This window comes from Erpetoichthys calabaricus, chromosome 2 (assembly GCF_900747795.2).
Source record: "Erpetoichthys calabaricus chromosome 2, fErpCal1.3, whole genome shotgun sequence".
NCBI classification, from domain to species: Eukaryota; Metazoa; Chordata; class Cladistia; order Polypteriformes; family Polypteridae; genus Erpetoichthys; species Erpetoichthys calabaricus.
In genome coordinates, this window is record NC_041395.2 from 311,203,564 (window position 1) to 311,275,652 (window position 72,089).

Here is a 72,089-nt window from a genome sequence, read left to right on the forward strand (position 1 = left end):
CGTCCTCAGTGTTAGTGTGTCAGAGAGAGGATGTGTAGCATTGTTCATAATGGCGCTCAGTTTTGTTTAAATTCTCTCCTTTTATACTAACTCCAGGGACCCAAAGTGTGTCCCATAACTGAGCGTGGCCTTTCAATTAGCTTACTAATTCAGTGGGCCTCTCTTGGTGTGATGTAACCAGCCCAGCACACCACTGTGTAAAAAAATCACACTGGCCATCACAGACTTGTAAGGATATGAAGGATGTCACTACCCACAGACTCCTAAGAAAAAAGATCCTGCTATGCCTTTTCTTATAAATACTGCTCAAAAAAATTAAAGGAACACTCTTTAATCAGAGTATAGCATCAAGTCAGTAAAACATCTGGGCTATTGATCTGGTCAGTTAAATAGCAGAGGGGCTTGTTAATCAGTGTCAACTACTTTGGTGTTAATAAAATTAACAACAGGTGCACTAGAGGGGCAACAATGAGACGACCCCCAAACAGGAATAATATAACAGGTGGAGGCCACTGACATTTTTCCCTCCTCATCTGTTTTTTCACTAGTTTTGCATTTGGCTACGGTTAGTGTCACTACTGGTAACATCAGGAGATACCTGGACCCTACAGAGCTGGGACAGGTAGTCCAACTTCTCCAGGATGGCACATCAATACAGTATGTGCCATTGTCAGATGGTTTGCTGTGTCTCCCAGCACAGTCTCAAAGGCATGGAGGAGATTCCAGGAGACAGGCAGTTACTGTAGGAGAGCTGGACAGGGCCGTAGAATGTCCTTAACCCATCAACAGGACCAGTATCTGCTCCTTTGGGCAATAAGGAACAGGATGAGCACTGCCAGAGCCCTATAAAATGACTTCCAGCAGGCCACTGGTGTGAATGTCTCTAATCAAACAATCAGAAACAGACTTCATGAGGGTGGCCTGAGGGCCCAACATCCTCTAGTGGGCCCTGTGCTCACTGCACAGCACCGTGGAGCTCGATTGGCATTTGCCATTGAATACCAGAATTGGCAGATCCACCATTGGCACTCTATGCTTTTCACAGATGAGAGCAGGTTCACCCTGAGCACATGTGACAGACGTGAAAGGGTCTGGAGAACATTATGCTGCCTGTAACATCGTTCAGCATGACCGGTTTGATGGTGGGTCAGTGATGGTCTGGGGAGGCATATCCATGTAGGGATGCACAGACCTCTACAGGCTAGACAACAGCACCTTGACTGCCATTAGGTATTGGAATGAAATCCTTGGACCCATTGTCAGACCCTATGCTGGTGCAGTGGGTCCTGGGTTCCTCCTGGTGCACGATAATGCCTGGCCTCATGTTGCGAGAGTGTGTAGGCAGTTCCTGGAGGATGAAGGAATTTATACCACTGACTGGCCCCCATGCTCGTCTGACATCAGTCCAATAGAACACCTCTGGGATATTATGTTTCGGTCCATCTGACACCGCCAGGTTGCACCTCAGACTGTCCAGAAGCTCAGTCATCTCCCCCAGGACAATATCCGTCGTCTCATTACAAGCATACCCCCCCTACCCATTCCGATGTTGTCAGGCATGCATACAAGCACGTGGAGGCCATACAAACTACTGAGTACGATTCTGAGTTGCTGCAATGAAATTTTGGCAAAATGAACTAGCCTGCCATATCATTTTTACACTTTGATTTTCGGGGTGTCTTTGAATTCAGCACTCTGTAGGTTGATAGTTTTCATTTCCATCAAATGATGTGGCATCCTTTCATTCCTAACACATTACCCAATCCATAGCAGTATAGATATCCAGCAGGATTTTTTTTCCCATTGAGATCTGATGTGTTTTCAAAGTGTTCCTTTCATTTTTTTGAGCGGTTTAGTTTCTCTGTGTTCTGAGACCAGTCCAGCCTGTCATTAATGAAGACCCCCAAGTACTTGTAGGAGTGGACCACCTGTACATTCTGAATAGTAAGTAGACATAGAGGCTCTTCTGTGCTACGAAAGTCAATAACCAGTTCCTTGATTTTGCTGATGCTTACTTGCAAAAAATTATTTTTGCACCAAGAAAAAATTATTCCACTTCACTCTTCTCCTCTGTCTCATCTCCCTTATTAATACACCCCATAATTGCAGAATTAAGTCCAAATTTCTGCAACTGATATGACCTGCTGTTATATTTGTAGTCTGAGGTGTACAGAATAAAAAGAAAAGGAGACAGGACTATTCCTTGTGATTCTCACATCCATATCAGAAACAATGTCCTAGAGTCTCACAAACTATGGTCAGCCTGACAGATAGTCCATTATCCAGGACACCATGGGCTCATCCACCTACATATCTTTGAGTTTGCCCCTTAACAGAGATGACTGGATGGTACAGAGGGCAGCGAAGAAAAAAAAAACCAGACAAGCCAGGTTTGTCCAGGTGAGAATAAACCTTGTGGAGCAAATAGATAATTCCATCCTCCACTCTAATCTTTATCTAATAGGCAAACTGCAGTGAGTTCATGTGGTCTACCACAAGAGGGCTCATAAATCTATTTAAATAAAATGTATTTAATTTAATTTTATTTTATTTTATTTATTTATAAAGCACTTTAAAAACAACCTCAAGGCTGACCAAAGTGCTGTACAAAGAAAAACAACACATAAACACATAAGAACTGAAGAGATTCTTAATAGAAAGTATAAAAAGTATACAAATAGCCAACATATTATACAGGGTTAAAAGCCAGAGAGTAAAAATGTGTTTTTAAATAGGATTTAAAGGCAGCTAGCGAAGGAGCCTGCCTAACGTGCAACGGCAAATCATTCCAGAGTTTTGGGGTTGCAACTGAAAAAGCTCGATCACCTCAGAGTTTGCATTGTGTCTTGGGAACTCGTGAAAGCATCTGGTCTGCTGACCTGAGAGAGTGAGACGGTACATAAGGGTGCAGCAGTTCCGACAAATAAAGAGGGGCAAACCCATTAAAAAATTTAAAAACAAATACAAGGATCTTAAAATGGATTCGAAAATGAATTGGAAGCCAGTGGAGGGAAGCCAAAATCGGGGTAACATGCTCATGCTTTCTTGTGCCAGTTAAAAATCAAGCAGCAGCATTTTGCACCAGCTGTAGGCGAGCCATGGAGGCCTGGCTAATTCCAAAAAGAAGCGCATTACAGTAATCTAGACGAGATGTTATAAAAGCATGTATCACTGTTTCAAGGTTGGCTTAGACAACACAGACTTGATTTTTGACAGCCGCCTCAACTGGAAAAAGCAAGATTTTACCACTGCATTCACATGGCTATCAAGTTTTAAAGTGGAATCCATTTTTACACCTAAATTTGTGATCATGGATTTCTCAAATTGAGCCACAGTGGAAAGGTCGATGCAGGGGGTCCCACTGGTGCTATTGGGCCTAAATAGAATGACTTCTGTTTTGTTCTCATTAAAATTTAGAAAATTTAATGCCATCCAACTCCTTATGTCAATAAGGCAATCAAGCAGGGGCTGGACAGAACATGAACCTTGGCGCTTCAGAGGGAAATACACCTGACAGTCATCTGCATAAAGATGAAAGGAAATACTGTGTTTCTGAAAAATAGCGCTGAGTGGCAGCAGGTACAAGGAGAACAGAAGAGGTCCCAGGATGGAGCCCTGTGGTACCCCCCAGGGGAGGACAACAGAGGTGGAAGTAAAATCATCAATACTGACACAAAAACTTCTATCTGAAAGATAGGACCTAAACCATTGGAGAGCTAAACCTGTGATACCCACCCACTGCTCCAGCCTAGAGAAGAGGATCTCATGGTCTATCGTGTCAAATACAGCTGTTCAATCCAAAAGCATAAGTAGTACACAGTCACCAGAGTCCACTGTCAAAAGAATATCATTAAAAACCCTTAACAGAGAGGACTCAGTGCTGTGGTGAGTTTGAAACCCAGACTGGAACACTTCCCAAATTGCATGTTCGTCCAGAAAGGACTTCAGTTGGGTATAGATGACTTTTTCCAAGAGTTTGGACAAAAAAGGTAGCTTGGAAATAGGCCTAAAGTTAGACATAACAGAGTGGTCCAGACACGTTTTTTTCAGCAGTGGTTGCACGACAGCATGTTTAAAATTTTTAGGCACCACACTAGAGGTTAAACTACTATTAATAATAGTAAGAATAGAAGGACCCAAGGTAGAAAAGACCTCCTTAAGAAGTCGAGGAGGAACAACATCAAGGGGGGAGCCAGATGGCTTCATACTGAAAACCAGCTGCTTTAAAAACGACAAAATGACAGGCTCAAAGTGGTCAAACACAGCCAAACAGGGTATTAAAATGGATGGATCATGAGAAGGTGGTGAAATGAGGGCCCTAGTGCTTACAACCTTCTTCAAGAAAAAGTAAAGAAATTTATCGCAAGTTTCCCTAGAGGCTTCCAGAAAGACAGGTTCATGAACATTAAGTACAGAACTCAATTTGTTAAAAAGTACATGGGGTTGTGAGAGTTAGACCCAATAACTTCAGAAAAAAATTTTGATCTTGCAGCTTTTAAAACTTTCTGATAACACAACCAACTTTCTCTCAATATTTCAAAAGAAACCTGCAACCTCCGCTCAGCTCTCCTGCACTCCCATCTATATGCACAGGTATTAGCATTTAACCACGGCTCGGAGCAGGGCTTTAGTTTCCTGTTTTTTAATGGAGCCACAAAGTCCAAAGCAGTTTGGCAAGCAGAATTAAATTGAAGTGTTAGCTCCTCAGTATTGGAAGACACCGAGAGCAAAGACACACTCCACACTCCATATTGGAAGACACACTCCATGACGAGCCTCACAAAGGTCTTCATGATGTGAGACGTAAGTGCCACTGGTCTGTAGAATGGGGAAAAATCGCAGAGTCCAGGTGTACAAGGCTGGTAAAAAGTATTCACCCTGTCAGAGGTTTCCTCATTTTGAAACATGTTATACCACCATGACTCACAGTGGATTTAATTTGTGTTTTTTGATACTGATCAACAGATTTAATGTCAAAGTGAAAACAGATCTCTACAGAGTGGTCTAAATTCATTAAAAATAAAAAAAAAGTAATTGATTCTGTAAGTATCCACTCCCATTAATATGACACTCCTACATAATCACTGGTTCAACCAATTAGTTTTAGAAATCACATTATTAGTTCAGTGGAGATCTGCTTTTTGTAGTCAAGGGGTTTCACGTAATTGTAGTATAAAGACAGTTGTTACAGACAGTCTGTCATAACGATTATGGAACTGGACTGTGTGAACAATAGAGACCTTCTTGAACCATCTCTGAACCCAGCATGAATGTCAGGGAGGCCAGAGTATAGCGTGTTTTATTATAAACAAACAACACAGTGGTGGGATTATTGAAACTAAAAATAGAGAGCCTATAAAAATTATTCACCCCTAAGAGGTTTTCTCATTTTGCAACATGCTACACCCCCATGACTCACAGTGGATTTAATTTGTGTTTTTTGACACTGATCAACAGATTTATTGTTAAAGTGAAAATAGATCTCTACAGAGTGGTCTAAATTCATTACAAACATAAAACACAAAACAATCAATTACATAAGTGTTCACCCCTTTTAATATGACATTCCTAAATAATCACTGGTGCAACCAGTTAATTTTAGAAATCATATTATTAGCTCAATGGAGATCTGCTTTTTGTAGTCAAGGGGTTTCAGGTGATTGTAGTATAAATGCACCCGTTTCCTGACAGTCCAACTTGTGGTGCGTCAATATTGTGATTTAACATACACAAATGATGACAAGAAACACTCAAGCAACTCCGTGAAAAGGTAAAGAGATGGAGACAATTAAATATGCACATCACTGAATAACCCTTAGAGTCCTAAATCAGTCATTAAGAAATGGAAAGAGTATGGCACAGGGGTAAATCTACCTATAGTTGGCTGTCCACAAACGGTGATCATGCAAGAAGTAAGAAAGGCCACCAAGAGACATATGAGAACTCTGAAAGAGTTATAAGCTACAGTCTCTAAGACTGGAAAAACCGTGCAGACAAAAACTGTTGCCTGCACGCTTCACCAGTCAGTAATTTTAATGACAGTTTCAAAGAGAAAGTCATTGTTAGGAAAACTCCCATGACATCTGAGGGTTTGCCAGAAGGCACAAGGGGAGACTCTGATATCAGCTGTAAGAAGCTGTATGGTCAGATGAGGCCATATTTGAGCTTTTTGGCCATCAGACTAAACACCATGCTTGGCGTAAGCACTGCTCATTACTAAAAAGACACCATCCCCATTGTGAAGCACGGTGGTGGCAGCCTCTCTGCAGCAGGCACTGGAACAAATGTGGAGGTAAAATGAATGCAGAAAAACACAGGGAAATCCTGGAGGGAAACGTGAAGCAGACTGCAAGAAACCTGCACATTGGGAGATGATTAGTTTTCCAGCAAGAAAATTACTCCAAGCATAAGGCCAAAGGTACAAAGGAATGGCTTACAAACTATAATGTTAATGTTCTGGAGTGGCAGAGTCAGAGTCCAAATCTCTATCCAGTTGTGAATTTGTGCCTGGAATTGAGAAGGGCAGTTTAATCACAATCCCCATGTAGCCTGACAGAGCTGGAGCAGTTAGATAGATAGATAGATAGATAGATAGATAGATAGATAGATAGATAGATAGATAGATAGATAGATAGATAGATAGATAGATAGATAGATAGATAGATAGATAGGAAAGGCACTATATGATAGATAGATAGATAGATAGATAGATAGATAGATAGATAGATAGATAGATAGATAGATAGATAGATAGATAGTAAAGGCACTATATGATAGATAGATAGATAGATAGATAGATAGATAGATAGATAGATAGATAGATAGATAGTAAAGGCACTATATGATAGATAGATAGATAGATAGATAGATAGATAGATAGATAGATAGATAGATAGATAGATAGATAGATAGATAGATAGATAGATAGATAGATAGATAGATAGATAGATAGATAGAAATTTATTTGCCCAGGGAAAATTTTTATAAAAATACATATGGAAGCGAAAGGTCTGTGATACGGTTTGCATATTTGTAGCTAGAGATCCACAAAGGAAGAAAATGACAAACGTATCTTAAAATAGTTTTTTATTCCTAAGCTTTTGACAACCTGCCAAAAGCAATACACAGTATAGCAAGTGAGGGGTGGGGGTGTGGGGGTGTGGGGGAGGACGACATAAGGGGGGTGGATTAATAAGCTGGGCCTCGGAAGGTGTTGCTCATAAAGTGTTTTTATTATTTAGATGATCTTCTTTTTTAAGCCTGCATATACTGGGTTCAAGTCCAAGTGTCAGTTAATGGCATTTTCATTAGAGACCCACGATTCAGCCAGCTCTCTGGCATATATATATATACACACTATGGTCTGAACACACACCAGAACAACTAACTGAGCCTGCCCTTTTAAGTAGCTTGTAGATTCGGGGGCCTCTCTTGAAGTGATGCTACTGGCACAGTACACCACAGCAAAGAACATCGCACTGGCCATCATAGCATTGTAGAAAATGTGAAGGATGTCACTTCCAACATTAAAGAAAAACAGTCTCCTAAGGAAAAAGAGCCTGCTGTGCTCTTTATTATATAGTGCCTCTGTGTTCCAAGACCAGTCCAGACTATCATTGATGTTGACCCTCAAGTTCTCTGCAGGCACGCAGCACCTCAACATCCACTCCTTCAATTTTGACCACTCTTTGTTGCTGTGAAAGTCAATAAGCAGTTTCTTGGTTTTGCTGATATTAAGATGCAGATAATTCTCTTTGCAATAAGAAACAATGTTCTCCATGAGAATCCTATCTTGTGTCTCAGATGGCTGGATGGTATTGAAAACACTGGAGAAATCAAAAATCCGAATCCTCACAGTGCTGCCAGGTTTGTCCAGGTGAGAATAGGCCTTGTGGAGCAGACAGACAATTGCATCCTCCACTCGAATCTTTATCTGATAGGCAAACTGCAGTGGGTCCGGGTGGTCTATGAGAAGAAGACTCATGTAGTTCAGGACGAGCCTCTTAAAGGTCTTCATGATGTGGTTTGTAGTCATAGGTGAAACATTTTTCAAAGAAGAATGGAGAAAACATTGCAGAGTTCAAATGTATAAAAATGGCAGACAAAGACCTGTGCACACAGACTCAAGGCTGTCATGGTTGTTAAAGTTGCATCTACAGATACTGACTTGAAGGGGGATTAAAACTTGTGACTGATTATTGTGTGTTTTACATTTGTAATGTAGCTCACTTTCCAGAGATCTGTTTTCACTTTGATATTAAAGAGTATTTTTCTGTTGATCAATATCACAAAAAATAAACAAAACCCTGCAGTGGTCTGGCGCCCTGCCCGGGGTTTGTTTCCTGCCTTGCGCCCTGTGTTGGCAGGGATTGGCTCCAGCAGTCCCCCGTGACCCTGTAGTTAGGATATAGCGGGTTGGATAATGGATGGATGGATAAACTAAACCCATAGTAATCCAGTTTTGTATAAGAATTTAAAGTGAAAACATACAAGGAGTGAATACTTTTCATAAGCGCTTTAAATGTTATGTTTTAATCAGTCTTTGTAAACTATGATAGTCGCCCTGTTAATTAGGTGAATGGCTGCTCCACTTACTGCCAATAAATGTTACTCCAGTCAGGGTGTTAATGGAGGATGCTCCTCTTCTGTATCCCCCCCCCATTGCCTCCCATTCTAGTCCTGACTTGGCAGCCCGCTAAAAATGTAAACCACATAGCTATGATCCTGAGCGAATGACTTCTACCATCTCTCCATTATAAGAAAGATAGATATAAATGATGTACAAGCATATAGTGCCTTGGTCTGGTGTTCAGCATAGAAAGGCACTATATAAAAACAGACTGACTCCTGGCAGTGAGGAGTTGCTGAGATATGAATGGACTGCTTTGGTTGAAATGTAGCTCAAATGGAGGTCATATGCTCTCTATGACTTCTTGATACTGTAAGGCACAGAAATCTGGAGTTCACATTAAGAGCAGCATTAAAGCAGCCATTCTCCCTTCTGTGACTCCTCTTTACTTATTCTAGTAATTACCCAGATCTGCTTAATCCAGTTTAGGCTGTGGGTGGCTAGAACCTATCCCAGCTTCATCAGACACATGGCAGGGATCAGTCCGCACAGGCCATCAGTCCTTCAGGGGGGCCTTCTCATACACACACCCATATGGGGCCAATTTAAAATGGCAGGTAACACTTTAGTTTAGGTGCTGCAAACACGTATCTATTACTCATATACTTCTATGCAACAAGAGCTTAACAAAGGCTTTGTTTGGTCTTAGTAACATTTACAAAGCATCAGTGAAGGTTACGGCCTTCTTTGGAACAGAAACAGTGCAAGAGGTTCTCCACAGCAGCAGCACTTTCTGGAGCTTTGGGGACAGTGGATACCACAAAGTCGGGAAGCACAGGCCTTAATCATTGATTCCATTCGGTACCACAGCCTTTCCTGTGTGTAGCTTCCTAAATTGTCTCGTTACTTGATCTTACGTTATGGATAACACATACTGATGGTCAGAGCTGGACTCATTAATGGCCATTGCAGTTGAAGATGTGGTGATGGTGTGGGGAAACTGGTCAGTGGAAGAAGGTGGCAGTGGGATGGTGTTGGGAGCTAATGAAGAAGGCTACAGTAAATAGGAATTATGGGTAAATGTTTAAAGCTAATAATTATACTTCAATTTCATTGAATTCTTGTAAATATAGGAAGCTTGTCCATTTATTTCAGTGACCTAAATGAAAATGATATGTTTATGGAGCTGTCTTGGTAAGATTATAACTGTATTGTCACCATCATCATAAGCAACCTGTTAGGCTGGCAGTTTAAATAGCGACTATATAATTATTCTGTAGTTGTAATGGTATTTTGATTATGTGATACAAATATGTTTTTTTTCTTTAGGGAAACGTTAAATGCAAATAAATAAATAAACAAACAAACCCTTCTAATACAGAAGAATTCTTATATGTAAACAGATGCTGCGATAAGAAAGCTAACATACTGTACATTCTCATATAGCAAATTCATTGTTTTGCTTCTAACAACCGCCATATTATGCTCTCCCATGTCCTGGCTTCTATTTCATGTCTTCAGGTTTCCCTGTACAGGTCTGGCAGTGAGGATTCTACTAAAAGCAAAGGGGTTGGCAGGGTGCTATTTACAGCTTCGCCTAGAGCAGCAAAAATGCTAAAGCCAGCCCTGATGGCAACAGACATTGTAGGTTGAAGATATCCTTGGGCTTTCTACCAGTATAAACCAATTCAGATATAGAAATCGGGGTAAAAGTCGAATCATCAGACCATATTACTTTTTTCCATCGCTCGGTCCACGTTGTGTGCTCTTTATACCAGGCTGCGTGTCTTTGTGTATTGGCTTTTAGAGTATTGATGTTTTCTAAACTCCAGCCCTGTCATAAACTCTAGCTTTGTGAATCTCACAATGTACCGTCTACCAGCTTTTGTTGACAATGGGTCACAGAGGCACTGACTGAATTTTCTGGTAATTTCTGACGCTGTGCTTTTGCGGCTTTTACCAACTATCCTGTGAAGTGTCTGTCTGTCCCTGTCTGTGCTTTGACTTGTGACTGGTTTCTCTTTAACAATGTAGTTTTTTCCATGTTTGGCATACACTGTCATTATTTTAAGACTGATTCCCTTTACATATTAAATAATTTTGCAGCTTTTGTTACATACACCTGCAAACAGGTTGGTGCAACCATTAAGGCGAATTAGGCATTCATATATGGTGGTGATAATAAGTGGGGGGGAAACCTAACAGCATGGCTTAGCTACCGAACAGTTGGTTGGCACACTAATAAGCTTGGCCTAAGGCACAAAATAACCTAGCAGCAGCACTGCCAACTGTGCACCTACTATTTGGCCTTTTGAAACTCAGTTAGTTGGCTTTGAAACTCACATACGTATAAATAGTGCTAATTGGGAAACGTTTGTAGCTTACACATCCAGTACTGTTATTTGTCAATTAACCTTATGACACACCAAAGTCAAACTCCTTTCTCGGGGGTGTTTCCGTTATTTTGTCCACCACCCTATCTACACGACAACTTCGGGAAAGACTTATTTTGAAAAGTTTGACTGCAATTCGAAATAGAAGAACTTAATGCTGCAGAAGAGTCCGCTTCAGCCCATGTATATGTTTATTAACATACGTCTGTCTCCTCAGCACTGTAGCAAATCTAATCTTGAACCACAGAATTTTGGGAATATCAGATGCACCAATCTGAGCAGCGAAGTGGTCTTTTACATGGTTAAATGACGGCAGGGCTCTTTCTATTCACGTGATTTCTACAAGTAAGCACCGAAATGTTAAAATAAAAGGTGAGCTCGAGTCAGTGCACAGAAGACGAATTAACAGCGAATACGTGCAGCACAGTTGGGAGGACGAACCTTGGGACGTCTGAGCTCGGGGTTTCAGCACGGATTGTGTGATCTCAATTTACAGCAGGCGAGTTTGTCAAACACAGCCGACGTACAGCCGCTCCTGAGACTCGGGCGCGAAACATGTGACGTCACTGAGCAAAAAAAAAAAAAAAAAAACAACACAGCATTTCCCGTAAATCGCCAAGCGACGGAGAAAGAAAGACTGGCAGCAGAGGGCATGGGCGATCTGTTGTACTGTTTTCGCAGTTCGTCAAGAAGGGCGAACAATCTTTCTGAGGACAAAGAATGCTACGTTGGCTTCATGTAGGCGCAACAGGACAGTCGGGGTAAGTTCAACCTGTCCGAACCCTGCGGAGCTCCTCAAGGGGATTTCCACTCACGCAAGTAAACGTGCGATCAGTAAGTGCAATCGCTTTCTAACTTTCTGCATCTTTCACTAAATACAAAATAAACGTTTCTTTTTTTTTTAATGCTGGGACCACCTCGGTGTGTTTCTCATTACCAAGGTGAATACAAATCAAGATAACGACTGTGACATGCTTTCGCATCTTGACATATCGAGTGCACAGCCACAAAGAAGAAGCGAGCAAACTTCTGAAAAGAAAAATAAAGTTGAATCCGTCGACCCCGCGGACGACTGCACCTCTAGAAGCCCGGCAGAATTTGGGAAGCTGGCGTTTGTTTCTCCATACGCATGCACATATAACTTCACGCTTTATTATAACATACTGCTACAGTTTTATTGTTAGACTTCATTATAATGCAAATGAAGAATTGACAGGGGAACAATCTAAAGTATAGGAAGATAATTCCACCGACTGAGGTCACAGCGATTGCAGCTATTTCTTAAAATCAAGAATCGTATCTGGGGTTACTTTTTACCTGCGAAATTATCATCAAATACACACAACCTCCAGTCCATCCGTTTTATGAACCCATCGTTTCAAGTTTAGGATTGCAGGGAAGTCATCCTTGTATCGGAAAAGTGTATGCCAGCCTTGCGTGGGACACCAGACTCACTATGGAAGCAGAAGCCGTTTCAACAGGAGTGTTTATTCAATGACTCCATTAGGAGAAAAGAAAAGAAAAAACCTTAAAGGTGTCATGGCAGTGCAGCTGGTATCAAAGTTGCCTCACAGCACTGTGGTTTCCAGTCCAGTAAGTACATGTTTATGTTTGTATTTCCTGCTCATTTCTGTTTATGTTTTCTTGGACAATATGATAGTATTTAGTCCAACATTTACAATAGATAGTAGTTTGGAAATAAAATCACACCAGTCCTACAATTACAATTTATAGTTCCTATTGTATTCTGACACTTGTTTACTTTTAAGGTGTTTTTTTTCACTCTACTCCACTACTAAAAGTTAGTATCCAAGGTTATTGTCCAGTATGGAAATTATTGTAAAGTGAATGATGATCTTGCACTGAGGGGGCAAGTTGCTGCCTTATGGGTTGTGAGTCCCCTGTTCCTGCTTGTGTAGAGTTTGCATATTCTTTCCAAGGATGTGTGGGTTTTTGCCCCGCAATGATATGAGGGTTAGAATGATTGGTGATTGCAAATTAGTGTGGGAGATGTGTGTGTGAGGAGGCCGTATGATGGGTTGATTTCTGCCATGCACCTGGAGTTATCAGGCACACCTCCACCCAACTCAAAATTTGTTTAAGGCATTTTGAGAATCTAATATGTAAAGCTGAATATGTGTTTAGTGTGTGTGTGTGTATGCCTGACTAATATACAAATCCACACTGTTGCACGGAATTCCCATTTGTACAGGGGAAGACCATAGTTAACAATTTCGTTCCAAAATGTAGTTGTTGTCCCCACCCCAGGTAATGCTGGGTACACCTCCTTATGTTTGTCTGGTGTGCAAATCCACTTCTCTTATCCTATCTCCTCCACATTCTGCACAAATCCCCCTGTGTACAATGGTACACCATAGGCTTAATGTCTTTCCAAAATTTGATATGCCTGCTAGTTTCTATACTGTATATGCCAGGTATTTTACCTGTGGGGTAGTACACCTTTCAGATTATAGTGTTAATAAAACATTTAGAAGAGTTACTAACACATGTCTTATACTATCTTGTGCATACAATGCTTTCAGTGTACTGTATATTCTGTATATGCCCTGAGGTCCACAATTTTCCTCGGATAACAACACATATGACAGCATGGCTGAATTAATTGACATTTACCACCTAATCACCCATTTTCTGTTTTGATATACGGTATATACAAGTAAACACCCATTCATTGTAAATAGTGTTGTTTTTTGTTGTATGAGAATGGTCTAGAATGACTAAGGAGTGTAAAAGTCTTACTTTTTAAAATGACATTAAGAACTGTCCATTTTTATGCAAATGTATATAATAAATCAGATTGTGGTTACACAATGTGAAACTGCTGTTTTTATTTAATTTCTTGTCATTTTCTAAAGCATGTTTATCAAAAAATGGCTTATAGTTTGGTAGATATATGGCTTTTCCTGTTATCTAATATTGGACATTTTCAATAATTATATTTTGAACAATTGCTTCTTATTCTTAAAACAGAGATTTTGTTTTCCTTTCTTTGTTATACAGTAGTATTCTCTTGTCTTTAAACAATTTTTCACTTAGACAGACCGTGTTGTAAGGTGGCAATGTTAAGCGCTACAGCACTGTGAAACTGAGCATATTGCATTCTTTACAAATACTGTATATCCATCCATTTTCCAACCCGCTGAATCCGAACACAGGGTCACGGGGGTCTGCTGGAGCCAATCCCAGCCAACACAGGGCACAAGGCAGGAACCAATCCTGGGCAGGGTGCCAACCCACCGCAGGACACACACAAACACACCCACACACCAAGCACACACTAGGGCCAATTTAGAATCGCCAATCCACCTAACCTGTATGACTTTGGACAGCACCAAACAAATGTAGCACCAAAATAAAAATTTGGTATGGAATGGTGCATACAGTACTTCCATGTAAACTTTGCTTTAACGATACCACAGGAAATGAGTCAAGGCAAGATATTACAGTACAATTCAACCAATTGTACCAATCATCTGATCAGCATAGGGAGGAAGAGTGAAAGGTATTAGGACAGACACAGCGCCGGCCCCTGGAGCGGCGGTAGAATTACAGTCACTAGAGCCCTTCAGCTGTGCACTATGCATATGAGCATGACAATAGTGAAGATAGAATTATACATTGTAAACTATTGTAGATAAAAGAGTAAAAAAGTAAAGAATAGCAGAGGAAGCATGCACTGGCCATTACCTACTGATGCAAGAAAAAAACTGACCTAGCCACACTTACCATGAACTCTTTACCTAAATTGCACTTCTACTCACTGGACAGGTGCAAAGGTTCAAACTGTGGAAAGAACAAACAAATAAATAAATAAAGAGGACACTACAACCAAATGATAATTTCCAAAGATTCCTTTTTCAGGATACAGTATATGCACATTACGGAAACGTACTTCAGTAGGCAAAACTACTAAATATAGTCCAATAAGAAGCTGTAATTATTAAACTGCAATTATATGTGGCAAATGAAGCCATATAATAATAAAAAAGCAGCCATCCAATCCATATGAAAAAACTAAGTTCAAAGTGAATATTTATTTACCTCAGCATCTTGTATATTCAAGACTCACTGCCAAAGCCCAGAAGTGAAAGGCTAAAAATGTGTTTTTAACATTTACAGCACTTTATTTCTACCCTAACACATAATTCAAATGAGTGTTTTCTGTAGATTGTTTCTTACGATAATATCAATTGTTGGTGACATGTACTTTTCAGTAAAGTTCCCTCTGGAGTCCCAAACACAGGCTGCTGGGGACATTGACCAACAGTGACTTAGTGAGAGTATGGATCTGTCTAGTGATCAGTTGGCATCCTGTCACCTCCAGCCAGCTGGTACCATAATGGGCTCTGGCTATGTTTAACCTGACGGGGGAAAGTTGGTTTAGAGTTTAGGTGTATATATATATATATATATATATATATATATATATATATATATATATATATATATATATATATACCCTAAGTTCTTGTCAATAAGCCGCGGCTTATCTAAGGAAAAAAGTTGTGAAAATGAAAAAATAGAATATCGGCTTATACATAAGTCCGGCTTATACATCCATCGCGGGGGTTGCGTTCCAGAGCCACCCGTGAAATAAGAATATCCGCGAAGTAGAAACCATATGTTTATATGGTTATTTTTATATTGTCATGCTTGGGTCACAGATTTGCGCAGAAACACAGGAGGTTGTAGAGAGACAGGAACGTTATTCAAACACTGCAAACAAACATTTGTCTCTTTTTCAAAAGTTTAAACTGTGCTCCATGACAAGACAGAGATGACAGTTCCGTCTCACGATTAAAAGAATGCAAACATATCTTCCTCTTCAAAGGAGTGAAGCAAACAAATCAATATGTCTGTTTGGCTTTTAAGTATGCGAAGCACCGCGGCACAAAGCTGTTGAAGGCGGCAGCTCACACCCCCTCCGTCAGGAGCAGACAAAGAGAGAGAGAGGGAGAGTTTGTTTTTCAGTCAAAAATCAATACGTGCCCTTCGAGCTTTTAAGTATGCGAAGCACTGTGCAGCATGTCTTTTCAGGAATCAGCTTTACAAAAGATAGCAATGTGAAGATAATCTTTCAGCATTTTTAGACGAGCGTCCGTATCGTCTAGGTGTGCAAACAGCCCCCCTGCTCAATCCCCATACGTCAGGATCACAGATAGTCAGCGCAAGAGAGAGAGAACAGTAAGCCGGGTAGCTTCTCAGCCATCTTCCAATAGCGTCCCTTGTATGAAATCAACTGGGCAAACCAACTGAGGAAGCATGTACCAGAAATTAAAAGACCCATTGTCCGCAGAAATCCGCGATATATATTTAAATATGCTTACATATAAAATCACAATTTAAATGACCGCTGCGCGCTCGTGTTGACTCGGCGACGCCCAGAGCAGAAAGAACGCGCTCCGGCCGCTCCAACCGCGCCATGCGGGGAGTGAGAGAGACGCCAATATCTCACACTCTCTCCCCCCTTAAAGAAATTAAATGGGCGCGAGTGAGACCACTGACCTCCCTCCCTTCTATTAGTTATAGGTTATAGTACGTTCGGCTTATCCATGAGTCCGGCTTATCTATGATACGATTTTATTTTAAAAATTCGTATGATTTTTGGTCTCCGGCTAATACATGAGTCCGGCTTATAGACAAGAACTTAGGGTATATATATATATATATATATATATATATATATAAATATTACTGTTAATGATATGATCTTGATGTTCTGTTAATATGCCTTTATTGTATGTTAGTTTTGATTTTATGTATAAGTTGTCTGTCTTTTGATAATGAAAGAATATTGTTTTATACAATGTATTTTGTGTACCATATGGAGGCCATAAAACTCATGTTGCTGTGTGCCTTTTCAAATAAAATGAGCTTTATGGCCTCCAACATGCTCTTTATTATTTCTTTCTCTCTCTCTCTCTCTCTCTCTCTCTCTCTCTCTCTCTCTCTCTCTCTCTGTCTGTCTTTCTCCCACTGTCATTTGAGGGTAAGGTACCCTTAGCATGCCCTATGGGTGTATTTCATACCTTTTCCCACAGTGCTACAACCTCTCCAGTTCTCAAGTGTTTATTCAGAGTTCTTTAGGGAACATCCTATAATGAAATGAACTGAACTTATGTTTCTTGGTGGGCCTTATCTTTAAACATTGGGGCACAGAGTAAATCTCTGTCTGCTAGCGTGAGTTTCTTTCTTTTCTCTGTGACTATCCTATGTTCTATGCTATCTTCTTGATATCTTTGTAACTGGTAATATTTTGCCAGCTGGACCTTTTAGACACTTCTCACTATGTGAAATGTGTTTCCATTAGTAAAATTTGGTCACCAAACTTAAATCTTGTTAATTTTTTTCAATTGCAGTACATAGTCATCTAAGAAGCAAGAACATGGAAGACTCCAAAAGTGATTTTAGTTGCCACTCCTCAAAGACCATCCCAGCTGAGGATAAAGACCCACCAGGTGGGTGCAGAAGAGTTGTACAGTAGAAAATGGTGGGAGATTTAGAAGATTTTAAAAGAAATCACCACAATAGTTGAGGATGTTTTTGGTGGTAGGGCACCCATAATTATTGCTTGACAAGTTATTTTACTGTAGCATGCTCACCTTCATGTTTATTAGCATGTGTATACACAGTAGTACAAAGTGTATGTAGTAAAATTAAATTCTTACTTAAATATTTTCTTAAAACATTGGCAGTTATACTGTCAATGACAACATACGTCACACGCACACACAAAAAGCTTACATGGAGTGAAAAATATGCTCTCTGAGCAGATTACTAGGAACACTAAAATGGCCTCAGTTTTTTCGTGGTGTGGATTCCACAAGATGTTGGCAACATTCCTTTGTGATTCTGGTTCATGGTCACATGATTGCATCACATAATTTCAGCAGACTTTTGTCAGCTGCACCTTCTTGTTGCAAATCTTCACATCCCAAAGGTGTCTTACTGAATTTAGATCCAGTTATTGGGAAGGCCACTAAAGAACACTAAACTCATTGGCATGTTCATGAAACCAGTTTGAGATGATTTTTGCTTTGTGACATCGTGCTTTATCATGCTAGAAATAGGTATTACAAGATGGGAAAATTGTGGCCATGAAAAGATGCACATGGTCAGTAACAGTACTCAATTAGTTTGTGACTTTCAAGCAATGATTGTTTGTAATAAAGGGCCCAAATGTGCCAAGAAAACATTCCCCACACCATTACACCACCACCTCCAGCCTGTATGTATATACAGTACAGTATATATTGTGACGGGTGGCCGGGTCCCATGCCCGGCCGGGACGCCCCTTCAACACTGAATCCGGGGGAGCAGCCATGGGATGCACTCTACGTCCCCCGGAATGCTTGGTGGCAGCCCTCCTGGGTTACATCGGGGCAACAGAGGTGAGACTTCAGGACTCAGACCTCTTGCACCCCGTGGCCACCATCCAGAGGAGCTGCATGGCTTAACAAGCCTCTGTGGGCTGGAAGGCAGTCACACCCGGAAGTACAGGCCAATTAGCACCTGGAGCACTTCCGGGAGGGCTACAAAAAGAGCCTGAAGCCACTACTCAGGGCCAGAATCGGGAGGAAGAGGACGAGGTTGCCTGAGAGGAGTGGTGGTGCCAGAAGGGCATATTTGTGGGGATTGGTTGTGCTTTATTTGACGTGCTTTGGGACTGTGTATTGCCTGTGGGGTTCACGGAGAAAACGTGCCCCACAGGTGAAGAAAAATAAAAAGTCTTTGTGCTTTTACACGTGCTTCAGTGTGACTCTGTACCGGGTCAGGCACCTATATAGCTCCTTATTTCACAATATTTTAAAGAATTTGTATCTCTGAATCTACTGATGCAATAATATCACCTTTAATAAAAATAATAGTGCATTTCTAAGGCAATATGTGTTGTGCTGGGAGCTGATAATATTCTGTTTCACTTTCAACACCCTAGGAGGTGCTGGGTACTAGGGGTAATGCAGCCAGTAAAATTGGATACCACTGTGCACTTGTAAAAAGCAAGTAAGAACAAACACTGAAATCTGAACTTTCTTCAGATATCTGAGGAAGGAGAGCCACTAGTGAGCCTTCTTGACGATACCCAAAATGTGTTGTGCCCACTTAAGTTAATTTGAGTAAATCTGCTTACCCTATCAACACCCTTATGTCTGATGTAGATGGTAATATAGACTTCTTTCCTCTTCCTGACATGAAGGGTGAGATTGTTGCCCTGGCATTACTTTGTCAGTCGGTAGACCCTTTCTAAGTAAGCTTTCTCATCATGGTTGGTGATTTGGCCAGACAGTCATAGGGGAACAAAGGGAGCTCAGCTCACTAACCTGTGGAGTGTCTGTGCTGAGTGCCAGTGTAGAGGACCTGATGCAGCCTATCCACACATGCTGAGGTCTGTTGGCTGTCTAGTCCCAAATCCAGTTACAGAGTGTGGCACAGAGTTCCTAGGTTAGGAGTTTGGTGATCAGCCTTGATGGTAAAACAGTTTAAATACTGGTCAATGTTAAATTCTCAATAGTGGTATATGGTTGTAATGACATATTAATACATGGGTACAACCTAAGGTTAACTTCGATGTTCTGTTAATAGGTTATTAACTTTGATTTATATGAACTGTATAGTTACACATTCCAACTGTTACATACAACTTGACCTAGAAACATTTGATAAACATATTTAGTGAAACTAAGCACATTAAAGTGTTACAAATTCAATGAGCTTAACGTAAATATTGTAAGAATCAGATTTGTTGTATTTAAATACAAATTAAATCATATTGTTACATTAAAAAATAACAAGTAATCTTTTTTTTATATTAATTTTAAGATTCAACACACTTTCAATGTATCCAGAATGAAGAAGCCAAAGATGATCATATTGGGTAAGTATTGATGCCCTGAATAACTGAGTGAAATGTAAATCTTAATGACGATTTTGATGTAAAATACATATTCTGGAAAATGTAATCACTAGACACTTCCAAACTCAGCTGCAAACTGAAAATAACTCCTTCCAAAAATATTCAAATCACACAGAACAAAATCAGAATCCAGGATTTGTATTCAGTAAAATTAGGGAATTGGTCAGTGGTCCAGATATGTTTGCAAGGTATTGTAGATATACAGTGCTCATAAAAAGTGTTCATAATAAAATGTAAAAATGTCAAAGGGGTGAATACCTTTTATAGGCACTATGCATGGCAGATGAGGCACTATACACGAACAACAGATAGTACTCTATTGTTCCTTGAAAGGAAATTCACTTGTTCTAGCACCAGCATAGAACATAAAATCCAAATACTGTACCCATAGTGCTTAACAAAGTACAAATAAAACATGGGTTAAACACCCAGAACTACCGGTATATATACAAAGTATCCAGGTTACATTCATGTATACTGTCCCTATGCCAATGTGCCTGTTATAAGTGGAGGCTGAGATGAAAGGAGGAGACATTATTCAAAGAGATGGGTGTGGGCAAAAGAGAGCCCTGGCTGCACCCCGGCATACATAGGTGGGCTAAGTCAATGGATAAAGATGCTCTAGAAATACAGTATTGTCCAGCTGATAACCAGTGGCATTTGTGTTTTTCAGTTTTGAAGATGTTATAAGGAAAGATGGCAAAATTCCACTTGCTGCTGGAGAACAAATTCATCACATCCAAGATGGTCTCAAATGCCCAATAATGATGGAGAGTGACAGAGACAGTACAGCTGCTCTCTTACCATCTGGTTGCTCTCAAAGTCACCCTTATGCTAGTAGAGTCTCCATCAAAGAAAGCAAGCATTTTGAAGAGCAGGATCTTCACATGGAGCATGGATCACTTGACTCTTTGACTTTGAAACCTACTCAAAAAATCTCTGGTGATAAGTGTTCTACTTCTCTTGAGATTCTTAAGTCAAGTATAGTTGTAGACAGTGCCACCACTAAAATTTGGCATCTGGGTAATGGAGCTAGACAGTGTCTTCTAAAAGAAGGGCAACAAGCACAATTTAATTTATTGCCTGCAGTTAATATAGTCAAGAACATTGAGGAGAAAAAGGAAGACTGTCACCAGCCTCATGAATCAGTCTTAGACATTTTGGCTTGTGAATTGCCAGTTGAAAATCTAAGAAATCAGTACACATCAAGGCAGGAAGGAGAAGGTCATGCCAATGAATGTGGCATCGTATCAAGTTCTGATCTTATGGAACACAAGCACCGAAATCCTTTCAAGTCAATAATGTATGTTGAAGCAGAGAAAGAAGTTCAGTCAGATAACTGTTTTAATGTTCATTGTATCTGTGATCCACCTACTGAAGGTGGGGATTTTTCAGGCCACCATGTTTATACCTCACAGTCGGAGACCAGAGGCCAAGGAAAATGTAACACCTCATTTGAATTATGGCAAAAGAGTGATGAAAAATCTGTATCTCAGCATCTGAATGATGGAGCTCAAGAAGAAGAGCTTTCTAAGATGAAGTCCATGGATGCTCAGTGTCTTAGTCTGGTTGTCGAAACTGGAGGTGCTTGTTCATATGTTGAACTTAAAAAAGTAATCATGGGACAGCCAGCAGAAGAGTCTATAGGAGTGATCCTGAAGGGAACAAAAGAATTAGCCATAGAGGAGTATGAAATGACAACCGTGGAGGTGTCAAAACAGATGACTTTGGAGAAGACAAAATGGCTGACTGCGGAGGAATTGAAAGAAACAGTGTTAGAGGAGTCCAAAGACACAACTGTGAAAGGGTCAAAAGAAGAGACTATAGAGGAATCAAAAGAAACAGCCGTCGTAGCTTGTGAAGAGACAACCGTGGAGGTGTCAAAAGAGGTGACTTTGGACTGGTCAGAAGAGCCAAATGTAGAGAAATCAAAAGAAACGGCCTTTGTGGGTATTACAGAGACAACCGTGGAGGTGTCAAAAGAGGTGACATTGGTCTGGTCAAAAGAGGCAACTGCAGGGGAATCAAAAGAAACAGCCTTTATGGGTTCCGAAGAGACAACCGTGGAGGTGTCAAAAGAGGTGACTTTGGAATGGTCAAAACAGGCAACTGCAAAGGAAGCAAATGAAACAGTCTTTGATGGTTCAGAAGAGACAACCGTGGAGGTGTCAAAGGAAGTGACCATGGAGGGTGAGGAAGAGGCAGTAGCTTCAGAGTCAGTGAACCAGAATGCCGAACCATTTTCATTTTCATATAGCTATCTTGAGAAAGCAGATTGGCCTACCAAACGTGGAGTTTGGGGAACCCGAAGTGTCTGCACAGAGTCTTTTATCAAACATTCAGTGGAAGAAGAATATGGGCGGCTTACTAGAGAACAAGGGCATCATTTCCTGGATCAGCTAAGAAAAATATACCTACGAAATTCATCCAGTTTCTACCTGCTTGATTCTGGACTTCTTGTTTCTCAGGCTGAGATGGAAAATTTCAATGACAAAGTCCTTGTAAAGATGGTGAGTTTCATATTTTTTCACAAAAAAAAAAAAACAGGAAAACAAACTTAACTCTCATATATACCTAATATCAGAATAATTAGAAGAAATACTTAATTAAAAATATTCATTAGGGTACATTTAAAAAGTTGAAGTTTTGGACACAAGAAAGCCACACAGAGAACTGTCCTTATTATGAGTTGAATTGCTCCCGTAAGAATTTACTCCTATCAACATGTACAGTATTTATAGTGCCTTCCTCCTTATCTTTTTTATTTTTGTTTCAGCAAGATGATGTGAAATTGGTGCTTACTCCAACTTTGTGTGGGGACTATCGATATCAACTCTACATTGTCAAACACCTCTATGACAGCTGGTACAGAGGCATTGATAAGGTGACAAAGGAGACCATTTTAATGAAGAGAGTAAGTCACAAATTCCCTGTATGCTCTTGTAAAATGCAATTTTAGCTGCTGCATATTTTCCTTTTGCAGCCCTATTAGAATTATCACTTCTACTCTGTTGTGCAGTTATCAGTAACGAAAGGCCAGATTTGTGCCTTTTTAACGTGGTATAGGGGAGTGCTTTTTCTTCCACCTGGTTGACTTTTCCTTGATTTTCTGTCAATAATGTTTCTTCCGGTTCTGCAAGCTCCATGTTTGGTAAAGTTTCACGCCTACATTTTTAACAGAGATCTCATACTGTAGTGATGTACCATTGGTAATGGTCACTATTTGTCAGAAAACATGTTGTACACAGGTGTCACTAGTGAGGAATTGTCTAGCATTATGCTCCCACTCTCTCTCAAGCTCTGCCTCCTATGGTGGCAGTGGGGGGAGCACTCAGTCTGTAAAATATACCTGGGTAAAATCGGTTAATTCTCTACTACAATGCAGGCTACCTACCTCTTCGACAAGAACATCAACCTGAAGCATCCAGTGTTGGATTATGTGTCATCTTACCAATATTCTGGCATCCTACAAGCAGAGCAAAATTTTCTGGTTATAATCTAATAGATATTTCCAAGAACCTCTTGAGAACTGGTAGCAATGTATTTCTTGTATCTGCTATGTGCTTTTTCTAATATTTTTTTCTAACATTGTACTGTTTAATTACTTTTTAAATTGATATTATATTGTTACCTTGCTACCCCTGTAAAATTCCTTGTAATGGTGACACTCTTTTAAAAGATGTCTTATGTAACAAGACCATAACAACACTTCTTTGAGTCTTCATAACACAAATCATCAGTTAATTGTTCTTTCATCTCTACAATGTAACCTACTAACAAAACGACACTTTGGAGTTGTCTCAGGGGCTTAACTAAGATAACTTATTTAGTATAAGAACTATTAACAAATCATTTTACCATCATGTCCAGATGCTACACTGCACAGAGATGAATAACCTATCTACTGATATTTAATAAGTGCTGTGAATATGAAGAAGAGCCTTTGTTACATAAGATTAAATGAGTAAGAGATGCATTTTCGCAGTACCTAAACTAAGGTTTTTACCAATAATGCATTAGCTGAGCAGGTTCAACACAAACTTAAAAATAAGAAGATTCTGACCTGCAACAAGTTTTCTTTTGCCACGTTGAACCTCTCAACTTTTCCTTCCTCCAGGAACCCATTTTCAGTTGAGCTTAGCATCACGACTGTGGACTACTGTTAGGAGCGGTATTTAGAGGGATACTTGCTATTTAGAGAACACAGCCGAGCATTATTGGTGTATAAGGTTATTATTGTCACATGTAAGGGGCCTACTGAAATTTGTACTTGCACTCAATTTGTGACACATCACCACTCTCTGCATTATTTGCTATTCTTTAAACTGATAACAACAGCAAATAGAATGATGGTTTTAACTGAGTCTGTACTTAGACTGAGCTTTTAATGTGGCACCATTCTAATTTTATTTCATATGTAATGAAAATTAATCATACTGAGAAATCAAATTGGGATCAGATGTCGTGTCTGCGTGGGTTTCCTCCGGGTACGCCGATTTCCTCCCACAGTCCAAAGACATGCAGGTTAGGTGGATTGGCGATTCTAAATTGGCCCTAGTGTGTGCTTGGTGTGTGGGTGTGTTTGTGTGTGTCCTGCGGTGGGTTGGCACCCTGCCCAGGATTGGTTCCTGCCTTCCGCCCTGTGTTGGCTGGTATTGGCTCCAGCAGACCCCCGTGACCCTGTGTTCGGATTCAGCGGGTTGGAAAATGGATGGATGGATGTTTCCCAAAATTTACATGATTGACGTAAGGTCCTGATTTTGTCACATCCCTACATAGATCTGAAACATTTTATTCGATTTTATCCAACTCCCATTACGTATCTTTGTGGATATGCCATATAATGTTCATGTATGATACATGCTGTTATAAATCATTCACTCATTTGTACATTCTTAAATTTCTGCCTCTTTGAATAACAGGGTCTTGTACAGTCAAAGCATAACTTGGCACAAGGCAAAGGCCATCCTGAATTGAATGCCAGTTGATCATAGGATACAGTACCTAGATGGCTACACTTACACAATCACCCACCCAGGGCCAATTTACTGTCATCACTTTACTTAGCACAAACATTTTTGGGGATATGGGAAGAAACCAAAGTTCACAGTGAAAACCCAGGTGGGCACAATAAGAACGTGCAAAGTTCACACAAATAGTACCTGGACAAAGTTTTAAATTGGAACAGACTTTAATGAGGAACTGTGTGAAATAGGGGTCAGCTATTTGGACATGTGCCCCCTTATAAATCATCATGACAAAAATAACAGACCCAACAAGGATACATAATGTCTTTCATGCTCTGCTGAAAGTTTAAGGAGCATAGCACACTACTTATGTGTAAATGCATAGTACTGCTTTCCTCATTCCCAATAAAGCCAGTTGCTGGCCACTATAGAACTAAGTGTTGTGCCTATTTATATCTTTCTATTTTAAATTATTTTCTTCATAAAGTACATTGCAAGGTGCAAGGAGAACAGCAAAAGAAGTGAGCACTGTTTGTTACATTTTAGAATCAAAGACAAGTATCACAACTAAAAGGGAAAACCAAACTGAAAGTCACAAGGTGTGCAAATGGTCAAAACCTGTAATTGTCATAAATAAATTTGCTCAAGAAGTAGTCTTCCCCTTATTTTTAAACAAAGATCAAATGATTTAACATGTGTCTTGTGCTTAAAATAACATGGCTACCATGCCCGCACATTCCATAGTGAGCAAGGTTCATGAATAGAAACAGTACAGTACAATAGAGCAATACCACAGAATGAAGAAGACGGTGCCATCATTGACAAGCAACACTCGAACAGAAAATATAAACTTAGCAATGAAACATATTAATACCAATGTAACAAATGAATAGAAAAAGACAACAAAACAACACTAACTGAACTCAGATCCTGACACCACTTCTGACATTTCTGAGCTGGAATATCCTTATGGTGTATTCTTGGTTACAAATAGTCATTATTGAATTTACAATTTTCTACACTTTATGGAACATGTAAGAGCAATATGTCGTAGCTACTGACTCAAGTACAAAGGCTGCTGAAAGATTTGATCCTAAACCTGAAAGAGATATTCTATTGAGAAGGTTTTGTAAGAAGCCTAAGATTATTTTTTGTCTACTAAAATATATGAATTAAAGTTTCCAGCATTTATTGTTCATAGTGTATGTTTCATATTTCAGAATCATGTCAACATGAATTCCAAGAATATAACCTCAATTATTAGGTGCTAATTGAATTTCTAACATTAGAGAACATAATGCCTTCAGAGATTCATTCCTTCCTAGTTAAGTGATACCAGGCCCAGTCCACATCATCTGCAACATGTAAGAGATTGGCTACCAAATTCCTTTGATGTAGGATGTCTCTTGAAGATGGCCTAAGGTCTGGCCAGACCTGTACTTTGACGACAAAATACAAAAACCATGAAGAAGAGTCAAAGAGTATGTTAGGTAGCAGACTGTAACATAATTTGGTAATTCTTCTTTTTCTTTCGGTTGCTCCCGTTAGGGGTTGCCACAGCGGGTCATCTTCTTCCATATCTTCCTGTCCTTTGCATCTTGCTCTGTTACACCCATCACCTGCATGTCCTCTCTCACCACATACATAAACCTTCTCTTAGGCCTTCCTCTTTTTCTCTTGCCTGGCAGCTCTATCCTTAGCATCCTTCTCCTAGTATACCCAGCATCTCTCCTCTGTACATGTCCAAACCAACGCAATCTCGCCTCTCTGACTTTGTCTCCCAACTGTCCAACTTGAGCTGATCCTCTAATGTACTCATTTCTAATCCTATCCATCCTCGTCACCCCCAATGCAAATCTTAGCATCTTTAACTCTGCCACCTCCAGCTCTGCCTACCTGCTTTCTGGTCAGTGCCACTGTCTCCAACCCATATAACATAGCTGGTCTCACTACCGTCCTGTAGACTTCCCTTTCACACTTGCTGATACCCGTCTGTCACAAATCACTCCTGACACTCTTCTCCACCCATTCCACCCTGCCTGCACTCGCTTTTTCACCTCTCTTCCACAATCCCCATTACTCTGTACTGTTGATCCCAAGTATTTAAGCTCATCCACCTTCGCCAACTCTACTCCGTGCATCCTCACCATTCCACTGACCTCCCTCTCATTTACATGCATGTGTTCTGTCTTGTTCCTACTGACCTTCATTCCTCTCCTCTCTAGAGTGTATCTCCACCTCTCCAGGGTCTCCTCAACCTGCTCCCTACTATCGCTACAGATCACAATGTCATCAGCAAACATCATAGTCCATGGGGACTCCTGTCTAATCTCATTGGTCAACCTGTCCATCATCATTGCAAATAAGAAAGGGCTCAGAGCCGATCCCTGATGTAATCCCACCTCCAACTTGAATGCATCCGTCACTCCTACTGCAGACCTCACCACGGACACACTTCCCTCGTACATATCCTGTACAACTCTTACGTACTCCTCTGCCATTCCCGACTTCCTCATACAATACCACAGCTCCTTTCGAGGCACCCTGCCATATGCTTTCTCCAGGTCCACAAAGACGCAATGCAACTCCATCTGGCCTTCTCTAAACTTCTCCATCAACATTAGAAATGTCTGTGCATGATGGGTGTCCTGAATTTTAACTGCATAAAGGAACCACCACTCCTTCCATTGATCCAAGTAGGTTCTTGAGCTCATGAATTTCAACTAGGACAAGTTTAAATAATGTTATGTAACTGAAGTGGAAAATTTGAAACATCATCATATGCCAGAGCCCAAACAACAATCAAAACAATGGATTCGATTTTTCAGTGCTACAGAAATTCAAGGTTCAAGCCACTGTTAGGAAGATCATGAACACATTTTTATGATACTGAGAGTATAGTCCATATTGATTACATGTCCTAAAAGGCCTATACAGTATAAGAGTCAATGTTATTTTGTTTTGCTTTGACGTTTGCGATAGTCAATAAGGGAAGAGTGTCAAGGAAAACTGCCAACCACCTGCTCCCATTGCCTAGATTACAAAGGTTGGTTTGCAAAACACAATTCAAAGAGATGCCCCATAGTGAAGGGTAAATGGGATGGAAAGTGCCAACGATCAAGACGTCAAGTCAGCTGCAGAAAAGTGAATGCACGAGAAAGAGATCATTCTTGGGTCATATAAAGGACTGCTAAACATTACAATAAGTTTTAGTATTTCCGTTAAACTCCAAACTTTATGGCCACACCTCATGCAGCATGCTGTCAATTTTTCACACTTTACTGTCCACTGTGAACGTGTTTGCCAGCGCTATTACTGCCACGTGCAATTGATGCTGAATATATTTGGTTTTGTAGCCAAAACAACCTTGTACACTACTCTTCATACATCTCCTAAAGAAAACAGGCACCCTGTATTTAGACAACATAGTGATTATGTTAGGCCAGAAAAGGCTACCCTAGTGGAAACAAAACATGAGGTCACGTCCAGAGTTATTAAGAAATGGGAAAAAAAAGCTAAATGTTAATTGTACATTCTTAACACTTAGTAATATTTAAATATGTGTATAACCTGCTGAGTATTATATGTGATTTGGACACTTTACTGTTATGTGGTATCACAGCCTATTTCTTACAAACCAGACACATTTATTGAAAGCAAGTGGCAAGTCACAACTGAGTAGTAAAATTGTGTTATTTCTACAGCTGCAAACCGGCCTGTTAAATAATTTGTTCAGGGTCACACAGTGAGTCGGTAGTAACGTATTGGAATGGCAACCTCACATTTCATAGTCTAATAACTAGGCCATGTTAAGTAAACCAGAAGGTTTCACCAGACTTTTACATAAATAAACAACAGAAGGCAAAAGTGTTTTGCGAGTTGTAGTTCCAGCTTTTATCAGATTAATACTTTTTATCATACCGTACTACAGAATTAAGGTACATTCACTCTTAAAACAGCCAAGCTATAAAACTAATGGCTTGCATGAATTTAAAAGTAATTGTACCAAAGTCCAAATGCCAAGTCTTTTAGTTCCTTATTTAACTTTATTGGTAATATTCATCTTTTTCCTGCCCGTTGGTGCCAAGAGCCCCTCCCCATTATAATTTCATAACTGTGATAAATTAATATTCTTGCCAATTCCCTTCATGAACACTTGAATTTTTTTTTTAGTTACACATTTCTGTATTGGCCAAGTTATTACTATAATTACTCCTGTAAAATATTTACTCATGAATATAAAGGACAGTCATTACCATGCTACCGTGCTGTCATGCGGATTTTATTTGCTTCATTATTTTCTCTATTCACTGGAGTCCTATTCTGGCTTTGGATTTGCAAAAACAACCTGATGATTTGCATCTCATGTGCTGGTGGAGCTTGGGTGTTGAGATCTGCTTAGATTCAAAAAATGTCAAGTAGGCTATTGCTCAGATCAAAGATCTAAGCCTCCTTTGCATGCAGGGAGCTTAGGAGGTCCTGCACTACCCAGCTTAGCTATGCCAATATAGTACCCAGTGATTCAAGGCATGTGGGAGGAATAAGTGCAGATATACCATCAGAACTTCACATTGTTAGAAGACCAAACTATTAAACTTTATGTGACTGAAGTCTCTTTTATCATTCTGTATATATGATTTTTATTTAAATCATGTGACAGAAAATAAGTTCATTTTTCCATTCACTGTGAAAAAAGGTTAGCTTAACAAAACAATTAACTTAATTGTGCATACTGTCTCAGTTGAACATAATTCCAAAGTAATTATAAATATTATCATCATTTCCATGTTTATAGAGAATCCCTTTGGGTAAGCGGCAAGTTTTCAGACTTGTATTTTATAGTTCAACGCGTACTCCCCTAGAGATCACATACATGCAAGTTGGTGGTTCATTACCCTGAGTTTCAAATCCCACCATTGTCTATGCACATTTCCTATTTGGTAACACTTTAGTTTAACTAATGCAAAAATGCACTGATTACTCATGTACTCTTGTAACAAGACCTTAACAAAGGCTTCTTTTGCTTTTAACTACACATACAAAGCATAACTTTACTTTGGAAAGGTCACAGATGGCTGAAGTGAGACACATTTCTCTTCAAATTGTATACTTCATCATGTGAATCATTCATATTCAGACATAATTTTACCAGCATATCAAAGGCTTTTAGTAGGCCACACTGCATAAAGAAGAATACCCACTTCACTGATGCTTTGTAAGTGTTACTAAGACCAAAAGAAGCCTTTGTTAAGCTCTTGTTGCACAGAAGTATTATTAGTAATAGATACGTGTTTGCAGCACCTAAACTAAAGTGTTACCTGCCATTTTAAATCGGCCCCATGTGGGTGTGCGCATGAAAAGGCCCTCCCTGAAGGACTGATGGCCTGTGCGGACTGGTCCCTGCCATGTGTCTGATGAAGCTGGGATAGGTTCTAGCCACCCACAACCTAAACTGGATTAAGCAGATCTGGGTAATCAATAGAATAAGTAAAGAGGAGTCACAGAAGGGAGAATGGCGGCTTTAATACTGCTGTTAATGTGAGACCCCGATTTCTGTGCCTTACAGTATCAAGAAGGCACAGAGAGCATATGACCGCCATTTGAGCTACATTTCAGCCAAAGCAGTCCATTCATATCTCAGCAACTCCTCACTGCCTGGAGTTTATACTTGTACATCATTTATATCAATCTTTCTTATAATGAAAATATGTCAGGAAAAGAAATTTGCTCATGGTCACAGCTATGTGATTTTCATTTGTAGTGGGCTGCCAAGTCAGGATTAGAATGGCAGGCAAGGGGGGAGTTTCAGAGGTGGAGCATCCTCCATCAAGACCCTGACAATAAAGGGATGTGTGACTGGAACATCATTTTATTGGTGGAACGTGGAGCAGCCATTCACCTAATAAACAGGGCGACTATTGTAGTTTAGAAAGACTGATAAAAACATAGGAATTACAGCGCTTATATAACGTATTCACTTCTTGGATGTTTTCACATTAAATTGTTATACAAAATTGGACCACTTTGGGTTTAGCTTGTTTGTTGATCAACAGAAAAACACTATTTAATGTAAAAATAAAAACAGATCTTTGCAAAGTGAGCTAAATTACAAATATAAAACATACAATAACCAATCGCTAGTTTTCACCTGCTGGCGCCCTGCCCGGGGTTTGTTTCCTGCCTTGCGTCCTGTGTTGGCTGGGATTGGCTCCAGCAGACCCCTGTGATCCTGTAGTTAGAATATAGCAGGTTGGATAATGGATGGATGGATAGTTTTCACTTTCTTCAAGTCAGTATCTGTAGATGCAACTTTAACAGCCATGACAGCCTTGAGTCTGTGTGCACAGGTCTTTGTCTACCATTTTTATATATTTGAACTCTGCAATTTCTTTCCCCATTCTTCTTTGAAAAACTCTTCACCTAATGACTGCAGACCAGTGGCACTTACATCTCACATCACAAAGATCTTTTAGAGGCTCATCCTGGACTATAGAAGTCATCTTGTGGTAGATTCACTGGGACCACTGAAGTTTGCCTATCTGATAAAGACTGGAGTAGAGGATGCAATTGTCTGTCTGTCTGTGTGACGATGCAGGTCCGCTACCATGTTCCCAACGCCTTCCGGGAGCTCTGAACCCCTCACCGTCAGTAATGTTACCAAGATGAGTGGACATATGAGGACAATTCTCAAATGAAGCCAGGGGATATTTCCCAAAAAGTGCATAAGTGCTTTTATTAAAACCAACAAAACAGTGTCCAAACAAAAAGTGCAGTGCATCAGTTTCAATAAATAAATCCGTAAAAACAAGTGTCCAATGGGGATAAAAAAGCATCAATAAATAAATCCATTAAAAAGTGAGGTTAAAATGGAGTCTCTCTCATCCTGATCTCGGCACACATCCTTATCTTTCTCCTCGACTCACCCATAACTTGCGTAGCCGGCAGAGACCCAACAGCCAGGAGCTCCTTCAGCCAACCTCCGTCTTGGCCTCCTTACGGACGTCACTGCCAGACCGTCCGAGATCAGCTCTACTCCCTTCATCCTTTGTGCTCCTGCAGTCGCTCCTCAGATCCCTCAGGAGGACACCTGCCTTGCTCACCCCACTCGCTCGAACATTCAGTGGGGCAAACTAGACCCTAGAGCGCCACAACCAAACGCTCCTTCGTGGGTCCCCAGCTCGTTCTGTCTCCTCTTTCTCCTGCTTAGACTGCCTTTCCCGTCCTTTAACCTCCATTATCTTCCACTTTTCCTTGATCGATCTATCCATTTGTCCCTCTATCCCCCCTTTTCCTGGTATCGACCCGTATATATAGCCCCATCTCCCCGCGCCTCCATGGCTGCAGCGCCTTAATCACACCGCAGGAAGCCAATGAAGCAATTGAGAACGAACGAACGCACCCACGCATGCTCCAACTACCTGATTAACTCCCCGCGGTTGTGCAATCACGCCCACGGAGAACGACACCTGGCCCTTTTTTTTTTTGAAGCCGCGGACTCGCTATACCACAGTCCGCACCAGGCTTATTCTCACCTTGACAAACCTGGCAGCACTATGAGGATTCTGTTTTTTTTTTTAGTCCTTCGCTGCCTTCAATACCATGCAGTCATCCCTGTTAAGGGGTAAACTCAGATATGCAGGTGGATGAGCCTATGGTGTCCTGGAAAGGTGCTATATAAATAAAATGTATTATTATTGTCATGGATAATGGACTATCTGTCAGGCAGTTTGTGAGGCTCAATGACTGTGATTCTGATACGGATGTGAGCAACACTGGAGCAGCACAAGGAACAGTCCTGTCTCCTTCACTCTGTACCTCTCAGACTACAACTATAACATCCGGTCATGTCATCTGCAGAAATTCTAAGATGACTCTGCACTTATGGGGTGTATTGATAAAGGGGATGAGACAGAGTGTAGAAGTCTGATGGAGAACGTTGTTTTTTGGTGCCAAGAGAATTATCTGCAACTTAACATGAGCAAAACCAAGAAACTGGTTATTGACTTTCACAGCAGCAAAGAGTGGTCACTATTGAGGGAGCGGATGTTGAGGTGCTGCACGCCTGCAGAGTACTTGAGGGTCAACATCAATGACAGTTTGGACTGGTCTTGGAAAACAGAGGAATTATATAAGCAAAGGCAGATCAGGATCTTTTTCTTAGGAGACTACTTTCCTTTAATGTGGACATCCTTCACATTTTCTATAACACTGTGATGGCCAGTGCGGTTTTCTTTGCTGTGGTGTGCTGGGCAGATAGCATCAGTTTAAGAGAGGCCCACCGAATCTACAAGCTAATTAAAAGGGCAGGTTCAGTTATGGGGTGCACTCTGGCCCCCCTGGATGCATTAGCAAAGGAGAGAAAACAAAACTTTGTGCCATTATAAACAAAGTGACACACTGACATTGAGGACTTTCAGCCAGCGAATTATTCAGTACGTCAAGAAAGTACTGGGACTCCTTTATACCAACAGCAATACGCCTGCATATTGCCTCACTGTTTCAAGTTAAAAATGTCTTCCTTTTTAGTTGTTCTGGTGTGTGTTCAAACCATGGCTTGTGTTATTTATTTATTGAAAGAGTTTCTGTAAAAATCAAATTTTCCCTGGGGACAAATAAAGTTCTATCTATCTGTAGTGACTCTACTCTGTTGGGCCCCTGAGCAAGGCCTTTAACCTGCAATTGCTCAGTCCTGTGTATGACGTTAATCTGCATCCATCCCTGCAAGTAAATCCTCCAACTTGCAGGGAAAACTTGGGTTTTGGTGGCAGGAATGGCACTCCAGCCATGGTAAAAAAAAAAACTCACACTGTACAGTGTGGTGCTGGGGTGTCAACTGTCACACAACTGCACTCGGATCTCAATCTGGGTGGTTCTCCATGTGCTGGGTGTGGCAACGCGCTGTAATCAGCGCATGCTGCCAACCTCTCCTCTATCTATCCATCTAACTGCTCCAGCTCTGTCAGGCTACATGGGGATTGTGATTAAACTGCCCTTCTCAATTCCAGGCATAAATTCACAACTGGATTGAGATTTGGACTCTGACTCTGCCACTCCAGAACATTAACATTATAGTTTGTAAGCCATTCCTTTGTAGCTTTGGCCTTATGCTTGGAGTGATTGTCTGTCTGGAAAACTAATCATCTCCCAATGTGCAGGTTTCTTGCAGTCTGCTTCTGGTTTTCCTCCAGGATTTCCCTGTGTTTTTCTGCATTCATTTTAACCCCACAAATGTTCCAGTGCCGGCTGAAGAGAGACTGCCACCACCGCGTGGTGTCAATGGGGATGGTGTCTTTTTAGTAATGAGCAGTGCTTACGCCAAACATGGTGTTTAGTCTGATGGCCAAAAAACTCCAATTTGGTCTCATCTGACCATACAGCTTCTTACAGCTGATATCAAAGTCTCCCCTTGTGCCTTCTGGCAAACCCTCAGATGTCATGGGAGTTTTTTTAAACAATGACTTTCTCTTCTTTAGTGACTGGTGAAGCGTCCAGACAACAGTTTTTCCAGTCTTAGAGACTGTAGCTTATAACTTTTTCAGAGTTCTCCTACATCTGTTGGTGGCCTTGCATGATCACTGTTTGTGGACAGCCAACTATAGGCAGATTTACACCTATGCCATACTCTTTCCATTTCTTAATGACTGATTTAGGACTCTAAGGGTTATTCAGGGATTGTGGATATTTACTTGTCTCCATCTCTTTACCTGTGCTTTTCAATCGTCTTTTCACAGAGTTGCATGTGTGTTTCTTGTCATCATTGTGTATGTTAAATCACAATATTAACTCACCACAAGTTGGACTGTCAGGAAACGGCTGCATTTATACTGCAATCACCTGAAACCCCTTGACTACAAAAAGTATATCTCCATTGAGCTAATAATGTTAATTCTAAAACTAATTTTTTGCACCAGTCATTATTTAGGCATGTCATATTAACAGGGTGGGCGGCACGGTGGCGCAGTGGGTAGCGCTGCTGCCTCGCAGTTGGGAGACCTGGAGACCTGGGTTCGCTTCCCCAGTCCTCCCTGCGTGGAGTTTGCATGTTCTCCCCGTGTCTGTGTGGGTTTCCTCCGGGCGCTCCGGTTTCCTCCCACAGTCCAAAGACATGCTGGTTAGGTGGATTGGTGATTCTAAATTGTCCCTAGTGTGTGCTTGGTGTGTGGGTGTGTTTGTGTGTGTCCTGCGGTGGGTTGGCACCCTGCCCAGGATTGGTTCCTGCCTTGTGCCCTGTGTTGGCTGGGATTGGCTCCAGCAGACCCCTGTGACCCTGTGTTCGGATTCAGCGGGTTGGAAAATGGATGGATGGATGGATATTAAAAGGGGTGAATACTTACATAATTGATTATTTTGTGTTTTATATTGGTAATTAATTTAGACCATTCTGTAGAGATCTGTTTTGACTTTAACAGTGTGGAGATTTCGGACCTTGACACAGACAGGCAGACACAGAATGTCCCAAAACACACACGTTTATTCCCTGCTCTTCTGCACAACACAAACCCAGTGCATCAATCACCAATAACACAGTCCTTTAGACTTCATTCTTCTCTCTGCCGCCTCCAAATCCTCACTCGCAAGCTCCGTCCTCTTCCACCCGACTCCGGCTCCCAAATGGAGTGAGGCGGCCTCTTTTATACGTCACTCGGATGTGCTCCAGCTGCTTCCTGATCTTCTTCCAGTAGCACTTCCTGGTGTGAAGTGCTACCTTCCAGGGCTCCATAATTGTCCAGGCGCCCCCTTGGTGGTGACCACGGGCCCCAACAGTGATGGGCTTCCAAGTTCTGCTCTAGTGGTCCCCACACAGAACAGGGTAGCTGCCCTCTTGTGGCCTGGGAAAGGTATTGCTCCTCTCCAGGTCCCTCCAGGCATCCCGGCTAGGAAGGACCCCCAGCCGTCCACTACAACATTAAATCTGTTGATCAGTGTCAAAAAACACAAATTAAATCCACTATGAGTCATGGGGGTGTAACATGTTGCAAAATGAGAAAACCTCTTAGGGGGTGAATAATTTTTATAGGCTCTCTATTTCTAGTTTTGATAATCCCACCACTGTGTTGTTAGTTTATAATAAAACACGCTATACTCTGGCCTCCCTGACATTCATGCTGGGTTCAGAGATGGTTCAAAAAGGTCTCTATTGTTCACACAGCCCAGTTCCATAATCGTTATGACAGACTGTCTGTAACAACCTATTTATATACTGTCTTATGAAAGAAAACTCTCTCCCACATTTACAGAGTAGTTGTGTCTGTATTTCCTGGCATTTTAAATGATGGTCAGTGGCACACAGCACGTTTTTGTCTAGAACTGACATTGCATTCATATGATATGTTCATGTGGTAGTGGAGTTTTTAGACATACATTTAGATGGGACACTTTCCAAAATCTTTTTGTTTATGTGTGTTACTGGTTAAAGATGCATGACAGGCAACAACAAGCTATTTGTTGCTTTGTTCATCTTTAAAAAAAGCAACAAAAGGTTTGTTATAAATTTGTGTGTGAAAATGAAAAGAAGGGAAACGTACTGGCTGAGTATTGCATTGATCTCAATAAAATATGATGTCAATATGGATTTTATAGCTTAGGTTATTATTTATTTGAATGAATTAATTAGTGTTTTTGAGTTGTGGGTAGTGACCAAAACAACAAGATCATAAGTACTAGTGGCCAAAATCCATCATCCAACCCAATCCTAACTACAGGGTCACAGGGGTGTGCTGGAGCCAATCCCAGCCAACACAGGCAGGAAGGCAGGAAACAAACCCCAGGCAGGGCGCGAGCCCACCGCAGGGTGCACACACACACACCGACATGCACTTAACCTGCATGTTTTTGGACTGTGGGAGGAAACCATGAGTACCACACCAACACGGGAAGAACATGCAAACTCCACGCAGGGAGGACCTGGGAAGCGAACCCTTGGGGGGGGGGGGTTTGGGGGTTGGGGGGGTCTCCTAACTGCGAGGCAGCAGCACTACCCACTGCGCCACCGTGCCACCCAGTGGCCAAAATGATGTTCCTAAAGAATGATGGTGCCTTAGTTAATAGTACAGTACATTTATGTGAACTTTAAGATTATTTAAATGGAAAAAAATCAAATGTTTTTAAGACCAATCGACTAGTGTAAATCTGGTTTGAGGTATTAACATAGGACCTGGTAAGTGTTATACAATCCCCATATATCAGAAAGGGGGAAGTTTAATCCAAAGTAAGGACTACGAGTGCAGTAGAGCCTGTAGCCACTGAGTGGCAGCACTGCACCATGAGTCAAGGAAGCTCAATTTGCTTGGGTCTTCTCTCCAGAACGTGTAACACTTTACTCTGGAACAGCTGTTATTAAAACACAGACTTTAAAATAACAGCTCATTTATTTGGGTCTTCTTTTCTGGTTGTTTAATACTTTACTCTGGAACAAATTTAATCAAAGCACAGACTTTGAAATAACAATGAGTTTGGATAAGAGTTCTTTCACTTGATCTCCTTCTAGGTGTCAGTGATATCTGAATGGAGGAAGCCCTTGAAGAACTTTCTCTTTCTACAACGTAATCCCATGACCCTGCTGCCATATGGAGTTTTATATGACAGAAGTGGATTTATTTACTACCAGATGCAGGATCAGGAGATTAGAGGTATCAAGACTTGCTTTTGGAATGTTTGTATGAAGCAAGATTGCATCTTAATATTTAAATCGAATTTGTGATTGCAGCAACTTGATGAAAACGTCATGACCAGACCAGAGAGTGATGTGTCCTTCAAATGGGAGCCATAGGTTGTGCAAGTTTTGTCAAACTGGCATTTGTAACTTATTCTGGTGTGAGTGCTTGTTCATGAGTACACGGGTACATGTTGCTGTGGATTGGTATGCTCTTCATTGTTGGTTCCTGCTTTGCCCCTGATGCTGTTAAGAAAGAATAGGCTTATATCTCCTGCAGCCCATAACTGGTACATTTATATGCCATATATAAATATGTTGTGTTCATTGTATGTATAGAAAGGAAGGAGTATCACACTAATGTGTGTTCCATCAGAAAACACCTAAAAAGTATGGTTGTAGGTGGAAAAAAGCTTTTGATTATGTGGTTTGGCCAGAAGTAACCCCACAAGGTGTTTTGTAGCCACATCATGGCCAGAGGCAAATGAAGTCTGGAATTAGGAGAAAAGTTTGTAACAAAGGCCCAGCTCTAAGATAAAGAGAGGCAACAGCTGAGAGAATAATAAAGACAGGAAGACAACCTGAGAGAGGATCTGAGAAATAAAGTAACTTTTGTGCAAGACCAGTGACCAAGTTGATGAGCTCCACCACAGCATATGCAGGGTGCAACAGCTATTTAGGAAGGCCCAGAGAGGCCTTCAGGTTGTTATTTTGTTCCTTATTTCTAATATGTGTCATTTTATGTTACGCTCTGTGAAATATTTATGTACAGTATATGTATGTACATACATAAAGTCCCTTGAAAAAATATTTGCCCCCTTCTTGATAGCCTCTATTAGTTTTCACATGGCACCAGTTGGTGTTGGGTAACTTTTACTTTAAACCGATTAAATAAGGTAAAAATAGTATTGTTCACAAAGGTGCTCTTTATTTAATATTAGATTTTTTTGAAGACATGAACACATTCAGTGTTAAAAATTTGCAATAATGGAGGAAATCATGAAGGGGGCAAATACTGTACTTTCTTTACAATGACGTATATACTCTATGTACGATGTACTATATTATATGATATAAGTACATACATCTACATGCACACATGTATGTATATATCTACTATATAATAAAACACTAAGATCTGAGGTTATTTCCTTTTCCTTGGAACAATATGATGGGTCAAAAGATGAAGTGTGAGTTCTAGACACATAAGGAGGAGAAACAGCATAGCAGCATTGAAGGTATGATGAGAGAGTCAGCTGCAAAGACGGGATTTCTAAAAGCGGACAGGAAGTGAGAAAAGTGCCTCGAAAATAATGACAGAGACTGAGAAATGGGCTTTACAAGAACGCACTCGAGAGAGGTTCAGACACATGCAGATACAGAGGAAAGGCGGTGAAGTTACACGTAGGGCAAGAGATAGCAAATATGTTTTAATTATTCCGTTACCTGCTTTGATAGGTAGAGTGGCTAGTATGTGTGTATACAAATATACAGTATATATATTCATAGGACTGAATCGCAGTCTATTTATTTTAATGGTTATCTACCAGATAACACATGGAAGCAAAGGTGCATACACCTGATGAGCCCCAATTAAGGTGAGGTATATTGTGAGAACTGGTCTGAACACCATCAGACAGACACCAGTATAAGTATAAAACACACACATTTATTCACCAAAAGTCCCAGCACAGTCCCGTACAGCACACAGTGCTCCCGCACCAAACACCCCCAAACACGGGCCTTTCTTCCTCCTGTCGCTAGAGCTTCATCCACCTGCAGCTCCCGACTCTCGCTCCTCGACTGTAGGAAGGTGGCCCCGTTTATAATCACCCAGACATGCTCCAGGTGCTTGCTGACATTCTTCCGGCGGCACTTCCTGGTGTGGCAGAAGTGCCGCATGAGCACCCGGAACCACTCCGGGTGTTGCTGGAAGGTCCTTCCTCCACCTTCCCAGGTGTGGCGGAAGTGCAGATCTCCCAGGCTTTATGAGGCTTGGGGAGCCCCCTGGCGGTAGCCATGGGCCCCCATGGGTTTGAGCCTTCCTGCTACCTCCCTGTGGTCCCCTTGCTATCCCAGGCGGTTAGGGTTAGGGGTTATCCTTCCAGGCGTCCCGGCTGGGTCTGGCCCCCAGCCTCCCGCCACAATATATATACAAAGTTTGCACTGTTCAAAAAATTAGCACTAAAGCCCTATAGGTCATTCAGCCATAAGCTAACTCTCCTGAACTCTTACTCATAATGTTCAAATTTGGACTCATCAATGAATTTAAAACACACATCACGGGACGGGATCAATTTGGCAGCAGATCCATAGTATAAGGAGAGGTAACGACACATTAGGAGAACATGCAAACTCTACATAGGCAGTGACCTTGAATTATGAGGCAGCAGCGGAGCATTGTCAGGTTATAGGGGTGCAGATATTGGAGTGAGGTGTAAATCAGGCAAGCTGTGTAGTGTTTTCTGTTAATATAAAAGAGAGTTAGTGTATATATTTTAGTATATCTTTAGTATATCCTATGAGGCATTACCATGGCACTGGAGAGTGTCACTGTGTTCTATGTTGGATGGACATACTGTACAAGCAATAATTTTTTGCATTCTACCCATGTGACAATACTACTAATACTACTGCTACTACCATCTATTGTACACTTTCAGGTAAAGGTCTCCTACTGACATGGCGGTATCAGTGGCCGATAATGATAATGGTAACCCCTCTATTATTTCTCCCTATGGTCCTGTGCTAAAAACAACAATTTCTTAAAAAAGACAAATGAATTGCTAATTTCCCTAAGAGTGTTGAGTGCTGTTCATACATTAATGGTAGACAGGTCACATGACCTGCACTATTAAACAGCTTCCGGTTTCTACATATGACAATTGTAATGAAGCAGCAGATGTTAATAGTCAGTACTAAAATGTTGTTTTAAAGTTCTGAATGACAAGATGTTAATTACTTTGGTTTTCCCGCAGTAAAGTTAAAATGCTATTGCTATGACCTGCCGTAGCCCTTCTGATTTATCTGGAATTACTTTTCTTTTTCACAGGCTTTGAAACACGTTTTGACCACATAGTTTTGAAACGAGAAGACATCATTAGGAAGTTCCTCCAGTTTCTTAAGTTCTGCAAATTAAATCACCTCCAGCCACATGATTTCAGTACCTGTATGCTTCACACACCCCAGGTAAGCCAATCAACTTCTTGGAAATGGTTTCATATTCAAGAAATTGTTTTTGTCTGTTTTTTTTTTTATAACTTTAACAACAGGCTTTCATTGTGGTGGTGTTTTCTGAAAAGTAAATAAAATTGGTGTGATGCAATGGTTTTAAGCGTGATCTTGATGATACTCTGTGCACAGAGCATTGCCACATGGGATACAGTTGTAACATCTCTGCTCCAGGGACCTTTCTGTTTCAGTTTCCTAGTAAGATCAGATGTCTGTGTTACTTTCCCTGTGAACTGCAGTTTATCTTAAAGACCTGTATTATATCAAAATTATCCCAGTGGAAGGGAGCTTAGATGTGCAGTTTTGTGTTCCCTCTGATCGACTGGCGTCTTGTCCTGGGTTGACTCCGGCACCTTGTGAACCTGCGGTGGGAAAAGTGGATTCTCTGAGAATAGATTGATTGCTCAAAGTGTCTGAATACATACACACATAACTAATAAATGTATTTCTTTGTATATGCAGGCGGGAAAGAAAACGTAACTGGTCTACAATCATAAACCCTCACACTGCAAGACATGACGTTTACAACTTGTAAAGGCAGATTCTTTGTCAATCATTTGCATGTCAGCTAATCACAGAATCAATGGTGTCTAAAAGTTAAAAGAGTCAGCTGGGAGCTTTATACCTAACAGTGACAGCTATTATAGGCGTTTTCTGCTTATGGAATTTTGAGAAATTTTCATAAAATGTAAACAGCCTGAAATTATTTTTCATTCATGTATATACATATATTGTAACACACAAGGGCAGCATGGGGATACAGTGGTTGGTGCTGCTACTTCACAGCTTCAGAGAACAGGGTCCCATTTCACAGGCAGGAATGCGTACATTCTTCCTTTGTCTGTGTGATTTTCTCCAGATACTCTGGTTTGCACCCACTCCCAACCGTGCATATTAGGTTAATTGGTGACTTGGCTCCTTCAGAGTTTCTGGAGGGGTTGCTGTATGTGAAGTCTGATGGCTTGGTGCCCCATCTACCTCTGCTCATTGCCTTGTAACCAGCTGTTTCCAGAATAGGTTTTGCCCACCATGAACTTTAATTAGCTTTTTTTGATATACCGTTTTTACTTGTGTACCACACGCCCTTGTGTAAGACGCGCACCCTATTTTTTACAAAGAAAATCGCGAAAACCCATTTTGCCCCGTGTACGATGCGCATTGTGATTGTATAGGAAGCGGGTGAGGTTGGAGTAAGACACAGACGTGAATAACTGTAATGGAGAATAATTATGTCTCGGTTAATTCTTTCCGCACATGATACAGTATATTGTATTGGAGTACTAACTGTAAGCAGTACCCCTGCTGCATAACGTTCAGTGTTTGTCGCACCATGCTGCGAAAGGTGGGAATGACAAATAGCCCTGTGAAACGAGAAAAGAAAGAACCGTATAGAGACAATCGGTAAAGGACTATAACAGCAAGTGGAAAATTATTGTGCTCATCAGACTATTCCAGTTTAATCATCATCTTCCGATTCGCTGCTGGATTCGCCACCGCTACTGACGTCATCATCGTCACTTTCTCATAAGACGTCTTCTTCGCTTCCATCAATGCTGTTGGATATGCTGCACTTTTTGAAGCTTTTCACAACCAAATCCTCTGGAATAAGCTTCCAAGCAGTGATGATCCAGGCACATATCTACGCCAATGTTGGGGCTTTCATTTTGCCAGTTGCCGTTGTGTCATCTACCGCTGTTGCAGCCCATTCGGTATACATTCTTGATACAGGAGCCTTAAACGGCCGATTGATGCAGACATCTAGAGGTTGAAGGAATGAAGTCATGCCTCCAGGAATTATCACTTGATCTGTTTTCCCATCTTTCAGCCTTTCTTTAACACCTTCAGTTAAATGGCCACAAAAGCTGTCCATGACCAACATGTTTGGCATTTTCAGAAGAATGCCCGGCCGACACTGCCACACACATTTCAACCAATCGATTACGAGATCATTGTCCATCCAACCCTTTTGTTGAGCTCTGACGAAACTTCTCATTTTTTGGCAAGGTCTTCCTGTTAAATATTACATACGGCGGTAGTTTCTTTCCATCCGCAAGAATCGTCAACATCACGGTACACCGCTGCTTCTCTCTGCCTCCTGTGCGTACCGGGACACTCTTGTTTCCGACTGCATTAACAGTAGTGTTTGAGGGGTTCTCAAAATAAACTGGCATTTGATTAGCATTACCAGTTTGCCCCATTAAATACGTTTTCTGCTGCCTCAACTGAATAACGTGTTTTTGGAAAGTTAGTAACTTTTCTTCATATGCGTCTGGTAGACACTGCGAAATGGTCGTGTGGCGTTTTATTGATAAGCCATTCCTTCTCATGAAGCGCGTAACCCATCCGCGGCTTGCTTTGAACTGAGTGATGGGTATTCCATGTTCTTTCGCTATATCACGAGCTTTCATCTGAATCATTTCCGTGGACACTGCATATCCAAGCTGACGCCTGTCTTGAATGTAATCTGCGAGTGCAACTTCAACGCACTGGGCACATTTTCCACGAAATGCCCTTCTGTTTTTGTCGCATGACGAAAGTTTTTCTTTCTTCCATCGCTCATCTCAAACACATGACTCTGGAAAACCGTACTTGCGACCTGCTGCCCGATTTCCTATCTTCTCTGCTTCCAAAATCACTTTTAGTTTCTCTCCCGCCGTGAAGGAGCGTAAATGCTTGCTACTATCCATGCTGAAAGACGATGCCAAACTGATTCAAAAACAAAGAAAACCCTACCCTAAACCCAGATTTTATTTGTGGAAGAGCACCGTTTAGCGATACGGTCGGGTACCGTTATCTGATAAGACATTTTCGGGTTGGACCTGCATGTGGTGTTGGTTCAGTACCCGAATCTTAGCTTTTCACACATCCTCGTGTATGATGCGCACCTGATTTTCTAACGCTAATTTTCGGGGAAAAATGTGCGCGTGGTACACACGTAAATACGGTAAGTAGAAACAGAAACAGACAGGTGACAACACAGTCAAAGTGCAGGCTTCAAGGTTACACTTGCTAAATGCAAGTAGAATCATTAAACAGAAAATATAGCAAAAGTTCAAAAATTTAAAAACACTGGAGCAGAGGTACTATGCGGTTGTCCTGTTTAAATGATGAGGAGCTTCAGTTACCTGCAGTGTAATTAATATTGTTAAGCAAATGAAAGCAGGAAGTTTGGCCACAGAAAACATGCACATAAGAAGTGTTAACACAGCCATACTGAACATGGAGACCAAATGTAAATCATAACTGAAGAACATGGCGCAATAATAGGAAAGGTGTGGTCATAGACAAACTGAAGATAGTAGAGATAAAGTTTATGTGGTGTCATCGTTAAAGACAAATAGCACGTGGAATGTGAGACACTACACTAACTGCAGTGGCCGTGTCTGGGGGCATTATGGGTGTGCTTCATATTAGCAATGAGTGGGGCAAATATCAGGGTAGAAGAGGAACTGGATGAAGATGAGTTTGGAAAGTAAACCGGTCTTTTAACATACAAATGACCCTAAGATACAGCTTAAGAAACAAGGTAGAAACTTAAAAAAAGGGTCAAAGTCCTGAAGTGACTCATCAGAGCTCTAAATTTAACTAAACTGTGAATCTGTGGAATTATTTGATGATCATTAGCACCTTTTTAATGTGGCATGAAAGGAAACGATTCTGAAAGGGAGATCTGGGCAGCACTCTTAAAGGAAGGAGTACAGCCTTGGCACAGTCCTAGTCATGGCCAGAATTAAGCAAAACAGAGTCCTGAGCTCTGAACATTTAACCAACTCATTTTTCCAGATTTTTTTTTCATTTGTATATTACTATGTGTAAATAAAGATAAAAAGGCATTTGGTTTGCTTTATTTTGAATTCAAGCTGTTAAGCACAAGATACAGTAATTTTAACAGTACTTAGGCATTTTAAAGGAACTATATATAGGTATCAAAGTTGATGAAGAACTTTATTCACATTCTTCTGCTAATGTAAAATGATAAATAAAACTCAAAAATGCAAAAGGAATATTCCTAAGAAGAGAAATTAAAGAAAAAGTATAGGACATAAGTTGCTAGAGAAAATGGTGGAGTGATATGATAATTCAAGGAGCCAATCTATTTAACAAAAGCATCTTAATTTGCAGGACATTTATTTTGACCCCACAAGTCTTGGAACTCTGGAGGATCTTGGCTCTTTTAAGAAGGCTCTGAAAGCTGCAATCAAACAAGCTCTGCAGGTACTACAACTATTTTGTATGTTTACTTCTTACAAGGATGAGTCACAATGATGTTGAAAAGTAAAAATATCTAGAAGGTGACATGCTGGTACAGCGGGTGCAGCTGCTGCCTCCCAGTACTTGCACCCAGTTTGTATTTGTGTCTGGGGCATGCTCTACGGACAGTCTGTAGATGGATTTCATCTTAGGATTTTGGTCTGAATTGGCCTGTCATCGTTATGTGGATGAATGTACCCTGTGATGCACCATTGTCTTAAACGTTCTTGGAAACATAGGCCCCCAGTCATTGTACCACTGACGAAGAAAAAGGGAGTAAAGAAGAGTAGAAAAGGGTAGCCATGTTTATGATTTTCAAGCAATTCCTACCTTATGCTGTGCCCATTCAGTACATTAATTTAGTTTTCCATTCCTACTGGGTTTACTGCTTAGTGTTTAAAGGCGTTTGTGTATTGGTTTATTATACTCATAAGTAAATCCATTCCATGTATTTGTTCAATTCCACAAACTGCACACCTAAATCAGTGATTAGCTGAGCCAGCATTGCTAAAGTGGTGTATGTGATGGTAACCACAAATACTTTGAGGAAAGCCAGGGAAATGGCTACGCTAGTACAAAGCTCCTTGAGCACAGGAAAGGTGCTATATAAATAAAATGTATTAATTATTATTATTATTTTGTCAGTCATGAAGTCATACTTTTGTATCAATGAAATCTATAGTCAACACCACACCAAACTTGATTTTCAAGATGTGGTGTTGAAGCTGTCATAAAGAAATATGAAGAAATGGGCAAGCTGAAGACAGACTTAACAGAGAAAAATCCGAAAAGACGTCTGCGTCTGATGAACAAGTCATCTGGCACCAAAGTGTACATTTCAACCTTGTAAGAGTCTTGACAGCAATGATCAAGTGTTTGGACAAGCAAATAAACACTGCCCAGATAGCTAGCTTTAAAAATCATTTTCTTTGGTGGCCAGAGATTGTTAAATAATACTGTATATACATATATTCATATTAAATCTTATGATTGTTTGCTATTTGGCTTGATTAAGATAATCTTTTGTATGTCAGACTGGCTTGTGATTCACTCACCGTAATTTATGAACACAATAAAAATGATTTTAAAAGTAATTGGTTGAAAGGTGTTACTGATGATAATTCTACTTTTCAATTAAAATGACATAGGAATAAAAGTGTAGTCAGTCATTCCACTATAAAATTGTTTCTTTTTTTATATATGCAACAAAAAAGTGGGCAATTGGTGTTATGTTAAGAATATGTGAATAAATAAGATGTTGAAGTGATGAACTACTGAACTGGAAAACAAAACGAATCATTTAGTGAACTGAATGCCCAGCAGATCAGTAAATGAGCTGCTCCTGATCACCGCCCCAGTACTGTGCTCTCGTCAACAGATCAGACATGACACCAAGATGGCTTTCCCCAGCATAGATACTGTATGCAGTCACTCCTAAAAACAGCATGTTGTTTTATTCTGCTTCACCAGTGGTCTTTTATTTTTTCCCTCAGATATCTGCCTTTTTTAACCATGTAACATCACGGGAAAGAAATTCACTGTTACTCGATGTAATAAATTAATGAATCAATTAGTGAAAATATCTCAAATCATTAACTCAACTGAACCAATTTAGAATGACTTTGGATACTCAGGATACTCATTTTTGCCCTGCGGAAGAATTGCGTGAAAAGTTCCTGACAAACAAGGAGTGCAACCAAGAATGTAAAGAGGAGCCTGATGTCAAGGGTGGGAGCACAGTGGAAAACCATTTTTAGCATTTTACATGCCATCATACACCATCAGAGTCATTTGTGAGGTTAAGACCATAATTAAGTTCAAACTGTCTCAAAACCAGAGCCTTGCTTTAAATAAAAAACATAGGATTCATTTGCAACTTCCTTTGCTTACCATGTTTTGCAGGAGGAGTCAGGGGTGGCGAAGCAGGTCTTTGACTGGCTGTGGTACCACTTGGAAGATGATAGAAACTGGCTTGAGGGAGTGGGATCAAGAGAGTGATGCCCAAAGTATCTGCAGTGAGAAAATACAAAGCACTTTTAACCTAAAAAACAGCCTTATGGGCTTCCAGCTCTTTTTAAATATTTAATGTAGTACTAGGGTGTTGTACCGTGCTAGCTATTATGAATGTAGTGAAAAGTCAAGCAAAATGACACCTTTTATTGGCTAACTAAAAAGATTAAGATATGTAATCAACTATTTATCAACTGTTTATGGGTTATTATCAGCTTTATTACATGTTTACTTTTGTTCTAGGCTATGACTGACTTGTGTCTCTGTGGCAGTTTGGTCATGCCCGTGTTTAGTGATACATTGTACGAGAAAAGTATAAAGGAAAAAAAGTGTTAAGTTGTGACCCTGTGCTGAGCCAAGTGACTTACCCAAAAGTACTGCTCAATGCTATTTCCTAATGTCATTCATAAGTCCACCTTCAGATAAGCATGGAAGAATTTTACTATAGTCTGTACACATGAAAATACTACTACTACTATTAAACTCATTCACATTTCAAGACTCTACTGTGTGGAATTCAGATGATCCTTTGAGCCATGCCCAAATTCTAGATAGATAGATAGATAGATAGATAGATAGATAGATAGATAGATAGATAGATAGATAGATAGATAGATAGATAGATAGATAGATAGATAGATAGATAGATAGATAGATAGATAGATAGATAGATAGATAGATAGATAGATAGGTCTCTTTATTTGACAGATACTAGGCAGTATGGCACAGTGGGTAAGGGCTTTAGACTATGAAGCCTGATGTTGTGGGTTCAAATCCCACTACTGACACTGTATGAACAAGTCACCTCACCTGCTTGTGCTCCAATTCAGAAAACAAAAGAAAAGTAACCAGCAGCATCTCAGATGTTGTGTAAGTCACCTTGGATAACAGTGTCAGGCAAGTAAGTAAATGTAATTGTCCCATGTAGGAAATTCATCATTTTACAGGAGCTCAAGAAATATAACAAACAACAACATCAACCAAAAATATACACAAAGAATTTTTAAAAAGGCTTACCTAAAGAGAGGGCAGTAAGAACAAGTCATTTTAAAGGCATATTGCTGAAGGTTTGCTCATTAAACCGTGCACAATGTAAGTTGTTATTGTCGGTTTTATCCTAGGTAGCATTACAGTCTCAACAGCCACTTATTCTGACTCAGGCTTGCGCGCTTGAATCATCACTACTTGAAAGGTAGGAAGCAGCTCCTGGACAGGGCAGAAGTCCATCGCAGGGCACATGCACTCAACCTAACATTCGTGTCTTTGAAAAGTTTATCTACATTAATCGGATTTTGAATCAGAAGCTACCCAGTGACTTTTTATTTATCCTGTATTTTAATCATCTGATAATTTTACCTTTAATTCTGTCGTGCTTTTTAATGTATCCTTGTAATGTATCCTTTATTCACAGTCTTGGTGGGGTTTTATAAAGATTTCACATTGTTTTAGACATTCATTTATGTTCTCGGCTCAATGCAATACACCAAAGAGTTCTTATATATAACAATGATTTTATATCGGAGAGACTCTGGTTTAACTTCCAGCCCAGTCACTATCTGAGTGAAAGATACAGGTTGTTTCTGTGTACCACACTATACGTCAGTCATACAGTATATTAGATATGTTTATAGGGTTATTATTGTACAGAATACAGTGACGTTCTTACTTGCAGGTGCTAATCAACACCCAATACATCTTCACTGCACCATGATTAGTGAGTATAACTACCTTACCTCAAATCTTCCCTCTTCCATAATCTCAGAACAATATGAGCATTATAGAAGAGGTTTCCAGATTAGCTGGAATTAGCAGAATGAAAGGGGATTTTGTTTTTTTTTTCCATGCCTCTCTTACAGTGAAACCCCCATTTTATGTTTTAGTTGGGACCCACTAAAAAAGTGTTAAAGGAATACTCTTCCCACAAAAAGGATATTTTCTACATTTCTAACCCTAAGTAGTTTGTAGTGGTGGCAAAGGAAAAAAATAGTCTCATGTTGTCATCAAGAAAGTACTAGATAAAAAGATTCTGATTGAACAGGACCCAAAAGTGACCAGCGCTGGACAACGGCAAATAATGTGAGAAAATGTCAATGGAAAAGGGAAAAATTCTCACATAATGTCTGTTGCCTGACCCACCTGTCAGTTATCCATTCGTATTCTCAAAGCAAAAAATGTGCAGTTTTTTCTAAATTATTATTGATACTTCTGGAAAACTCAGCATACAAGATTAACAGGAAAGTTACTTTTCCATAATGGTGTGCTTTTGAATTGAAGACCTGCCTCTCCCCCTCATTCTTTGGTCAAGAATCCTTCCTTCAATTCAAGTGGACAGGTTCAAACCACCGTAACGGGATCTACTCCAAAGTCATTCATTATGAGTGACCACCATACTCCATCCCTGACAGTGAGCCCACCACCCCTGTGCAGTAACCTTGTTCAGTAAACTAACCCAGAGCTGGTAACCAAGGTGAGGACAGAGGTGCAGACTGACCGCTAAATCGACAGCTTTGTCTAAGGTCAGAGCTCCCGCTTCCACACCATGTGTTGGGAATTATTCCTTCTTTGATTTTATTTTTTACAGGCAATTGTGAATCAAATTTCATGATCCAGCACTCAGTCAGGGGGCTCTCCAATCCCCCGAATTCATATCTGGCATTTATTTATTTGAATTGCAAATTAATTTTTGTCCCATCTCAGTCGCCATTTTGTTTTGCAAATATTCGCCACAATTTTGATTGCTCATTGTTGGGATACATGATGGCTGTTATTGCCGTGTCCTTGGAGGTAGTGATCTGAACATGACACAACAGAATAAAAGGTCTTCCAGGGCAAACCTTCTCTATCTGAGCTGCAGATAAAAAAACAATTCTTTCACTTGCTAATGTTAAAAATCTTTGTGCTTCGTTCTTTTGTGTATTGACCCTTGATTTAGTATTTTATTTTGCTGTTCATTTTTGGCATTGACACCCTTAACTGGCCAGGCTAGGGAGTGGTTTTAAATTCATCGCCAAGTGCCTGTTGGCCTGTTGACCCCACATATCCCATCCATCCATCCATTATCCAACCCGCTACATCCCAACTACAGGGTCACGGGGGTCTGCTGGAGCCAATCCCAGCCAACACAGGGTACAAGGCAGGAAACAAACCCCGGGCAGGGCGCACACACACCCACCCACACACCAAGCACACACCAGGGACAATTTAGAATCACCAATCCACCTAACCTGCATGTCTTTGGACTGTGGGAGGAAACCCACGCAGACACGGGGAGAACATGCAAACTCCATGCACGGAGGACCCGGGAAGCGAACCCAGATCTCCAAACTGTGAGGCAGCAGCACTACCCACTGAGCCACCGTGCCACCCCCCACATATCCCAGATGGGCTAAATCTGAAAATGCAGCATGAAGCATCGATGTTGGCTCACCACCATAATGTGAAGGATGAGGGTTGGGAACAATGCTGGTTGGGCAACAGGCAAGAAGAGTTCAAGTTATTATTGTACAATAATACAAGAAAATACTCATTTATGACTTATTTCTAAGTAAAACATTTGAATATACAGGTATAAGCATCTTTGCCCTTTAGTAGAGAGTGGTTATTAATGTACAAATACGATAGCATATGGTCCAGTTTATTTTGTGGTACACTTTTATTTTTGTCCAGAAGGAGGTGACAAAAGCCAACACTTTGATAAATTAAAACCATTACTGTATTAAAGCAAAAAGGATTTTTTTCTGAATACGAAGGTGTTATTCTTACCAGTTTGCATTAACATATTAAAAGTGTTCGGTGGCAAAAAGTAAGTAAGAATAATCTGTATGTATATATTAAAAAATAAAGACTTTTGTAGACTGCTATAGATACCTGCAGAGGATGCCAGATGGTGTGTTGGGGAAGACCTCTGGATTTCATTCACACATATAAAAAATCATCAGAGCACTAAAATAAATGCTGTCAATATTGTATGGAGGTTTGGCACACAACGGCACAGTGGATAGCACACCTGCCTATCAGATCTAAGACCTAGGCTTATTTGCCAGGTTGTGTTTGTGAATTCCTGATCTTTCTACACAGGTTTTCCCTCAGGTGGTCTGGCTTTTTGCAGACCCTAACCAGTTTACTGTAAATTGGCTTTGTGTCACTCCAGTTCTCCTGAAACCCCAAAACTGAAACGCTCATAAAAATGCCTGGATGAATGGATTAGAAATGCAAAGGCAGAAACAGAAAATGCACATAAAATAATAAATCAAAGCTTAAATGGGTCCATCTTTGCACTGTCTTTTAGCTCCTTGTAGGGGATTGTTCATTCACCTTATATGACTCCTCTCTTCTCTTGTAATATCTCCATTGGCCTGATGTTGACTCTTCATCAAGAAGGCCACAATGGCTACAAGCTTTTATTACACTCAAAGTGAAAATCAGCGGTGTGTGATTGAACACCTTGCACTACTATACTTGTGTTTTGCTTCCTCTCATCAAGTGATAATAGGATAAGCTCAGGATTCTCCATAGCTCTAAAAGTTTACTATGTGGATTTAGTAACTAACCTATACTGTATACCTGTAACTGGATGGAGTGTCCATTTATCAAAAATGAATTTGTTTTTGAAAGAACAATTTAGAAAGAAGAGATTTGCCGAAAAGGGGATCTCAACACGAGATATTTCTTACAAAGGCAACACAAAACAAGAAGAAAACTCCAAGCAGCATTTCACAGGTGGTAATGGCAGCCTGACAAAATATGTCTAATGTATACGATTACATATGCATATGTACGATATAACAACAAGGGTGAGGAAATATTTTGATCACATTTTTGAAATCTGTACACAAATGAAAAATTACAATTGGGATTTATGTTGGGCGGCACGGTGGTGCAGTGGGTAGCGCTGCTGCCTCGCAGTTGGGAGACCTGGGGACCTGTGTTTGCTTCCTGGGTCCTCCCAGCGTGGAGTTTGCATGTTCTCCCTGTGTCTGCGTGGGTTTCCTCCCAAAGTCCAAAGACATGCAGGTTAGGTGGATTGGCGATTCTAAATTGGCCATGGTGGGTGTGTTTGTGTGTGTCCTGCGGTGGGTTGGCACCCTGCCCGGGATTGGTTCCTGCCTTGTGCCCTGGGATTGGCTCCAGCAGACCCTCCGAGACCCTGTGTTCGGATTCAGCGGGTTGGAAATTGGATGGATGGATTTATGTTTAACACTCCATTATAGTAATCCTCCATAAATTACTATAAGCCTCCTATAAATATACTATGAATTATTATATATTACTATTATCTATCAATCCATTCAGCCATCTTCTAAAGCCACTGTCAGTGAAAGCCCGAATGGAAACATTGTTTGGTGTTTCCTCCTTATGCCCGGAGCCTGCGCCCATTGAGTGTCCACAGTGCCCTTGAGTATCATTTACCAAAACGGCACCCTTCAGCATCCACAGCGCAGACACGGGACGGGGTGGGGTGGGGTGAGGGTATGAGGTGTAAAGGTCCAGAGCAGGCATCGCTAGACTCATGTAAACGGCTCCCCTCGGGTGATGCACCTTTGTCACCTAAAGGATTGACCGGATCTGATCACGGGAAGCTGGAGCCAATCCCTATTATTAACATACATTTATTATAAATTACTTCATATGTTAATGTTGCTGTATATTATATAAGCTACATGTAAAGTTTTCGTGATGTGTAAGAGCGCATTAAGTGACCTGGTCATGTTTTAGGTTGATTGACGATTCTTAACAGATCCTTTATGAATGTAAGTGGTTGATTTGAATCTAATATTTTCAAGTTGTGATGTGGTTTCAGGAACAATAGAAACCTGATGATATCTGATAGACTGAGTGGGAATGGACATTGTGATGGGAAGAACTCAAGCCCTAAGAACCTTGGGGTTTCATTAGCACCTTACTAGACCATTGACGTCACCAGCCCTTTCTTTTCTTGTAATTTACATGAAAATAGCCAGCCTTGTTTCATGCCTTGATTTTTTAAAGCACTCACAGAAAAGAGTATTTTTTTTTTGCTGTTGAAAGATAGAAAAAACACGACTATTACTATTTAAAGCAATCACAGACGTTAACAGATAATTAATGAGTAAACACATTCAGGTTTCATTTAAGTGCTTGCTGCTGCAGATTATCAAGCTTAGCTGGGTCAAGCTACTTAATCTGCGGTGGCATTTTATAGACACAATCACTTGAACAAGGGCGCTAAGCACCATTTCAAGTAAAACTTAAGCTATTTCTCACTAACTTGGAAACATTTTAATGTGTGTACAAAATGTTAAAGGGTGGACATCTTTCAACAGAGATGAGCAATTAAGAATGCTTTATGAAGAGTAGTGGACATCAACATCACACTTTTCTCTATGACCCTGAGCTGGATTAAGTGAGTCTGAAAATTTGTGTTACAGTTTGGTGCAATGTTTTTTCAATATTTTTTACCAAGTTATGATTTTAATATAATGGGTATGTTTGAAAAATGATTTGAATAATAGTTTTATTTTAAACACATCTACTGCATCAACATGCTTGGAAAGAGGCAATCACATCAGTATGTTGGCCGTGTCAAAGCTGAACACCGCTGGATTGAAATAATAATTCATTTAATAATAATAATAATAATTCATTACATTTATATAGCGCTTTTCTCAGTACTCAAAGCGCTATCCATACAGTGAGGAACCAGGAAGCGAACCCACAATCTTCCACAGTCTGCTTACTGCAAAGCGGCAGCACTACCACTGTGCCACCTGTGAAGAAATACACATTAGGGTTGCATTACAAGGATAGACTGGCAAGGAGGAGGACCTGTTACAATCTTTTTCAATAAGATAAGGTAATTCATACACCCTTTACCTTTTCAACTGCCACTTGTGCTTCACCTGCTGCTAAATAAACAGAGGAAATACACGGATTATTCACACTTCAAACTAAAATGTGAAATGTACCTCATAAAAGCAAGGGTAGCACAGTAGTTAGTAATGATGCCATTGTTATCCAAGAGACTGAGTTCAGATCTTGGCCTGTTTACTGTCTTTGTGTAGTTCTCCCCAGGTGCATATGAGTCTTTTTCCAGGTCCTAACGGTTCTAATTTCACATCCCAAAGATGTGTATGTTTGCTTAACTGGTGACTCTAAAGTGGCCCAGTGTGTTTGAATTGGCTCCAAGACAACCATCCTGGGTTGAATCTAGCTTAGTCCTGGGGTATTCTTCAACATTTCAATGGATTAACTTAGAGAAAAGCCAAGCAAAATGACACCTTTTATTGGCTAACTAAAAAGATTACAATATGCAAGCTTTCAAGGCAACTCAGGCCCCTTCTTCAGGCAAGATGTAAAGATGTAAATGGATTAACTTACAAATCACAAGTTTATGCCACTGTTGCCCACTGGTGTCTATGCCATAGGTTACAGTATATAGTAGATCCATAGTAGTGACTGACCTGAGTACCTATTGTTTTACAGTCTAGTGCTTAAATAGGCTAAACACAAGGGGACAATCTGGGAGGCAGAATTTAAATTGTCTGCTTATCTTCAATTGGTATATTATTATAAATAAGCCAAAACAATTTTTTAATAGTTCTATTCTGTAGTAAAGACAATCCCAAGATTTATCACATGTGTAGTGTGGTGCAATCACTTCCAAGACTGTATAACGTGAGCACTGACAAGTTAAGAGTAAACATCTTGGAATTGGACATATGGAATTGGTCCTGGGGATTTAATGTGCAGCCATGTCATTTACAGCTAAAGGCCATGTAGCTACACCGTCACCAACTGGAATATGCAGTTCTTGACAGAAAGAGTCAAAGTCAAATAGGAGATGGCTATTTTAAAGTCTGTTATGTTTTATAGTGGTTGCTTTCTTACATTCCCTTTTTTTCTCCCAATTGCCAATTTCAGGCCATTTAAACCGTTAAAACGGCCACTACAGATGAAGGTAAATTCCAGAAATTACAAAAAATAAGTAACACACTCATTTTCAGAAGATTGGCTCCAAAATTCCAGGCACCAACTAATTCAGGGTGGTCCAGATCTAATTCTGCAACTGTTCGCCTGACAACCGTCTCCCCGCCATTTTGGAATGCAGGGCAGGTGCTGCCATTTATCGGCAAAAAAAAATTTTTTAAGTGAAATCTCTATGTAATAAACTTAATAAGTTATAGCGTAATGAAAATTGCATAATTAGATCTGGAACACCCTCTATTTCATTATTCTTTCACTGTTAAACTGATATTTCTTCAGTAGGAGCTCATCAGATTTCACAACAGAATTTGTACTCTCAGCAATAAACTAGCCCATGCCTTTTGCTTTTTAGCAAACTTATTGCAATTGCTGAAGAAAACTACATCACTGATACCATTAGATACTTAAGTACAAATTCAGTCATATTTTTGTATTACTTTCTGTAACCTGTTACCTTGTTAGATATGATGGAGTATATAATGATTATTAGGGTTAGTGATGTTTCTGCCAGCTTAAAGCACATTTCCAAGTCATTAGTAGATCTAGTGGGCTAGCTGTTCCTTGTAGTTAGAGAAATCAAAATGTTTTTAGTGCAAATTATATTAAGACTTTCCATAACAGGGACTTTAGACAGCTGAGACAAAATAGGTACTCTGCTACAAATAATGTTTCTTGAAGAATAAACCATTTTTGACAGCAGCAAAATCCAGGATGTTCCCTTTTGTAAGTCGCTTTGGATAAAAGTGTCTGCTAAGTGCAAACATGTATATGTAAATGTCAGTACAGCTGGAACAAACATAAGGAGTGAGTTTCATAATCAAAGACTACACACACTCGGGCAACCACCTCTTTCAATTATTTCCATCAAAGAAATGTCAGCTGTCACTAAAGGATATTACTGGGCAAGAGATTCGTTCTACTTTCCTGGACGGCTTTATATTGATAGTGTTTTATGCAATACACTTTTTCACTACATCTTTACATAAGGTTGTGAAGGTGTCATATACAGTATTGTATATTGTGCTGTTAATTGTATTTACTTTGTCATGTGCTTGAATGTAATACAAAGAGAAATTCCTAGCAGTAAAGTTCAAGTTCAAATTCATTGCCTTTCCTTATTTGTTCATTTGTGTGTTTGTCAAACCAGAAAGGTTGCCAGTACCACCCTGAGCTGCCATTCTTTCCAAGAAAACCTTTGCACTTAAATGTTTTGCACTGCACATCTGACGTATGCTTTCTGAAGAGTGCTACATCCGAGGTTTATCATCCCAAATCAAACTTACTGTTAGCCTTTTCTGCTCCGGCTTGCAGGTGTCTATTCCCAAAGTGCATGTTTTTGTTCATTTTCAAGAGCAATAATAACAGCCTCTTCAACACTGTCAGCTTTCTGCAAATCCAACAAAACAAGTCTTAAGAATTAAGCATCACATTTATAAATGTGTAAGTACCGCACCTCCAGCGTTATCCTTCTTTAATATTTGCGGTAACGCATTCCAAACAGGTATAGTTAAACAGGCTCCCTATGTCTGTATTTTACCTCAGCATTTTAATACAATTCTACTTAAACTCAGTTTATGTTTCATAACTACATTTCCCAAGAGGCTCTCGTAATTTTTAACCTATGTGCGCATGCGTTTCCTCGCACAGTATTATTTTTGATTGGCTAAATGGACACACGTGTTCATGTTTCGTTTTAAAGACCAATTAGAGAACGCGTTTCACATGCACTTCGTTCTTTGCCTTTGTGGCGCGTACTAAAAACAGTGCAATTGTGACAGATGTCTGGTCACACTTACAGGTGATCTAAACTAGAGACAGTTAAAATATCCGACTGCGCCACCCAGATACTGGGTACTCCTGAGATTTGCAGATAACACAAACAGGTTTATTTAAATTGGGCGGTGAGTAAACACACAATGAAAGACACGGCAGCAATTTCAGGAAAAGCAACAGTAACTTGTATTACACAAGACAATATAAAGTACACTGAGAAGATAAAAAAACATAAAAGTCTACAAATATTAGGAACGAAAAACTTTTTTTTTAAAAAAAAGCACCCAATCCACACTCTAAAAGTCCGTTAAAACATAAAGTGGAGGATACAACCTTTACTAGTGCGGAGTCCAGTTTGCGCACTGAGTTCAGCAGTTAATCGTCCGCCTGTCCACGGATTCACTTTGTTTGCTGGATGCTTGTTTCCCACCAGAAGTTTTGCCAAATTGTCAAATCTCATCGTCAAAAATCAGCGTCTCGTCTCGAGGAGTGAGCGTTCTTTATTATTATTGTTTTTTATATATCTTCTGGGCTCTTCGGGTTGCTACGATGATCTAGGCACGCCTCGCTTCTCGTTCGCCAGCTTCGCTCGGTCCTTTCGTGAGTCTTCCCTCTCTCGCTGTACCGTCTCTCTGGTGCAACTGTCTCTTCCTCCCTGGAGGTAGGTGTCGCCGTCAGTGTGCCTCGTGTTTTGGCAGCCACGTACCCTCGTCTGCCTGCGAGACCCTGTGCTCAGTGCGAGTGGCCTTGGTAACGTTCTCAGTGGACTGCCCCTCTCTCAATGCCATCTCCACACCACCACTGCCCAGAGGTTTATACGTATCTTCTTCAGTCCCTGCCTAGATTAACGTGACAATTTATCGAGCAATGGCACATACCAATTTGCTTTGAGCAGCAGTAGTATAAATATATTTTCATTGTGTAAGCAACAGAATCAAAGCACGTAAATATTTATGTCGTGCAGACAGCCATCGACAATAAACTTATAACAAAATCCAGGCAGGTTCATACATTCTGCATGTAGCCACCAACAATAACCTTATTTTCATCGTTTAAACAACAGAATAAAAGCAGGTAAACTTCTATATACTGTAGACAGCCAGCAACAATAACCTGTACTCAGGAAGTTTGACTTTTCACTTATGACCCCAGTCCCCACAATGGATGCCTATTGCACCTTCATCTACTGCCTTTTACATTTAATATTTAACATGTTTCTTTGAGAAAAAAGAAAACCACCCAGTGTGCAAAAATGTTCCCCTCTGAAATAATGTTAGAAGAGTTATTGTGAAATATTTTACTTGGTGTGGATTTAGTAGCTCAAGAAAACGTCTGTAAGATTTGAATGCCTTTTGTTGAATTTATTAAAAGCATAAAAGCAATTAACAAAACTAAACTCAAATCAAACCTCTCCCATGAGAAAGAGAGCTAGAGTAAAATTATTGAGAGTAGTAAAGAGAGAAAGGAGTTTTTCCCCCAGTTTAAATACTTATTCTAAAATATTATTGATTAGGTCCTGCCAGGTTTTAAAAAAGTTTGTACAGATCCTCTAAGTGAGAATTTGATTTTTTTTTTCCAATTTCAAATAATATACAGTGGTGTGAAAAACTATTTGCCCCCTTCCTGATTTCTTATTCTTTTGCATGTTTGTCACACAAAATGTTTCTGATCATCAAACACATTTAACCATTAGTCAAATATAACACAAGTAAACACAAAATGCAGTTTTTAAATGATGGTTTTTATTATTTAGGGAGAAAAAAAATCCAAACCTACATGGCCCTGTGTGAAAAAGTAATTGCCCCCTTGTTAAAAAATAACCTAACTGTGGTGTATCACACCTGAGTTCAATTTCCGTAGCCACCCCCAGGCCTGATTACTGCCACACCTGTTTCAATCAAGAAATCACCTAAATAGGAGCTGCCTGACACAGAGAAGTAGACCAAAAGCACCTCAAAAGCTAGACATCATGCCAAGATCCAAAGAAATTCAGGAACAAATGAGCTTTGGGACTCCAGCGAACCACAGTGAGAGCCATTATCCACAAATGACAAAAACATGGAACAGTGGTGAACCTTCCCAGGAGTGGCCGGCCGACCAAAATTACCCCAAGAGCGCAGAGACGACTCATCCGAGAGGTCACAAAAGACCCCAGGACAACGTCTAAAGAACTGCAGGCCTCACTTGCCTCAATTAAGGTCAGTGTTCACGACTCCACCATAAGAAAGAGACTGGGCAAAAACAGCCTGCATGGCAGATTTTCAAGACGCAAACCACTGTTAAGCAAAAAGAACATATGGGCTCGTCTCAATTTTGCTAAGAAACATCTCAATGATTGCCAAGACTTTTGGGAAAATACCTTGTGGACTGATGAGACAAAAGTTGAACTTTTTGGAAGGCAAATGTCCTGTTACATCTGGCGTAAAAGGAACACAGCATTTCAGAAAAAGAACATCATACCAACAGTAAAATATGGTGGTGGTAGTGTGATGGTCTGGGGTTGTTTTGCTGCTTCAGGACCTGGAAGGCTTGCTGTGATAGATGGAACCATGAATTCTACTGTCTACCAAAAAATCCTGAAGGAGAATGTCCGGCCATCTGTTCGTCAACTCAAGCTGAAGCGATCTTGGGTGCTGCAACAGGACAATGACCCAAAACATACCAGCAAATCCACCTCTGAATGGCTGAAGAAAAACAAAATGAAGACTTTGGAGTGGCCTAGTCAAAGTCCTGACCTGAATCCAATTGAGATGCAATGGCATGACCTTAAAAAGGCGGTTCATGCTAGAAAACCCTCAAATAAAGCTGAATTACAACAATTTTGCAAAGATGAGTGGGCCAAAATTCCTCCAGAGCGCTGTAAAAGACTCATTGCAAGTTATCGCAAACGCTTGATTGCAGTTATTGCTGCTAAGGGTGGCCCAACCAGTTATTAGGTTCAGGGGGCAATTATTTTTTCACACAGGGCCATGTAGGTTTGGATTTTTTTTTCTCCCTAAATAATAAAAACCACCATTTACAAACTGCATTTTGTGTTTACTTGTGTTATATTTGACTAATGGTTAAATGTGTTTGATGATCAGAAACATTTTGTGTGACAAACATGCAAAAGAATAAGAAATCAGGAAGGGGGCAAATAGTTTTTCACACCACTGTATAACATCTGTTACCCACTGACTTAAAAGAGGAGAGTTAGGATTCTTCCATTTGAGCAAAATAAGTCTCCGTGCTAATAGTGAAGTAAAGGCGATTAAAGTTTGTTTGTCCTTCTCCACTTTAAGCCCCTCTGTGCACCCACCAAACACAGCTGTTAGTGGATTAGTGGTGATTGTGACCCCAAGGCTGTCAGAAAGGGATTTCACATGTTTTGTCCAGAATGATGTTAAGTTGGTGCTCACCCAAAACACATGGCCTAGTGAAGCTGGAGCTTAATGTCAAAGTTCGCAGGTTGGATCTTGCCCTGGAAACATTTTGGACAATTTTAAGTGAGACAGATGCGCTTGATAGATGATTTTAAATTGAGTAATTGAATGCTTTGCACATATGGAGCTCAAATGAATTCTGTGTGTGCCTGCCTTCCACTCCATTTCAGAAGTTTTGAGTAAGAGATCTTTTTCCCACTGTACTCTGTGATCTTTAAAAGGAAGGGACTTTAAAATGTTTTTATATATTACAGAAATGCTGTCTGAGTCCTCAGGACTGATCAATATTTCTTCTGGAATAAAGGTAGGTAGGAGGTGAGGAATATTGGGCAGATTTCGTTTAGCAAAATTTCTAATTTGGAGATAGTGGAAAAATTGTGTTGAGGGAAGGCTAAATTTGGAGTGTAATTGTTCATAGGATGTGAAGACATTAATTATATATACATATCTCTAAATGATTTAATTCCATTCGTTTTCCAAACATTAAAAACTGTGTAAGTTCGAAAGGGAGGAAAAAAGTGGTTATCATGTAGAGGTGCCACATAAAATATTCTCTAACTTAAATTTCTTCCTACATTGGCTCCATGTTCTGACTGAATGAATGACAATTGGGTTGTTAGTGTATTGGCGATAACTTGTATTTACTGGTGTATAAAGCAAGGAATATAAAGAAGTGCTGCAGGATTTCATTTCTATTGCAGACCAAGCCTGTGTGTGTTCATCTGTTTGTGTCCATGTCCAGGTTTTTATAGCTTGTATGTTTGCCTTTTTCAAATTGTTAGCTGAAGTTTAGCTCATGGTCAAAACTGAAGAGACTTGGCCTATTTGTTTTTATGTGTTTTTCCCCCTCAGTTTTCAGTCCGCTGTATCTCATCAACCACCTTTTTCTGCTGTTTTTGAAGGATTTACGTGGCCTCGTTCTTCGGGTTCTGGATGAGGCAAAGAAGGAGTGATTTGTTTACCCCTTTGGTGTCATCTAGATAGGATTAGTATGTGTGTGTGTTTACTTTATGTTGCTAGAGGAAAGATTTCTTAAAAATGCAATTTTCATAGTATTTTGCGGTTTTACATTTTTTTTTATTTGATTTTTAAAGTTTGTCCTGTTTCACTGCTGCGTGGGCAGAGCCACGGGGGACAGCTAATATATGATAAATAGGAAGTTCACTATATAAAAATTAATTTAAAAAACAAAAGTACACGGCAGTCACTTATAATACTGGAGGTTGCATGTATAAACTAGAAAGCTCTTTTGTGTTTGTGAAATAATAAATGTCAATGTTGTGACCGAGAGTCTACTTTCTATCATTGCAATTTATCACATAAAATAATTAACCTCTTGGTCAATTTGCAAGAATACTTCTAAAATTGTTAATCCTGTGATAAGCCTGCCAAGACTAGTTGTTTATCATCAGATTAACCCGTAACTGATTAAATGGCAATGCACTTCCAACAAGAACACTTTGGCAGTGCATTTAGATACAGTATGGATGTATCAATAAAATAAATTTCTTTTAAATTTTCATAGTCGGTCTGTGGTTGAGATTTCCACTCTATGAAGGAGCACGGGCCCTGCACCTGTCTCCATGTTTTGTCTTCTTATAGTCACAGTTTTGTTCTTGTGGTCACTATCCAGAGTGTGTGACAAAAAGCTTCATGGAGTATTTAGCCCAATTCTAGCAAAACTGTCACATTTGTTGGTGGGTTTCATTTTGTAGGATAATTTTTTTCAAATCAAGTGTGCTCTATAGGCATTTATTTTGTAATGCTGCTAGCTTAACTTTGCCATTTGCTCATAGTTCTGAGAGGTGTTAGTATTGTTACTAGATTTCATATGATAGCACTTCCAAATTGCATAATTAATTGCATAAATATTAGGCCCTATTAATATGACGCACTCGCAGAAGTCACAGAGTTAGTTCAGTGGAGATCACCTGCCTGTAGTCAAGGGGTTTCAATTGCTTGTGTCATAACAACCATCTTCTATCCCGTAAAATTGTGAAAAAAACCTCAACCTTTAACACCACTCAGCATTTGTCTCTCAGAATGCTGGCTGCCATGTTAATGTAATCCGTTAACATTGCCCCTCTTGAATAAAAAAGGAAACATTGTTCATGGGCCATTACCATTCTTACATGAAAGGGCTGTGTGTGTTATCTAGGGGACCTCAGAAGCAATTTATTTTGTTAGGCAAGTACCAAAATGAAGGGAATTCTTAACCATAAAATTAACAAAGATTGATACACGTTGTCAATGTATTGATAGAATGAAAAATTTTGTATCACTTAATGGTATTGATTTTCCCACCTTTTCTGCAAATAAATCGACAATTAACTATTAAAATATTAAAAAATTTTGTTTGATAGAATAAGATTATATATTTTTCCATTGTATAAAGTTTTTAAGGCCAGGTGCAGATGAAAGAGAATCACACAAAAAAGTCTCTAAATGATGTCATCTTGGGAAAATATAAACCTCTGGGGCCTTGCAGCTGTTTGGAATCATTCAGTCAATTTAATTTACATATGTGTACGGCATCATTGACTGCACTTATTAGACAAACAAGATTATAATCAATTATGAAACTGATAGTCTCCTGAGAAGTATAAAATGTAACACTAATAGTACGAGACGAAACAAGGATGCAGTATTGGGAAACATATAGACAACAAATAAGTATTTCAGACGTTCAGGTAAACGTTAACATTATTCAAAGTTATTGTCTGACTGTATACCTGCATTGTTATCACTCTTTAATTTAATATTGTTCTTTATCAGTATGCTGCTGCTGGAGTATGTGAATTTCCCCTTGGGAATAATAAAGTTATCTATCTATCTATCTATCTATCTATCTATCTATCTATCTATCTATCTATCTATCTATCTATCTATCTATCTATCTATCTATCTATCTATCTATCTATCTATCTATCTATCCATCCCTGAGATGTAAACGACCACTTCAGAGAATTAAAGAAGCAGACAGAAATGTGTGTTTAGCTTCAGTTTAAACATCTCATTTAAAGGAGCCTCATTAAGAGACTTGGGTAGACTTCTATAAGTTAGGTCCATCATATATCCATTGTCTTAACCCATTTATCCGGGGCAGCATCTCAAGGCAGATAAAACCTATCCCAGCAATCATGGGCACACGACAGTCACAACACCTGGACTGGAAGTCAGTCCATCACAAGGTGAACACACACACACACACACACACACACACACACACTAGGGTCAATTTAGAAATACCAATCCACCTAACCTCCATGACTTTGGACTGTGGGTCCCATCTCTCATGAAAAAAATGGGACAAACTGCTCAAATCCAGATGCACAAAGCTTGTAGAGATGTGCCCAAGAAGACTCAAAGCCCCAATTATAGCCAAAGGGGCTTCCACAAATTACTGAGGTAAGGGTTTGAATACTTATATAAATGAGTGATAACAGTTTTTGATTTTTTGCAAATTTGCAAACCTCTGAAAACATGTTTTCACTTTGTCATTATTGATTATTGAGTGTAGACTGATGGACAAAAATGGCCGACTTATCCGTTTAAAATTAAATTTAAAGCTCAACAATATTTATAGAAAGTGAAAAGGTCAGACTACTTGCTGAATCCACTATACATCTAGCTGACAGTTTTTAATTCTCCTGCATGATTTATTGGTCCTTTTCCACCATGATCCCAGAAAGATTTTTCTTTGCCAAGGCCACCTAGCTCATCTTGCTCTCTCTCCCAGTCTTGCCTGACACCTACTTGTCATCTGTCCTGAACCTCACCCTTCACATTTTGGGTGGTGAAGCCGTTCAGTTCTTTCCCTGTAGCTTTTTCAAACTGATCGTAATCAGGCTACTTTATGTGGGTCAGCCAGCCATCAGGGGTTAACTAGTTATCATCACCACAATGTAGTAGGTTTTCAGTATACTGAAGTGACTTTAGTGTAGTTCTGCATACAAAAGATGGGGGAAATGTCAATTGTGAATTGCTGTAAAAACATAAAGATAATAACTTTAACTGCCAAATCATTGTTCTACTTCTCTGTAGTGTTCTCTGGAGTGTGTCCCTTCCATGGCTGAGACCAGACTTGAGACTGGGAAATGCTTGAGGGGATGGATTATTGAAAGAGAGTTTGCTATGCGTGTAAGGAAGATGCATGAAGAAAGTACCTGCAGAGGTTTATGTTCTTAAAAATGTGAATTAAATTTTAAATATTGTCTTTAAATTGTTTCCCATAGTGTTTAAATAAAAATAATTCAAAAAGTTCTTATTCTCCTATTTCAATATGCTGTAGCTATTGACTAGAGCTGCAGTTCTCAACCTGTTCTCAACAACGCAAACGATTGTTAGGTGATACATGACTGAATGCAATAAAAAAAGATGTCCCTTAAAAGGACAGTTGGTTACATGGTGGCTAAACCCAAGTCGCCATCCCTGACTGCATTCCAGTTCCACTTCTGCGCTCCACCTGCACCAATCCCAAGTCTTCCTCAGCTCACATGAGGTTTGAGATGACAGTTCAGCGCCTCTCTGAGCCGATCAAGCCTGGCTGGGGTCCACACCAAGACCGATGGATTTTTGAGAATGACAGCATCTTCATAAGGACATGCTGTCTGTATTACCCCTCTGAGTGGCATCTCTTTCTTTGTCTCTCGCTCTCTGTCTCTCAGGTCTGGTGCAACATTGTTACAATTTTCTTAGTTTTGATATACTTTTTTGGTGTACTATCATTTTTAAAAAAGTATTTGAAATTATCGGACTAATGTAGAAGAAATTATATATTGATGAACATATATTTGACACCCACTGCACACCCAACCTACCTGGAAAGGGGTCTCTCTCTGAACTGCCTTTCCCAGGGTTTCTTCCATTTTTTTTGGGAGTTCTTCTTCTTAGAGAGTCAAGGCTGGGGGGCTGTCAAGAGGCAGGGCCTGTTAAAGCCCATTGCGGCACTCCTTGTGTGATTTTGGGCTATACAGAAATAAATTGTATTGTACTGTATGAACATACACAAATGATAATAATCCATCCATCCATTCCGCTATAACCTAACTATAGGGTCACGGGGGTCTGCTGGAACCAATCCCTGCTAACACAGGAAACAAACCCCGGGCAGGGCGCCAGCCCACCACAGGGCACACACACACACACACCAAACACACACTAGGAACAATTTCGGATCGCCAATACACCTAACCTGCATGTCTTTGGACTGTGGGAGGAAACCCACGCAGACACGGGGAGAACATGCAAACTCCACGCAGGGAGGACCCGGGAAGCGAACCCACGTCTCCTAACTGCGTGGCAGCAGCACCACCCACTGCACCACCGTGCCGCCCTATGATAGTAATTATTATTAATAAAATTAATGTGTCTAATATTTCATTTTCATTAATATTTAATATCCAATAACCTTCATTAAACTGAATACAGAAGCAGAACTGCGGTAAGACGCAGGTTCAGCCTCCATAGTGACAAGCTATTTTCCATTTTTTTCCCCTTAAGTCGTATATAACTTATGAGTTATTTATCTGCTTTTTTGATCTGAATTCATATATGACTGTATAATTTTGGTAATTTAAAAATCTGGATATTTTGGCAATCTGTTTTTTTTTTTATTATATATCAAGCTATAGTACGGTTCTTTCATTAAAAATGTTAATTAAAGAAGCATTTAGTATACATAAAAAAATTAAAAGGTACAGACCCACACAAATTAAACAACAACAATATTTATTTCTATAGCACATTTTCATACACCTGATGTAGCTCAAAGTGCTTTACAGGATGAAGAAAGAGAAAAAAGACAAAATATAAAAAATAAAATTAGGCAATACTAATTAACATAAAATAAAAGAAAGGTCTGATGGCCAGGGAGGACAGAAAAAAAACTCCAGACGACTGGAGGAAAAAAAAAATCTGCAGGGGGTCCGAGGCCACGAGACCACCCAGCCCCCACTAGGCATTCTACCCAACATAAATGACCTCAATCAGTCCTCATGGTATTCAAGATTCACATGGAAGAACTTGATAATGATGGTCTTGTGGACCTCTGGCCTTCAATCCATCAATGTAGGGACAGCACGGTGCTTTGATCGGGTGGTGGTAACGCAGATCACCACACAGAAAGCCAGAAAAAGAACAGAAGAGAAAGTAGGGGTTTGTACAGATTTTGGAGCCTCCATGAATGATAATTATATGCATATACAGAGTATCCAAATTAACCTAAAATGAAGTAATGAGAAAAAACAATGCGTGAGGTAATAGGCAGATTTATGCATTTCCCCACCACTAGACGTGAGGTAATGTTAAAGAAAGCTGTATTTTTCCTGGAGTTGCTGGTGTGATTGACAGCAAATACATTTGTTTTAGTGTTTAGAGAAATACCACCTTTAGTTGTGCCTTGTAAGAGTTCCAAAATTAACAATTTAAGACCAGAAAAAATGGAAGTACTTCAAGAAAAAAGATTGAGGACCCCTGGACTAGAGATATCACAAAATATTTGACCACACATTAAGCAGTTGCATTGATTAATAGGTCTACTATTGTCCAGAATCATGCTGTCAGACTACTGTTAGGAGTAACCAAGATCCAAGATTATGCTCAGCTGCACAGTTTTAGGTTTATATTATCAGGAGCCCTGACCAGATGGGGCCTTGACTTAAAAGGGTTGGCATACTGAGACATTCTCTCACGTAATTAGACTTAAAGTTACTAGGGGGTTCCCCCCTGCTCGCTTTGCTCGCCAGCCACTTCGTGTCTCTGCTGCTCGCGTTGTGAAGCGGAGGGCTGAACGCACCCCAAGGAGACGCGGTCGCTCCTCTGAAACCCCCTCTTAAACTGTGATACAATGGGAAACAAATACAGTTTTGTTTTTTACCTCCTCTTTGCTCGATCAGCTGCTGCTGCTGTGCCGCATGATCTGCATCTCACGCAGCACTTTGACCATTTAAAAGCCTGTGCAGCAGCTGTCCTACTCTTGGTGTTTTATTTCTGGTCCCGGGCCTGGTTAAATCTTTTGGTACAAAGTCCCATCTCACGAGACGTAAGTTCTTGATATTTTTTAGTTTATAATTTAAAAATGGAATAAGAATCTGAAAATCTAACAATATTACATTAAAGTTCGATAAATTCTGAAAAGAATGATACCAAGCATATATATGAAGGTTTTAAAATAAGCCCGATTTAAAGCGTGACAAAAAAAGTGACATAAAAACGTCACTGTTGCACTTTTAAGCTTAGGATTTTATATATATACTGTATAGAGTAGAGTAGATTTGAGAACCAAGATAAGGTAGGGGACCCCCATACTTAAAATGTACAATACAGCATCATTACATCTTGTGTTACTTTCCATTTATGTAATGATAATAATGAAGCATTCACTAGTCATGATTTTCACATTGTTATAAAATCATAAACTTTATGCAAGTGGGCAGTTAGTGGTATGTGATGCACTTTGCTGAGGGTTTGCCTCTGTACAATTATGTGGACCAACTCTTTTCCATGGTGTCCATTATCTCCTGTGGTATGTACTACAGCACTTTATACAAGATACCTTGCCATGAAAATGATGTTATTGTCACAGGTGGCGCAGTGGTAGTGCTGCTGCTTTACAGTAAGGAGACAGTGGAAGATTGTAGGTTTGCTTCCCAGTTCCTCCCTGTGTGGATAGCGCTTTGAGTACTGAGAAAAGCGCTATATAAATGTAATGAATTATTATTATCTGTATGTGTCACATGGTTGATGAGCACGAGAAGGGATAGAAAGACACCCGTAGCACTGTTGTAGAAAGCTCCCATTGAAAGGCTGATGTGGGTTGGCCCTGTGCATCACTCCGTCTCATTCTTTACTTTCTGCTTCTCTTGTACAAGTCTGTCCTTGTAATCACCTCCCAGGTTAGGTTTGTGGCTTCACAACTGGGCCCACGTCTTCAGTTCTAATTGTCCAAGGTTGAGTGCTTACATGTATAAAATGCCCATTAATAATGTTTGGATGATGATTCTGAGAACTTCTGTGTCCAATTTAAATGTGTTCTCACAGCAAAATCATTTTCAACATACGTATGACAATACCAAAAAGATGCTTTATAGGGGACCAATAGTCCAATAATTAATGGGCAGTCAATGAAGTTCTGTGTACTATTTAAGGTATGGAGCTTAACCCTTCGTAGTCTGAGTCAGATCCAGCGAGTAAAGAAAGAATGTACTTGAAAGTCAAATGCATTTGAGCACAGCACAAATGTAGGAGGAACGTTATCTGCTACGCACTGCACTCTTTCATTTTCAGAAGGTCAGAGGCACACATTCTGGCGCCCGAGCAGCAACAAAACTCCACGTCTCCAAGGTCCCTGTCACAGAACCCAAGCTAACTGGGTAAAGATGGAAATATTATTCAATAAAAATAACTGTCAAGCCGCCCGTGATTAATAACTCTGCCATCTGTGTCTGCCTTCTGTGATCTCCTATAGGTCAAATATTACAAGAATATACAATATTTTAGTAGAACGTTAATTCAAATAGACACTTCAGTGTCGCGGGCAAATTTAACTCTTTCCTTGGTGAGATCTGCAGAATTCTCAGTGCTACGTCCTGATGCATTCCTGTTAATATTAGGTTTGGTTGGTGCTTCATTTAATAAATAATTTTGCCGTTGTTCCCTTTATGTTTTCAATGTTTCAACATGTCTTTGTTTTCCACCTTTATTAATTTATTTAGTAAAATTTTATTATGCGTGGTTGAACCTCAGCTAGAGTCTCCCCATGTAACATTTTCTAACAGTAGTCTGATTTTCACCTATATCTCAAAAGATCTGAGCAGGACAGTCTAAATGTGTGCAGCATTGGGGTGTGTGAGAGTGTGCCCCGTGACTGACTTGCATCCCATGATGCACCCAATGTTGCTGAATAAAATAAATTATTTAAAAAGGGCGGAAAAAGAAACTGGTGCTCAAGAACTTCAAGTAATAAGAGTTGCAAGTACGGGGCTACTTTCACTCTGAGTGATTGTCTATCAAAGACAGCTGTTGTCACAGACTTTTAGCTGTGCCGTTAGTTTAATAATACTTCTTTACATTTATATAGTGCCTTTCTCACTACTCAAAGTGCACCCCATGAAGGGAGGACCCGGGAAGCGAACCCCCAATCTCCTTACTGCACCACCTGCACCTTGGCTCTCCTCTGGTTGAGTAGGTCCTTACATTTTCTCAACTATATTATTTTGCTCTTTTTTTGTTTTTGATGTTTTGACTTTTCCAGCTGGATTTGGATTTTGTGTTTTGAAATTTAACATTTAGTATTAATCAGAAATCAGACTTTTCTGATCTAGATTCGTTCTTTCCTTTAGTTATGTTTTCTGTTCTGTTTAAAGATGTTTACAGTCTCTTAGTTGTCCCTTCTTTGAATTCTTCCTCTTCCCCACTATTTGTCAATTTTGCTTAGCTTTTGTTTAATACATTTATAAATAATCTATCATTAGCAGTTGTATCCTGGATGGTGTTAATTATGGTTCTTGCCTTCTCTTTCTTGGAGTAGATAGATAGATAGATAGATAGATAGATAGATAGATAGATAGATAGATAGATAGATAGATAGATAGATAGATAGATAGATAGATAGATAGATAGATACTTTATTAATCCCAAGGGGAAATTCACATACTCCAGCAGCAGCATACTGATACAAAAACAATACATGTATTAAATTAAAGAGTAATAAAAATGCAGGTATAACAGACAATAACTTTGAATAATGTTACCGTTGACCCCCCCCCCCGGGTGGAATTGAAGAGTCACATAGTGTTGGGGGGGGGGAGGACGATCTCCTCAGTCTGTCAGTGGAGCAGGACGGTGACAGCAGTCTGTCGCTGAAGCTGCTCCTCTGTCTGGAGATGACACTGTTTAGTGGATGCAATGGATTCTCCATAATTGACAGGAGCCTGCTCAGTGCCCGTCGCTCTGCCACAGATGTCAAACTGTCCAGCTCCATGCCTACAATAGAGCCTGCTTTTCTCACCAGTTTGTCCAGGCGTGAGGCGTCCCTCTTCTTTATTGTGCCTCCCCAGCACACCATGGCGTACAAGAGGGTGCTCGCCACAACCATCTGATAGAACATCTGCAGCATCTTATTGCAGATGTTGAAGGACGCCAGTCTTCTAAGGAAGTATAGCCGGCTCTGTCCTCTCTTGCACAGAGCATCAGTATTGGCAGTCCAGTCCAATTTATCATCCAGCTGCACTCCCAGGTATTTATAGGTCTGCACACAGTCACCTCTGATGATCACGGGGTCCAGGAGGAGTCTGGGCCTCCTAAAATCCACCACCAGCTCCTTGGTTTTGCTGGTGTTCAGGTGTAGGTGGTTTGAGTCGCACCATTTAACAAACTCATTGATTAGGTTCCTATACTCCTCCTCCTGCCCACTCCTGATGCAGCACACCATAGCAGTGTCGTCAGCGAACTTTTGCATGTGGCAGGACTCCGAGTTGTGTTGAAAGTCCGATGTATAAAGGCTGAACAGGACCGGAGAAAGTACAGTCACCTGCGGTGCTCCTCTGCTGCTGACCACAATGTCAGACCTGCAGTTCCCAAGACGCACATACTGAGGTCTGTTTGTAAGATAGTCCACGATCCATGCCACCAGGTATGAATCTACTCCCATCTCTGTCAGCTTGTTCCTAAGGAGCAGAGGTTGGATGGTGTTGAATGGATGGAGTAGTCAAAACAATTAAGTGCTTTTGTGATCTTAGTGACGTCTCCAGATGAGTGTTGCTTCCGCTTGTACCAAATGAGCAAGTTGAGATTTTGGGGGTGGAAGTGGACAAAGGTAATATCTAACCAGGGGTGTAGAACTCCAGTCCTAGAGGGCCACAGTGGCTGCAGGTTTTCATTCTAACCATCTTCTTAATTAGTGACCAGTTTTTGCTGATAGTTTTTGCTTCTTTTAATTAGCTTGATTCAGGACCCATAGTTGTTTCTTTTTCCTTAATTAGCGGCCAAATAATAATGAGACATGAAACAAGCGGCCACATGACCAGCTCACCTGTGCCCATTACACAATATCTGAAAACAGAGAAAGGTGGAGGTCTCAGAAAGGCTGATCTCTCAGGTTATCAAAACATCTTCACGGTGTTCTTAGAAAAAAACACAAAATCATCAGTTTTAGAAATGTCTGCTGTGGCAGAAAGAATAATTAATGGGTTTAATTAACAGCAAGCATTGGCTTCTCATTAAGAAACTGGTTGGAGTTTGAAGCCCCAGTTTAGCTGGTCATCTGTTGGCTCGTTTCATGTCTCATTTCTGTTTGGCTGTCATTTAATGAGGAAACAAATCATTTCAGAGGACTGAATCCTTAAAAACAAGGCTATTAAAATGAAATGAAAAAAGTGAATTAGCAGTGAAAACTGGTCACTGATTAGGAAAAGGGTTAGAATGAAAAGCTGTAGCCACTGCGGCCCTCCAGGCCTGGGGTTCGACACCTGTGAATTAGACAAAGGAGTCCCTGGTCTATTTTAATTAGGTACAGTCAAAGAAATGTAATGCTGTTGAGCTACAACGCCAATCACAAAAAGTAGGTATGGACAATGCAAATAAAAACAGAAAACAGTGATTTCAAAATTCACTTAGACTTGTAATCCATCACAAACAGTATAAAGACATAAAATATAAAGTTGGGATCAGGGAATTTAATTGGCCAATAATGAGTTAAAAAAGAGAAAACAATGATGTGAGTAGAAACAGATGATGTTCAGTAGGTGATTTTAATCTTGCTTTGGCATAAAAGCTGCATCCAGGGAAGCAGTGAAGATCAGAAGAAGAGAGCCAGTTTTCCCATAAATACGAGCATGAGAACATCATTCAAAAGTTAAAAAATAATATTTCTCAAAGACAGATTGGAAGGGATTTAGGTATTTCTCCTTTGACAGGACATAATA

The 72,089-nt window shown here is 40.1% G+C and overlaps 1 protein-coding gene across 1 annotated transcript; it reads left to right on the plus strand.

The window, feature by feature from the left end:
• Positions 1-17,343: 17,343 nt before the first annotated feature.
• On the plus strand, positions 17,344-47,203 carry LOC114647257 (uncharacterized). Its single transcript, XM_028795908.2, has 8 exons — positions 17,344-17,441; positions 19,804-19,858; positions 20,571-22,407; positions 22,674-22,811; positions 37,352-37,493; positions 40,569-40,705; positions 44,870-44,962; positions 46,901-47,203. Exons 1-8 carry the CDS (start codon positions 17,369-17,371, stop codon positions 46,994-46,996), a joined length of 2,571 nt encoding a protein of 856 aa, XP_028651741.2. The 5' UTR covers positions 17,344-17,368; the 3' UTR covers positions 46,997-47,203.
• Positions 47,204-72,089: the final 24,886 nt, after the last annotated feature.

Bases quoted from the DNA above. Each gene is read 5' to 3' on its own strand.
- LOC114647257 (XM_028795908.2), top strand. From the start codon at position 17,369: ATGGAAGACTCCAAAAGTGATTTTAGTTGCCACTCCTCAAAGACCATC. The intron at 19,859-20,570 runs GTAAGTATTGAT...TGTGTTTTTCAG, and splicing joins GCCAAAGATGATCATATTGG to TTTTGAAGATGTTATAAGGA. The intron at 44,963-46,900 runs GTACTACAACTA...CATGTTTTGCAG, and splicing joins CAATCAAACAAGCTCTGCAG to GAGGAGTCAGGGGTGGCGAA.